The sequence below is a fragment of the Lutra lutra genome, chromosome 18 (genome assembly GCF_902655055.1).
Source record: "Lutra lutra chromosome 18, mLutLut1.2, whole genome shotgun sequence".
Taxonomy (NCBI): Eukaryota; Metazoa; Chordata; class Mammalia; order Carnivora; family Mustelidae; genus Lutra; species Lutra lutra.
Window position 1 is genome coordinate 7315071 of NC_062295.1, and position 71023 is coordinate 7386093.

General features: G+C 45.9%; 1 protein-coding gene across 2 annotated transcripts; it reads left to right on the top strand.

The window, feature by feature from the left end:
- The first annotated feature begins 23671 nt into the window (after positions 1 to 23671).
- On the top strand, positions 23672 to 52099 carry HAPSTR1 (HUWE1 associated protein modifying stress responses). Of its 2 annotated transcripts, none has more exons than XM_047714657.1 (4): positions 23672 to 24338; positions 24997 to 25077; positions 36830 to 37105; positions 44292 to 46416. In XM_047714657.1, the coding sequence occupies exons 1-4, from the start codon at positions 24113 to 24115 to the stop codon at positions 44297 to 44299; spliced, it is 591 nt and encodes a 196-aa protein (XP_047570613.1). In that variant the 5' UTR covers positions 23672 to 24112; the 3' UTR covers positions 44300 to 46416. The 2 variants fall into 2 exon arrangements, with proteins under 2 accessions (XP_047570613.1, XP_047570612.1); XM_047714656.1 differs by lacking the exon at positions 44292 to 46416 and adding an exon at positions 49627 to 52099 and having other exon boundaries at positions 23673 to 24338.
- Positions 52100 to 71023: the final 18924 nt, after the last annotated feature.

Here is a 71023-nt window from a genome sequence, read left to right on the forward strand (position 1 = left end):
TTAAATAAGTTACTCCTGGCACCCTCCATCCAAGAAAACCTAAAAGTGGGAGGCATTCTGAGGCCTCACACTGCCAGCATTCAGACACCTCCATGGCCTCAGATTCTTGGGTCCAGATCTGCGTGGCCCCCCGGGCATGGCTGGCCTGGACCAACATCTGTGGTTTCGTCTGGGTCAGAATGTCCCAGCCAAGAGGGCAGAGTCAAGATGAGAAAGGAGCCTTGGACTATGTTGAGCCCCTGGCCTTACCCCAGCACAGAGCTTGGGGAGGCCAAGAACTGGAGAATGAACGAGTCAGCACAGAGGGAAGCAGAAACGATGACTCAGCTCTGGGTCATGATTTCCCTCCACTTTGCCTAAGAGATGAGTCATGGCCTATATGCCTTTAATTTTCAGACTTCAATTCATAGTCCCAGCAGGGACTAGGAAGCTGATGAAGGAAAGCTCCCTACACCGTAGGCTCTGCTCCCCAGATGGCCTTAGTTCAAATTCTGTCTCTGTTCCTTACCAATCATGGGAACTTAGGAAATCATTGGGCCCACATTTCCCCACCTGTAAACTGCAGATGCTAAGTCCTCTCTTGCTAGGTTATTCCACCTAATTAATTTATTGAGGACCTACTATGTGCCAGGCATGAGGAATGTGGTAGTGAACAAAACAGACAAAATTCCTACCCCCACGAAGCTTACATTCCGGGGAGAAAAAAACAACAATGATCAAATAATGTATATACATTGAAATGTCAGCTGGTGATAAGCTCCGTGAAGAATCGAACAGTGGGGTAGGACAGAGGGTCAGGAGGATTGACAGAGACAGTTCCTATAAACTATCTGGCACAGGGCCTGGCACATAGTAAGGCCTCCACAACGAAATCTGAATTCCCCTTCTTGTAGTTTAGGGAGTAAGACCTGTTCAGTCTGCAGGACTGAACAGGCCTCCACTCCCTGGAGGGGATGGAAGGTCATTCCCAAATGGTGTTCCTGGGCTGGGCTGAGGATTCCCAGCTGTGGGGGAGGAAAGCTTGCTCAGTGTGCGTGCACGTGTGTGTGTGTGTGTGTGTGTGTGTGTGTGTGTGTGTGCATATGTGTGTTTAAGATATTTTTTAATTGAGGTGAAATTCACATAGCATAAAATTCACCTTAATCTCTCTCTTTTTTTTTTTAAAGATTTTATTTATTCATTTGACAGAGAGAGATCACAAGTAGGCAGAGAGGCAGGCAGAGAGAGAGGAGGAAGCAGGCTCCCTGCTGAGCAGAGAGCCCGATGCGGGGCTCGATCCCAGGACCCTGGGATCATGACCTGAGCCGAAGGCAGAGGCTCTAACCCACTGAGCCACTCAGGCACCCCACACCTTAGTCACTTTCTAGTGAACAATTCAGTGATGTTTTTAGTATGTTCACACTGTTGTGCAACCATCATCTCCGTCCTCTTCCAAGCTATTTTCATCACTCCAAAAGGAAATCCTGTGCCCACCAAGCAGTCACTTCCTGTTCCCAGATCTCCCCTGTCGCCCACGACCACTAGTCAGTGGCAGGGGCAGAGCAGGCTTTAAACCCAGAAAGGCTGTGCTTGTCATGACCACTTACCACTCTTGCCCGCGTTCATGTCTTGCTTCCTGTCATGCCTTCCATTCATATAGAATGCCGATTCTACCTGCTATTTCCTTCAGGACTCAGCTTGGGGGCCACCTCCTCTAAGAAGCCCTCCGTGATCACCTCTTCTGCTAGTACCTGTAGCAGAGTAATTTTCCTTGTAGCACTTCACAGTTTGTAATTATTTTGTTTGTTGCTTTACTTACTTACCATCTGCCTCCACCCTTAGACTATAAGCTTCATGAGGACAGGGGCCCATCTGTGTTGTTCATGTTGTACTCCCACTTCTTATCTCAGGGCCTGGCTAGGAAGAGGTACTTAATAAATATTAATAAATATTAAGTGCACCTGGGGAGTAGGTGAATAATTAAATAAATGACCCCAACATACAAAACATACTGATGTCATGTTTCTATAGGCCCGAGATATACAAATTACATTGTTTTTCAAATATTAATTAATGAAGCCTTTGGAATTTCCCGGAGGTGTTGGCCAAGGGTGCTTCCATGCCGAAGATCCAAGACACAAATAGAGTGAAATGATTTATTCTGGGTCACTGATGACTCAGTGTCTGGGAATAGAAACACACTCCAAAACCTTTGCTCTAATTAGTCAAGGTAATTATTAGGCACAATAATTAGGCACAAATGACCTCAGCCAGGCTGTTTTGTAACCTCGGGAATTTAAGACCTGTACTAATTTTGCTTTAATGACAGTATTTGTTGTGGCTTGCCGCCCCCAAATCTTTTCTGCTGCTTCTGAGCAAGCAAACAGTTGTCTCAAAGCACAGTCTTTTGGGGGCATCTGGCTGGTTTAGTCCGGAGAGCGTGTGTCTCTTGGTTGCGGGGTTGTGAGTTCGAGCCCCAAGTTGGGTGTAGAGAATCCTTTTGAAAAAAAAAAAAAATCTTAAAACACACACACACACACACAATTTTTTCAATAGGAGATACTTTTCCTCACCCACTGTCACATTCGGGAGTCGTTCCTCAAATAATTTCCCTCTGACACGGTTTTTGCTTTTGTGGGATTCTTTAAGGTAAGAGGTGGATTCTGCTCCCTGAGAAACTCTCCTGGCTTGTTGGCTTTTTGAGTCAATATTTACTGCGCCCCCTACCGGGAGCAGAGCTCTGTGCATCACGCTAGAGCCAATGGGGAATAAAACGACTGCACCCCCTGCCCGGCCGGGTGAGGGAGGAGGGAAACTTTCTGGGCATTCCTGGCCGCGCGAGGAGGGTTTGCAACATTTTAATGGTTTCTTTATCTTACTCTTCACCTCTCATCACAGCCAGCCTTTCCTGTGACCTTTCTGTGTATAAAGCATGTCATTGGGTGAGTTTACTCAAAACAGACCTATGAGGAAGGTACTGTTATTAGTGCTAGTACTACCACCCCCACTTTACAGATGGGAAAACTGAGGCTTAAATGACTTGCCTGCAGTCACACAGCTGGTAGGTGAGTGACGGTGGCAGGATATGAACCCAGCTCTCAGAATGGACGTTCTTACCCATTGACTGGACTCACTATACCAACATGTTGGATTGTCCAGAAAGGCCCCCAAATTTTCTGACATGGCACACCCACTTCTCTATCCACACAACAAACGACTGCTGGGGACTCTGGTTGTCGGCAAAGCCCCAGCGAAGCAAAGAGCAGAGATGCGGAGATGAACCAGAGCTCATCCTTGCCGCATTCTGAACTGCTCCATGCGGTAGGTGGGGTAGAGGGGACTTTGGAAAACCAGTTCAGGCCACTGCCTACTGAAAATCCTTTGAGGTTCCAAGGCTCCTTAGACTGAAACCCAGAAGCATCTGATGTTAGGATATACCTAATTTCCCCGGGCTGTAGGTGGCGCCACGGGGCAGGGACCCTTCTCCAGAACCACTGCGGTGGCTAATCTAGGATCACTCTTCTCCCAACCTATCCTTCCTCACCCCCCCACTTCCCGGAGTGCCCCCTGCGGGCGGGCAGGGTCCACTAAACTCCCTAGGTGAAAAAGGAGGGGAAATGCATGGGGATTTAACCCAGTGCCTCCCAGACATCCATCTGCCTCACTCCAGCTTCCCACATCCTCCCCATCTCAGCTACCCTGGCGCACACAACCACCACTTGTTGCCTGCACAATCATGATAACTGGTCTCCCAGCTTCCCTGTTAAAACTAACAATAGCAGAATTTTTAATATGAAAATTTTCAAAAAAGCTAGAATAAGGGCGCCTGGCTGGTTCAGTCGGTGGAGCATGCAACTCCTGATCTCAGGGTCATGAGTTCAAGCCCCAGGTTCTGTGTAAAGCTTACTTAAAGGAAAAGAAAAGAAAAGAAAAAGAAAAACAGAAATAGAGGGAATAGAATAACGAAGGCAGTTTCAATAATGATTAGCTCCTCAGCTCATGGCCAAACTTGTTTTACCCCCTCTTTAGGGCCCTGGAATTTGTAATTCCTCTTCCCCAAGGTTTTGTTGTTGTTTTGTTTTTTGTTTTATTTTGGACATTTTCATCCTCAGGAACGGGATAATCTGACTTTTCATCTACCCCCCCCCCCCCAGATGTACTGTTTGTTGTGGCAGAAACTTTATTCCAAGATTCCTTCAGGGATTTGCTTTGAATCCAAAGTCTTGCTACTCAAAACCAGTTCAGAGACGTTTGAAAAAAGAACCTCTTTTGCGAATCTTGCAAACCAAAAGCCTTGGCTATCAAGATTATTATCTCTGCCATGAATTTCAAAAGCCTGTTTAGAAATTGGTGAAAGCCAAGAATTTGGCTCTTCTGGACTTTCTTTTTTTTTTATTGGTTTGGGTCAAGCTTCTCCAAGGGGTATGTATCCAGAGTGATTCAGGCCTTGACCTCAAAATGGGGTTTTGTGGGGAGCGGGGTCACAGGATTCCTTTTAAAAAGGGAACAAACATAGCATTGCTGCGTGTGCAGAAAATGCTACTCATTGCTATTTCTGTTGCTGTTAGAATAATTTTAGTGAAGCTAAATGATTTCTCGGAATGCTTACAGATGTGCTGTCCATTCCCCTGTTTTTCCCTCTGGTTTTAAGTTCTTCAACGACAATTTCTCCTAATTTAAACTTTCACAAGAGCCTAACTCCCACCTCTGCGGTGGTTATTTTCTATGGAATAGGTCAGCATCCTAGGTGTTTCTGCAAGAGCGGCTTCTCAGGGCTGGACCAGTGTGTGCTTGCAAACTGGCGGGCCTGGCTGTCCCCTAAAGCCCTATGTCATTTCAAAGTCTGACACTTCTGCTTCACCTTGCATCATCTGATTTCCTATCACAAGCGTTGGAATTTATGTTGAAGTTAGTCACCTGTTTTTAAAAAAAAAAAAAAAAAGTAAGATTTTTCTCTTTCCAGGCAAATCCACTGAAATTTCCCAATGTTTTCCAACAACAAAATCTCCCAGAATCAGGACTTAGCCAGATGGGATAATTCAGGCCCAGACATGATACACACTGAAGGGTAAGGAAGTATTGTTAGCAGTGAGCACCACTTCCTGAGAATAGAATTGCTGGTATTTATCCTCAGCTCAGCCAACAGCTTCCCTGATGATCCCAAATGCCCACAACAGGGCTCTGTTTCCAAAGGGGCAGTTTTCCTGATGACAAAATCGGAATAGCCTTGTGTCCTTAGAGCTAGAGGCTATATATTTTTTTAAAGTGGCCCAAATGATTGCAATTGGGTGTGTTTTTTTTTTTTTTAAATAAACTTTAAAAAAAGATTTATTTTATTTATTTGAGAGAGAGAGAGAATAAGAGGGAGAAGGAGAAAGAATCTGAAGCAGACTCCATGCTGAGCACAGAGCCTGATGCAGGGATCAATCCCACAACTGTGAGATCATGACCTGAGCCAAAACCAAGAGTTGGAGGCTCAACTGACTAAGCCACCCAGGAGCCTCTAAAAATAAACTTTTACAACAGTTTTGGATTTACAGAAGAGCTGCAAAGATAGTACAGAGATTTCCCATATACTGCACACTCACTTTCCCCTGATTTTCCTGTATGAACATCTTACATGATTGTCGTATATTTGTCACAATTAAACAACAAATGCTGATACACGATTATTAACTAAAGTCTGTACTTTGTTCAGATTTCCTTAAGTTTCACTGAGTGCACTTTTTCTGTTCCAGAATCCCATCCAGAATTCCACATTACATTTGGTGTCCTATCTCCTTAGACTCCTTTAGATCGTGAAGGTTTCTCAGACTTTGTTTTTTTAAAATTAGGATTTAATTAGTATACTATAACACACTTCATTTTAAAGTGCCCAGTTCAGGGGCGCCTGGGTGGCTCAGTGGGTTGGGCCGCTGCCTTCGGCTCAGGTCATGATCTCAGGGTCCTGGGATCGAGCCCCGCATCGGGCTCTCCGCTCAGCGGGGAGCCTGCTTCCTCCTCTCTCTCTGCCTGCTTGTGATCTCTCTCTGTCAAATAAATAAATAAAATCTTAAAAAAAAAAAAATAAAGTGCCCAGTTCAGGGGTGCCTGGGCAGCTCAGTCGTTAAGTGTTTGCCTTCGGCTCAGGTCATAATCCCAGGGTCCTGGGGGCCTGGGATCGAGCCCACATTGGGCTCCCTGCTCAGTGGGAAGCCTGTTTCTCCCTCTCACACTCCTCCTGCTCTGTTCCTTCTCTCACTGTGTCTCCCTCTGTCAAATAAATAAATAAAATCTTATTTTTTAAAAAAGTGCCCAATTCACTGGGTTTTAATATATTCAAAAATTGTGCTGATTCTAGAACATTTTCTTCACCTCTATAAGAAAACATATACCCATGTAGCAGTCACTCCCCATTCCTGCGGACCCCAGCCCCTGGCAACAGCTGATCTATTTTTTTTTTTTTTTTTGTCTATGGATTTGCTTATTAAGCGTATTTCATATACATGGATGGATACAGGGATGCCTGGCTGGCCTAGTCGGTAGAGCATGTGACCCTTCATCTCAGGGTTGTGAGTTCGAGCCCCACATTGGGTATAGAGATGATTTAAAAATAAATAAATGTAGAATGTCCTTCAATTGGGATTTGTCTGATGTGTTTCTCATAATTATGCTGGGGTTATGGATTTTGGGAAGGAAAACCACTGAGATAAAGTGCCTTCCTCACCACTTATGTTAAGGGTATGTACTACCATTAGGATTTCTCATGACCCCCCTCTTTTGTTTTTAACATTTTATTCATTTATGAGAGAGAGAGAGGGCTCAAGCAGGAGGCAGAGGAAGAAGCAGGCTCCCCACTGACGAAGGAACCAGATGTGGGACTTGATCCCAGGACCCTGAGATCATGACCTGAGCTGAAGGCAAACACTTAACCGACTGAGCCACCCAGGTGTCCTGATTTCTCACTCTTGATGTGAACTTTGGTCACCTGGTGGACAATGTCTGCCAGATTTCTCCACTGTAGAGTGCCTGATTTTTTTTTAAATAAACGTTTTATTTAAAGATTTTATTTATTTATTTGAGAGACAGAGATCACAAGTAGGCAGAGAGAGAGGAGGAAGCAGGCTCCCTGCTGAGCAGAGAGCCCGATGTGGGGCTCGATTCCAGGACTCTGGGATCATGACCTGAGCCGAAGGCAGAGGCTTTAACCCACTGAGCCACCCAGGCGCCCGTGCCTGATTTTTTTTTAAAAGAGTTTATTTATTTGTTTGACAGAGACACAGCAAGAGAAAGAGAGAGAGAACACAAGCAGGGGGAGAAAGAGAGGGAGAAGCAGGCTTTCCACCAAGCAGGGAGGCCGATGTAGGGCTGGATCCCAGGACCCCAGGATCATGACCTGAGCCAAAGGCAGAGGCCCAATGACTGAGCCATCCAGTCGCCCTGAATGCCTGATTTTAATAGCCAGTTGCATTGATTTCCTCCTTAGTCTCGTGGTTACAGATCTAATATTAGTGTCTATAGCATAGATCTATTCAAAGGAAGGCTAGTTTTAAAATACTTCATTTGGACTCACACTTCCAAAATTTTGGGGTGGGGGCGCCTGGCTGGATCAGTCAGAAGAACATGCCATTCTCGATTTTTTAACTTTTATTTACTCATTTATTTTTAGTAATCTCTATACCCAGCACGGGGCTGGAACTCACAACTCTGAGATCAAGAGTTGTATGCTCCATGGACTGGCCAGCCAGGCCCCCCTGGATTCGCACTTTAAATAAAGACCTTTTATTTTTTCAGATAGAAGACATTGAATTGCATTAAAAATATCACACTGAAGCAGTCTGCACAGATTTTTAAACAAATATTTAATATCCATTGTGGGTGGGTATATAGAGAAACAGGCACCGTCCGGGGTGGGGGGTGGAGATAGGGAGGACATTCAGCAATTCACCTCTGTAGGCTTGAAATAGGCTACCCTAACCCTTCCACTCTATGTTTAGAAATTTATATGAAGAAAACAAATATGTATGCAAAGATTGGGGCAACAGAAAACCCAGCCTAGCTCATTACAGTATTATTTGTAGGAACCAAAAACTGAAAATAAGCTAAGTGCCCCAAATAGGAAATTAGTTTTAGAAATGACACAGCCCTACCATCCAATGGCATCTGGTGTCAGAAGCGTTCTGTGGGTAACATCAACTATACTTCAGTTAAAAATATATATAAACAAAAATAAGTGTTCTGTGGATAGAAACATATCTTAGGAACCTCTTTGCACCTCAATTCCTCATCTTTATTTTTTTTTAAGATTATTTATTTATTCGAAAGAGAGGGGCGCCTGGGTGGCTCAGTGGGTTAAGCCGCTGCCTTCGGCTCAGGTCATGATCTCAGGGTCCTGGGATCGAGTCCCACATTGGGCTCTCTGCTCAGCAAGAAGCCTGCTTCCCTCTCTCTCTCTCTCTCTCTCTGCCTTCCTCTCCGTCTACTTGTGATCTCTCTCTGTCAAATAAATAAATAAAATCTTTAAAAAAAAAAAAAGAAAGAGAGAGAAAGAACACAAGTGGGGAAGAGGGGCAGAGGGAGAGGGAGAAGCAGACCCCCTCAGGGAGCCTGATATGGGGCTCTATCCCAGGACCCTGGGATCATGACCTGAGTTGAAGGCAGAGGCTTGACCAACTGATCTACCCAGGTGCCCCTCAATTCCTCATCTTTAAAATGGGAATAAAAATACAAACCTCAGGGCATCTGGGTGGCTCAGTCGGTTAAGTCTCTGCCTTCAGCTCAGGTCATGATCCCAGGGTCCTGGGATGGAGCCCTACATGGGCTCAGTGCTCAGCAGGGAGCCTGCTTGAGATTACACTCTCTTGCTCTCAAATAAATAACAAATAAATCTTTTTTTTTAAGATTTCATTTATTGGGGTGCTGGGGTAGCTCAGTGGGTTAAGCCTCTGCCTTCAGCTCTGGTCATGATCTCAGGGTCCTGGGATCCAGCCCCGCATTAGGCTTGCTGCTCAGCAGGGAGCCTGCTTCCTCCTCTCTCTGTGCCTGCCTCTCTGCCTACTTGTGATCTCTCTCTCTCTGTGTCAAATAAATAAAGAAAATCTTTAAAAAAAAAGATTTAATTTATTTATTTGACAGAGAGAGACAGCGAGAGCAGGAACACAAGCAGGGGGAGTGGGAGAGGGAGAAGCAGGAGAAGCAGGATTCCCGTGGAGCAGGGAGCCCCACGTGGGGCTCAATCCCAGGACCCCAGGTTCATGACCTGAGCCAAAGGCAGATGCTTCACTGACTGAACTACCAAGGCGCCCCAACAAATCTTTAAATAAATACTAACCTCCTTGGGGAATTATTGGGAGCAAATAAGTTAATACAAAGGCCTTACCGTAAATATTGAAACATGTGGAGTCCTATGCGTGGCAGGGGGGCCATCTATGAAAAAGGTTAGTATTAACGTTAACTTGCTCTCGGGTGTAAGGAGATACCAGTCACTGTCCTCCTCTCGTGTTAGGCAGGGCCATATGACCAGCTCTGGCCAACAGATTATGATCAGAAGTGATGTGTCACTTCCTATTTGAGGCAGCAGAAAGTCTCTGCAAGACTGTCCAGTCTTCATCTTCCCTTTTGTGGAGGTTGGGGTCCCGAGTCGGAAGCCGCCTGCATCCCTGAGTCACGGCGCATCACCCGTGGAGGGCAGCAGCCCCGGATTGTTGCCTGGACCCAGAGCAGGCTACGCCCGAGTAAGACACAGATGTTTGTGGGGTTAGCGGAGATCTTTTTGTGGTTGTTGGGCACTGACAACAGCATAACCTATCCCGACTCTTAGAACACATCTGAATGCTTCCAGACAGTATCCCAGACAGTATGTTTAGACGAAGCCGGGCACCACCCCTCATGTCCTTCCTCCCATCACACGTCAGAAACACACGCTGTTGCCAGTGGTGCTGGTGCCTTCGGCTCTTAGGACCCCCTGGGCAGATACCACTGGGCTAAATTTTTTTAATTGAGACAAAACTGGTGTTTGGCATCGAATGTTGTAATGGTTTCAGGGGTATGACGTAGTAATTCAGTAAGTGTATATGTTGTTAAATGATCCCCACAGTAAATTTAGTTAACACCCATCATAACGTCATGACAAATTTTTTCCTTATAAATAGAACTTTTAAAGATTTACTCTTTTTTTTTTTTTAATTTGACAGACAGATCACAAGTAGGCAGAGAGGCAGGCAGAAAGAGAGAGGGAGAGAGGAGGAAGCGGGCTCCCTGCTGAGCAGAGAGCCCAATGCAGGGCTCCATCCCAGGACCCTGGGATCATGACCCAAACTGAAGGCAGAGGCTTTAACCCCCTGAGCCACCCAGGCGCCCCAAGATTTTATTTTTAAGCAGCGCCTGGGGGGGCTCAGTGCTTGAGCATCTGCCTTGGGCTCAGGTCATGATCCTGGGGTCCCGGGATTGAGCCCCACATCGGGCTCCCTGCTCCCTGGGAAGCCTGCTTCTCCCTCTCCCACTCCCCCTGCTTGTGTGTTCCCTCTCTTGTTGTCTATGTCTCTGTCAAGTAAGTAAATAACATCTTTAAAAATATATATTTTATTTTTAGGTAATCTCTACACCCAAAGTGAAGTTCTAGTGCACAAACCTGAGGCCAAGAGTCTCAAGCTTTACCTGAGTGAGCCAGCCAGTCTCCCCCGTGCTGTGTTTTTTGTTTTTTAAGATTTTTATTTACTTGACAGAGATCACAAGGAGGCATAGAGGCAGGCAGAGAGAGAGGGGGAAGCAGTTTCCCCACCGAGCAGAGAGCCCGATGTGGGGCTCGATCCCGGGACCCTGAGATCATGACCTGAGCTGAAAGCAGGGGCTTAACCCACTGAGCCACCCAGGCAGCCCCCCCCCTCTTTTTTTAAGAAGGAAAGAAAATGTCCTTGTGAGGTGATTCTGACCTGCCAGGCCATCGTTAACATCCCCTCATTTAGGGAATCCCCTCATTTGGGAGCCGGGGAATGTGTAGGTTCCTTTGCACCTGTTCCTTGGGGTGGACAACCTCTGAGGGGGGGTCCCCAAAGATCCACGACTCTCTCTGTATTCATGCCCTTGTGTAATTCCCTTTCCTCCGGTGTGGGTTGGATTCCCTGACGGGCCTCCGATGAACGGAATACCGCAGAAGTGATGGATGTCACATCCAGGAGTAGGTTATTAAAAACTGTCACGTCTGCTTAGGGCACCTTCTTGTTCTCTCTCTTCCTCTGCCCAAAGAAACCAGCTGTCAGGTCGCGAGCTGCCCCATGGAGACTTACTTAACATAACTATCATCCAAACGGTTTCCTTTCCCAAAGGGGATTACAATAGACTCCCCTTGTAATCCCTCCTTCTGGTCTTTCCCTGTCCTCCCCTTCATCTCCAGCAACCTTTGGTCTGTTTTCTGTGCCTAGAGATATGTTTGCATTTTCCATAAAGGGAATGAATCATAAAGCATGAACTTAACTTTCCTTTCCTTTCCTTTCCTTTCCTTTCCTTTCTTTCTTTCTTTTGATCTGGATTCTTCCACTCAGCATAATTATTTTGAGATCCATCCATACTGTATCTCGTGTACCAAGAGTTCATCCCTTCTTATTGTTATACATCTGTCGGTTGCGTGGATGCCCCGAGGTCTGTTTCTCCTTCCACCTGTCGAGGGACCCTCCCATGACTTTCAGTTTTTGCTTCTCGCACATAGGGTGGATATGAACTTGTATGTACGGTACGGGCATAGGCTTTCTTTTCTCTTTGGCAAATACCTAGGTGAAACGGTATGGGCATAGGCTTTCTTTTCTTTTTGGTAAATACCTAGATGAATGGTGGGGGTCTTATTGGAAGTGTCTGTTGAATTTTATTTTATTTTGTGACATTTATTTATTTATTTTTAAAGTGACCTGCGTGGGTAGAGATAACTTAAATCTCGAATTCATGACCCGCAGATCAAGAGTCGGATAGGTGCTGTACCGAGGGAGCCAGCCAGGGGCCCATGTATGGTGAATTTTCGAAGGAACTCTTGACTTATTTTTCAAAGGGATGGATGGTAGCATTTTACAATCCCACGAGCACTCTGGAGGATGTTTTAATGACCCTGGCACTAACCCAGTAAGTACCAGGAGACCCAGTCACTGGAACACCCTAACTCCCACCACCCCCATCTCCAAAAATGCTCTTTGGAATGGGACAATACCGCCACATTTGAGAACAGCAGGACCAGAAGCATTTTTGTTCCCACGGTAGGAACCCCCATTGACAAACGATGAAAGAAGCCTTGTGAACCCGTACTTCTGAGCAGAGTTCATGGCCTCCTGAGGTAGAAGATGGTGGCAAGAGCAGGAGGTAGCTGCTGGTGGCACATCTTGCCTTGACTTTGCGTCTTGTGGTTCTTTGGCTTCTGAAAAGACCAAACTGCTCGTTATTAGAGAACCAGGGTTTACACGTGGAGAATCGCCACGTGGCCGCTGGAAGGTAGAGTCAGGACCCATTTGCTTTCCAGTCTTCACTGTAGATCTTTTTGTTGTTGTTTGGTCATTGACAACGGCATAACCTATCCTGACTATTATTAGTAGTATTATTTTTAAAGATTTTATTTATTTATTTGACAGAGAGAGAGACAGTGAGAGAGGGAACACAAGCAGGGAGAGTGGGAGAGGAAGAAGCAGGCTTCTCACCAAACAGGGAGCCCAACCCGGGGCTTGATCCCAGGAGCCTGGGATCATGACATGAGCCAAAGGTGGATGCTTAACGACTGAGCCACCCAGGCGCCCCTTCCTGGCTATTGTAACACATCTGAATGCTTCCAGTCAATAACCCAGACAATGTGTTTAGACGATGCAGGGCACCGCCCCTCACATCCTTCATCCCACTGCATGTCCCAGAGCTTCCCAGAGCCTCCCTGGGGTAAAAATAAGTGGTGTTCGGTAATCCTGAGCTAAAAGGTGGTACTTAAGTCCAAAGTACACCTGAACTCAGCTAATTTGCTCTAATCACCTATACTAGCCAGAGATGTGTAGGTGGGACACACACACACACACATCATTATGATGCAACCACAACCACGCATTGCAATACAAAGCTACCAAACACTGTTGTGGTTCCTAAAAACCTTCATCTCTGGCCCCCAATCAAACCGGACTGTGCATCAGAATCCCCGGGAGGGCTTGTTAGAGCACAGACTGCCTGGTCCCACCCCGGAGATTCTGATGCCTGGGAATCTTCATTTCTGACAAGTTCCCAGTGGGCACGGCTGCTACTGGAGCCACTCTCTGAGACCCCCTTCCTTCTTAGAAGCCTTCGTTTGTCAATGTAATATCCAGCTAAGGCTGTGATCTTCAACCGGGGTGATTTTGCTCACCAGGGGACAAAATCCAGAGACATTTTTTGTTGCCCTAACTGGGATAGTGGGCACTGCTGCTACTGGCATCTGGTGGGAAAAAGCCAGAGATGCAGCTCAACATCCCACAATGCATGAGACAGCGCCCCCACCCAAGAATTATTTGATCCAGAATATCTACAGTGCCAAGGCTAAAAAGCTCTCAATTGTCGAGGATTGCATAAATAAATTAGAAGATTATTATCATGAGGAGTAAATATTATGCATAGGAAGAATGCTCCTTAAACCTTTTTAAAACTTGGGCAACTGTTTATGATATGTGAAGGGGTGGATAAAAGGACTTCATTGAACATAACAGCGGTTTTGTTCATTTTCTTCATACTGTACTGCTTCCTAGAATTTTCTTGTTTGTGTGTTTAGTTATGTATCATCTGTCCCCATTTACTGGGACAAGCTCCTGGTGCACTTTAGGAGGGGCGTTAAGTAGTTAGGATACGTGACTGGGGAAAACTGATGTCATGTAAGTTAAATCAGTGATGTCCTGGTAGATTGCTAACAATAGACTCTCTGGAGGTGTGCCTGGGTGGCTCAGTCGGTTAAGTGTCTGCCTTTAGCTCAGGTCATGATCTTGGGGTCCTGGGATTGACCCCCACATCAGGCTTCCTGCTCAGCAGAGAGTCTGCTTGTCCTTCCCCCTCCATGGTCTCTCTTCCTCTCTCCCTCTCTCTCAAATTAAATCTTAAAAAAAAAAAAAAAACCCTGACACTCTGAAACTAAAAAATCTCTCATTTGTAGCATTTCCATGGTATAAACGTGCCCACTGTGGCTGATTTCAAGGTACCTCATGATGTCATCAGAGGAGGAGTTGGATAGATGGAAGCAACTGGCTTGCTAAACTTGCAGGAGCCAGCTCCAGCACACCACTGAAAATAATTATATTAACATGAAAGACTGGAAGGAAAAATGCTAAAAGGCTAATGCCCTGGGATCATGCATATATTAGAAACCAAGAAACTCCATCCTGCCTGGAAATGAATTTGAGGGCATGATTCCTGGGCTGGGGTTATGTCCTTCAAGGAGGAATAGAACAACCGAGGCATTAATATGACTCCACTCCCAATTTCTGGTTTCAACCCAAACTCTAAATTTGTGATTTAGACACTCAGTTGACCTGATCTTATGAAAATTGTGGTGGGCGTTGGGGGTGGGGAGGCCCCACGTGATACAGGTGAAATTTGGGTGAAGTAGAAAAGCATGGGGGCCAGGAGACTACTATGGGCTGGCTGGTCAAGGAGAGCTGCTCAGAGGAAGTAGCATGTGAACAGAGATCTGAATGACAAAAAGGTGCCCAACAGAGACTGGGACTGTATTGTAAGAAGAGCCAGCAAGTGCCTTCCCACTTAAGATGCAGTCTGTGCCCCAGGAGCACCAGCATCATTGGGAGCTTGTTAGAAATGCACCCACTCAGGGCCCATCCCAGCCACACAGAAACAGACTTCTACATTTGAGCGAGATCAAACGGGATTTGCGTGAGGCGCGTAGAGCTGTGGACTGAATTCCAGAGCCTGAATTACTGTTTCAGGATGCTGGCTATGGCCAGACACTGGGACTCCGTCGTGTGGACAACTTGCCCAGTGAGAAGCTGGTTCTCTCTTGACACCCATCTTGGCAAATGGACCTGAGACTTTTTTTCTTCAGAGCTGTATCATCTTAAAACAGATTTTGGGAAAATCAAGGAATCACTTAGCAGCCAGAAACTGGAGGCCTGGGAAACTCTGTCATGAGGGTCTTTTCATGGTGACATCACCGCAGTGCTGGAGCGTGCCTCCAGCCCCAGCCCTGGGCACTACCTGCCAAGCTGTGGCAAGTTGGGAAGTCCATGGGCAGTCTTTCTGAAAATACCTTTAACTGCCTACGATTCACCCTTTAGATAGCAGTTAAGAGAGATCATTCTTTTTTTTTTAAGATTTTATTTATTTATTTGATAGAGAGATAGATCACAAGTAGGCAGAGAGGCAGTCAGAGAGAGAGGAGGAAGCAGGCTCTCCGCTGAGCAGAGAGCCCGATGTGGGCCTCGATCCCAGGACTCTGGGATCATGACCTGAGCCGAAGGCAGAGGCTTTAACCCACTGAGCCACCCAGGCACCCAAGAGAGATCATTCTTAACCTACTATTTTATAACTGGAAGCAAACTGTAACTTTGGTTTCAGACTGAGCACCAGCCATGCAAGGAACACACTGTTGTAATAGGGAAATGTTACATAAAAAGTGGGTAAGAGCAAAGATAAAGCACAAACAGCAACCTCAAAACTCCCCAAACTACAGAATATTATCTTTATTTGGCACCATCCAGATTACATGAGCTTTATGTACTATAATGAGTAATGAATTGTGTTTCACTGTTGGTGTGGAAACCTGACCACAGATGCTTATATGAACTAGCTTACCAAAAAAAAAAAAAAAAAAAGTTTAGAGGTAGTCTGAGGACATCCACAAGTTCATCAGACTTCCTCCTTTCTGCTCCACCGTTCTCTGCATATGGCTTCCTTCCTTAAGGTTACCCCCTTGGTCAAAGATGGCTGCCGCAGCCCAGCCGATCTCGTTTGAATTCCAAGCCCCAGGAAGGAGGAAGTAGTGAGAGGAAGAGACCAAGCTAAGTCACTTCCTTTTAAATGGCTTTCCTGGAAGCCCCACCCTATGACTCCCTCCTATTTCATCATCCTCCCTTTGTCACAAAGGAGGCTGGGAAATGTAGTCCTTGAGCTGGGCACACTGCCCACTGGAATACAATTTAGGCTCTGTTAGCAAAAAATACCTGTGGAATGGATATTGGGAAGGGAGCTAGCCGGCCATGTTATGTTTATACTATCCCATTCTATGTTCAGTTTGGAGAGACCCTTTGGAGAATCCAATATTTCCTGCACGAGGTCTGAAATTCTTGGACACTTTTTCCGTGTCACAGACAACAGACCAGCAGTATATTCTATTGCTTTTTTAAGAGGCATAGCATTTGCTTGTCTGAGATAAACTGCATTTCATAGCAAGGCAAGAAGAACATATAAGGCTTCCAATTTTTGTTAAAAATCTTTTTCAAAACTCAACTTTGTTCTCTGGGTTTGTATTGAAAACAAAGAGTTTAGGGAGAAACGCCTCCCTTCAATTTACCGAATGAGGTAAGCTGTGAGCAGATTTGATCATGAGCTTGCCTTTTGTGCCCCAGGAAAGCTATGAAAAAAAGGATCGGATACATCTGTCCCACTCTCCTTCCTCCACCTCCCTGAAGAGGAGGAAGGTTGTTTCTGCGCTTGCGGACTGTGAGATTCTGTGGTGGGTCCCCCCTCAACGGCACAAGCCAGGCCACCTTTAGCGTCTAGATCTACTCGGACGAAGAATCTCATCCTCCGTAGGGAGCTGAATGCAGCATGGGGGGGTGTATTTCGTATGTCAACATTGTCCCAAACAGGAACAGGGTGTATATTAAAACACACAAAAACACTGCTCTTGTATAAGGGTATATGCTGTTAAGTGTTAGATAAAAGGCGTTTGATTTTATCTTATTTTGATTGGTCCTTTGTGCTCACAGTGTTATTTCACTTTTCTCATGTCTTTTGACTCAAGTCCTTGAGCCTAACTTTGACCGTTTCTGGCAGTAATTAATCTACGAGGCCACTTAATACTGCTTACTGTGATGAATGCACGCATTATATAACACGAGAAGCTGGTGCATTCTTTTGACGTTTATGCTCAGTAGTCCGGTAGGGGAGGCAAAAGATGGGCTGCCATTTCAGTTTTGATTCAATCATGTTAACAGATAATCTCGGAGGAAAGCCTTAGGAAGCCTTCCTAAGCCTGATGCAAAACTCAGAAGCTAGAAAGTCAAAGATTTAACAATTTAAAACATTTCCAGGGCGAGAAAGATGGAAAAGGATAAACAAAATTAAAAAAACCGATGACAGCCTGGGAAACTGGACAGATCAAAGTACAACCATAAGGAGATACTGATTTTTTGCTTATTTGATCAGCAAAGTGCAGAGGGTTTTTTTTTTTTTTTTTTTTTTTAAATACTATTAGCAAGGGGCGCCTGGGTGGCTCAGTGGGTTAAAGCCTCTGCCTTCAGCTCAGGTCATGATCCCAGGGTCCTGGGATCGAGCCCCGCATCGGGCTCTCTGCTCCGTGGAAAGCCTGCTTCCTCCTCTCTGCCTGCCTCTCTGCCTACTTGTGATCTCTCTCTGTCAAATAAATAAGATAAAATGTTTAAAAAAAAATAAATACTATTAGCAAGACGGGAAAAACAATGCATTTATGTACTTCTTGGAGGCAGTGACAATTACTCTGCCTTCTGAAGGACATTTTTGAAGTCTCTCATAAAATATTTAATTCTTTTACCTTTTGACTGCAAAATACTATTTCTGGGGGTACACATTTGCAAGGATATTCAGTACAGCACATTTATACAAGGATGGTCATTATAGCATGATTTATAATCACCAAAGACCCTACATTTCCATCCATAGGGAATCTTAAATACTTAAGGCAATGAAATATTTTACAGTATTTTAGAAGAATTTATGTACTGACATGGAACAATGTTCAAATTATGTTAAGAGAAATTTTTTTTTAAGATTTTATTTATTTATTTGACAGACGGAGATCACAGGTAGGCAGAGAAGCAGGCAGAGAGAGAGGAGGAAGCAGGCTCCCTGCTGAACAGAGAGCCTGATATGGAGCTTGATCCCAGGACTCGATCCCAGGACTCCTCCTAGGACTCAATCCCAGGACTCTGGGATCATGACCTGAGCCGAAGGCAGAGGCTTTAACCCACTGAGCCACCCAGGTGCCGCAAGAGAAAAATGTTTTGATAGTACTCTTAAAACGATCACCTTTTTTCCCTTAAAGACATACACACATGTATATAGTTACACATAAACGTGGAGATCATTTCCAAAGGTTACAGGTTACTTCTGGAGTTTGGAATTGAGGAGGTGGAATGACTTCCCGTTTTTACTTTCTGTTCTGTGTAATTGGAATTGTTCAATTGAAACATGGAGTACTTCTGTGGTACTAATAATAACAGGACCTGTGACTACAGAATACAGTGCCTTTACCAAGTGATTCTATGTCATGGAATGCATACGAAAAGAAGTTACTGAAGGAAGGCAAAGATGAATGTATGGGAACGCTGAGTACATATTGCTGTAGTCCTAAGTTCCTGAACACAGCCAAATGCTCTTTTGTGGTGAACTGCTAAATACATTATCACGGGCCTACACCATGGGGTACGATGTGACTGCTAATGAGGAAAGAGCCAACTATACTTGACCTTTGAGCAGCATGGGTTTGAACTGTGTGGGTCCACTTATATGTGGACTTTTTCAATAGCTACAGTACTATAAAAGTATTTATTCTTCGTTATGATTTTCTTTAAAGATTTTATTTATTCATTTGACAGATAGAGATCACAAGTAGGCAGAGAAGCAGGCAGAGAGAGGGGAGGAAGCAGGTTCTCCGCTGAGCAGAGAGCCCGATGCGGGGCTTGATCCCAGGACCCGGGAATCATGACCCGAGCCAAAGGCCTTAACCCACCGAGCCACCCAGGTGCCCCTCGTTATGATTTTCTTAGTCACATTTTCTTTCCTCTAGCTTACTTTATTGTAAGAGTATAGTAGATAGATAGTACATACAACATACACGATCTGTGTTTTTTTTTTTTTTATTTATTTGACAGAGAGATCACAAGTAGATGGAGAGGCAGGCAGAGAGAGAGAGAGGGAAGCAGGCTCCCTGCTGAGCAGAGAGCCCGATGCGGGACTCGATCCCAGGACCCTGAGATCATGACCTGAGCCGAAGGCAGCGGCTTAACCCACTGAGCCACCCAGGCGCCCCATGATCTGTGTTAATCAACTGTATATTATGGATTAGGCTTCTAGTCATCAGGAGACTATTAGCAGTAAGTTTTGGGGGTGTCAAAAGTCACACATGGGGGGTGCCTGGGTGGCTCAGTCATTAAACGTCTGCCTTCGGCTCAGGTCATGATCCTAGGGCCCTGGGATTGAGCCCCGCATGGGGCTCCCTGCTTAGCAGTAAGCCTGCTTCTCCCTCTACCACTCCCCCTGCTTGTGTTCCCTCTCTCCATCCCTGGCAAATAAATGAATAAAAATCTTTAAAAAAAAAAGTCACCTATGGATTTTCAACTGTGCATAGGGTCATACACTTAATCCCTGCATCATTCGAGGGTCACCTGTGTCTTCTTGAAATAGAAAAGATGTCCAAGATCTATTATAAAATCGAAAATAAAAGCTCAGTTTTCTAACACGCTCTGTAATACATCTTTTATGTTTAAAAGTGTTTATGTGGGGCGCCTGGGTGGCTCTGTTGGTTGGGCGTCCAGCTGTTGATTTCAGCTGGGGTTATGATCTCGGGGTTCTGGGATTCGCCTGCATTGGGCTCTGCACTCAGTGGAGAGCATGCTTGAGGATTCTCTCTCTCCCTCTCCCTCTGCTCCTCCCCCTGCAGGCGTACACTGTCTCTCTCTCTCTGTCTCTCTCAAATCTTTAACAACAGCAAAACAGTATTTACATATACATACTTAAACATCTGGAAAGATATTAAAAATGAAAGTACAGGGGTCCTGGCCTGCCTCAGGCAGCGGAGCATGCGCCTCTCGATCTTGGGGTTGTGAGTTCCAGACCCACGTTGGGTGTGGAGCCTATTTAAAAAAAAAAAAAAAAAGAAAAAAGAAAGTATACACCAATCCACATTTTCTCAGGTCATCAAAAGCTAATTACTTCAAATGGATGTGAAGTTTCCAGAGTTTAGCTGAGAGATGTCATATGCATTGTGGCTCGTCCAGACCTCCCAATTCCAAGGTTGGAGGCTAATGTAGGAGCACTTTCTCAGGCCCCTAGAGTGCTAGTTTTTATTGAATGATTTTGTGGACTGGTATGGCACTCAGTCCTTTTCTCATTTATTCACATTTAATCCTGAAAGCAAACCTGAGGAGTTTCTATTACCAACTCCATTTATGATGCTCAGAGTCTTAGTAATTTGCCCAAGGTCACTCAGATAGTAAGTACTTATTAAATTTAGAAAGCCAAACAAGGCAGTACTATCTCATCGAGAGAAAGAAAGAAAATGCAAATCAGATTATTCCTGGTTCTCTCTTTTTTTTTTTTTTGGATGCAAAAATGTTGGTTTTATTATAGCACGGGGGCAGGACCCATGAGCAGAAAGAGCAGCCTATTCCTGGTTCTTTTTTTCTTTTTTTTAAAGATTGTATTTATTTATTTGACAGAGAAATCACAAGCAGGCAGAGAGAGAGGGGGAAGCAGGCTCCCCGCTGAGCAGAGAGCCTGATGCGGGACTCGATCCCAGGATCCTGAGATCATGACCTGAGCCGAAGGCAGAGGCTTAACCCACTGAGCCACCCAGTCACTCCCTATTCCTGTTTTTTTTTTTTTTTAAAGATTTTATTTATTTATTTGACAGACAGAAATCACAAGTAAGCAGAGAGGCAGGCAGAGAGAGAGGGGAAGCAGGCTCCCCGCCAAGCAGAGAGCCTGATGTGGGGCTCGATCCCAGCAGCCTGGGATCATGACACAAGCCAAAGGCAGAGCCTTTAACCCACTGAGCCACCCAGGCACCCCTCTATTCCTCGTTCTTTAAGCCTTTTCCACCTCTGTGCCTTTGAATCCATGCGTCCCTCTGCTCTGAGGGGCCTCTCCCTTTCAGGAAACTTGTCTATGCTTCATGGCCTAGCAAAAATGCATCCTACCCCAGGAGGTCCTCTGTGATTCCCACCGGTGGGAAGTACCCTTTTATACCCCTTACACATCTTACTTTCTGTCCTCATGGCATTTGGGCACAGGCTGCTTTTCACATTGGCCACTGATAAGCCTCATCCTTCAGCTGTTGCAGCCTGACCATGAGCACCTACCAGGCATTGACGTCTCATAGTGTTGTTTAGGTTTTATAAACGGCAGTTTAGAATGAAGCTGACCTGTAGACTGGTGTCCAGAGTCATCTCTGTGTGTATGTGCTTTTCTCCGGGTAGGGGAGAGAGGGAGAGAAAGCGAGAGGGAGGAAGAAGGAGAGAGACTCATTTAAGACCATGGCAGTTCTCAGAAAAATCTCTGTGAAAATGCACTCAGATTAAACTTTTTTTTTTTCCATAAAAGTGACAGATTTTCAGATGTTTTTCTATTGTAATCATTATTGAAAAAACTTTCTTTTTAAAAAGATTTTTAGATTTTACAGATTTATTTATTTGAGAGAGAGCGAGCGCACAAGCAGGGCAGAGGAGCAGAGGGAGAGAGAGAGAGAGAGAAAGAGAGAGAGAGAGAGAAGCAGGCTCCCCGCTGAGCAGGGAGCCCAATGCAGGGCTGATCCCAGGCCCTGGAGATCACAGGCTGAGCAACATGCAGACACTTAATGGACTAAGCCATCCACACACTCCTGAAAAAAATATTTCTTTTCATATTATAGAGTAAACAGATTGTGTTTTTGTAGTGCTTTTACAAAATCGGTAAAGCCTAGGCTGTGTGCCTCTGATACTGGATGGACAAAGTGCACAGCCCGCAGCTCCCACTCTGGTTGTCCATAACTCCTACTATTGCCTGGCATGTCCTTTCTGGGGTGGCCTCTAACCCCATTTCTTCCTACATCCTATTTACCAATCTTTTTTTAAGATTTTATTTATTTATTTGACAGGCAGAGAGGCAGGCAGAGAGAGAGGAGGAAGCAGGCTCCCTGCTGAGCAGAGAGCCGGATCAGGACCTGAGCGGAAGGCAGAGGCTTTAACCCACTGAGCCACTCAGGCGCACCTTTACCAATCTTTTTAAGATTTAGCCAGGAACAAGACTGCCAAGGTTCTGCCGTCGGATAAGTTACTTTTTAGTGACAAGAGAGTTTTAAGTAAACACATCAATAGTAGGGTCATTTCAGGTAGTGATTCAGGGTATGAAAAAATAAAACCAGGCAACAGGAGTGTGGAACGCTCTACTTTAATAAGGCTGGTATGACAAGGGCTTATAGGCCATTTAAGCAGAGCCTTGAGATTTGAGGGGGAAGATTCTAGAGGGAGAGTGTGTATCCTGAGAGCAAAGGCCTTGAGGCAGAGAAGAGCTTGGTGTCCTGGGGAAACAGAAAGAAGGCCAGTGTGACTGGGCAGCACGAGCCAAGCAGAGGATGGCGTGAGATGAACACGGAGGAGGCGGGCCCAGGTCCCACAGGGACTCGTAGGCCTTAACGAGGAGGTCACATTTGAGTCCAGAAGTGACAGCTTTAAAGCCATTTTACTTTGCAGGAGCTCGCTGTGGTAGCTCCTGGGAGGTGGTACCCAGGCCAGCTTCTGCAGGCCCTGGGTGGCTCCTGCTCTCGCCGCCAGCAGCTGGAGGGCCGGTTTTGCCTCTGTGCGGTCATCACTCGTTTGCGTGGCGGCTTCTTCCGGGAGCCCCAGAGCCGCAGGGGTGACGGGGCCACCGCGCGGCACGGGTTAACGGGAGGCCGGGCAGTCCACCCCGCATGGCCACGCGGGTTCCGGCTGGGGGAGGCGGGGGCTGGCGCGTGATGCAGACGGGCACACGTGGCCCCGGAGTGTGCTCCTCCGGACGGCTTGGGGGTCGCCACCCTAGCCGGGGCGTCCCGTCCTGCGCTCCGCTTGGCTGGCGGCCTCCGGATCGGGCGGATGGCCGCGTCACGGGACGCACTCCCCGAAGGGCAGCGGGCCGCAGGAAGGGCCGCTAGACTCGCCACTTGAAAGTTTTTCTTGGGGCTCGGAAGCCCAACTTGCCCATCCGAGAAATGGGACTCTAAGTTAAACAGATGGAGGACGCACTCTGCCAACTTGGACGTTTTATTCTTTCTCTACGCCCCTAGCCGTTTTGGAGCCCAAGGAACTGGGGCAAACGGACTGCCACCCCAGACACCAAGGCGCCGTGGCCCGACTTAATTCTGGGGCCCCTGTTGCCGGGAAGCGCCTGAAAAGACCCCGCGGGGCGCGGTCGCTGGGCCGGGTTACGTGACTGTCACTCGACGCCCGCGGCGGGGGGGGGGGCGGGAAAGCAACCACGGCGCATGCGTACCTTTTATCTTTTTTTTTTTTTTTTTTTTCCTTTGGTTGGCTTGGACGCAACCACTGTCAGCTCCACCCCCTCCTTTTCCATCCTTCCTGACACACGCTCCCTTCCCCCCGCCCATTGGTTACGTCAGGCAGACAGGACGGTAAGCCAATCACGGTGCTGTGTTCAGAGGCCGGCACGCGGAACCGGTCGGATCCGACCAATGAGAGCGCTCGGAACGGGCGCGCCCCAACCGGGCAAGGGAGCCGAGGCCGAGTGGGCGGTGCTTCCCCAGTCAGCATGTGGGCGGGGGAGGGCGGGGACCAGCAGCCGCAGAGGCGTCGACGGCGGCGGCGACGACGACGTTCCTCAGTCTTCGGGGTGGGCTCGGCGGCGCAGGCAGGGCTTTGCGGAGGGCTCGGCGGTCAGCGGCGGCGGCCCTAGGGGGGCCGCGGCGCCATGGGTGGGCGGTAGACAGGCTCAGGCCGGCAAGGCGACGGGCGGCGGCGGTCGTCCAGGCCGCGGCGACCTTCGGCGGGACCCGGGGGTGGGGAGGCCCGGGGCGGGGGTCGTCCCGGACAGCGCGGGGCCGCGGGGCGGGTCTCGCAAGCCGTCGGGGTGCAGGAGGCCTGGGCCGCCTCGAGGAGCCGCCGCCGGCCGCTGGGCCCCGCCGCCGGGCCGCTCGACGACGACGCTCCCGCGGGGGCCCCGCCTGAGGAGGACGCGGCGGCGGCGGCGGCGAGGCCGCGGGAGGCCGCGGAGGATGGAGGAGCGGAAGGAGGAGGGCGAGGCCGAGATCCAGGAGCACGGGCCGGAGCACTGGTTCTCTAAGTGGGAGCGGCAGTGCCTGGCTGAGGCCGAGCAGGACGAGCAGCTGCCCCCCGAGCTGCAAGAGGAGGCGGCGGCCGCCGCGCAGCCCGAGCACAAGCAGCAGAAGCTGTGGCACCTCTTCCAGAACTCGGCCACCGCCGTGGCCCAGCTCTACAAAGGTGAGGCCCGCCGCCGCCATCTTGCCGCTGCCGCCGCCCCGCCGCCGCCACCGCCGCCGCGCCTCGGGGTCCGCGGGTCGGTGGAGAACCCCGAGGGCGGCCGCCCACCCGCCGGCCGGGCCGGGCCTCCGCGCCCCCGCCGCCCGGTCGCCCCCTCCCCACAAGATGGCGGCGCGGGGGGCGGGCCCGGCGGGCGGCCGCGGCCGAGCGGGGGGCCGGCGCGGGGGGCGCTCCCGTTTGGGGCCGCTCTCGGGGGCCCGCCCGCGGCTGAGGCCCGGCTGCTGGCGCCCCCCGGCAGGGAGGGGAGAGGAAGGGAGGGGCCCCGGGTCACAAAATGGCGAAGGGAGGCGGCGAGGCCGGCCCATTGTGCCCGAAGCCGGCCTCGGGGCGGGCACTGGGAGGGGGCGCCTCCCTCGGCCGCGGTCGGTCCCGGGGTTGCGCCTCTGGGCCCCGCGGCTCGCCCTTGCTCCCGCCGCGACCCCTTTCTTGCCGTCCTCGCAGTTGAGTGTGGGATCCTGAAGCCCTGGAACAAAATGGCGAAACCTAATATGGCCGTTCCGGAGTGATTGACGCCCAAATAACATCTTCTCTCTCTGTGTCTCTCTCTCTTTCTGTGTCTTTTGTGTTTTTTTTTTTTCTCTTTCCTCCGCTTTTTCAGACCGAGTGTGTCAGCAGCCAGGACTTTCTCTCTGGGTCCCCTTCCAAAACGCAGCCACCGCCGTCACCAACCTCTATAAAGGTAAAGATAACCTTGCTGCATTGCCGGCTAAGGGGAAGGGCAGCCTGCGTCAGGGTTTGAGCCCTGCGCTGCGAGGGTATTGGACACCCTTCCCCGGATCCAGACTGCCGGAGTCTTTGCTGCTGCGGAGTCCAGCCACCAAGTGCCCCGAGTACTTTGTAGGTTGAGAACTCCCGGGATGGTCTCCTATATCCCTGCATCTCAGCCGGGGCGTTTGACCCCCTCCGGTCCTCCCTCCGGGCGTGTTTGACACTGGGGGCAGTTTTGAATGTCATCCCTAAGAGGGGGCTGCTGAATATCCTGCGTGGCACAGGACAGGCTCCCCCGCCCCAAGTGTAGTGCGGGGTTGAGAAGCCCTGAGCTGGGAGACCAGCGAGGCCTGCTGCTTCTCACTGGCGAGGGCACCCAGGGAAGAAGGGAGTTTATGGTGCCACAGGGAGGTGAGCACTTCCCGGAAGAGTCTTGAGTTAGGCAGCTTAGACGGAGGTATTTTCGTAGCATTAAAGTGCGCTGAAAACGAGCTGATTGGAATAATCTGTGCATATTAACATACTGCTCTTCCTAGCAACGTCAAGTGTTTGCTTTCAAAACTGCCGCATATCTGATTGTATATTGTCGGCAGGAAATGCGTGATCAGAGTTTGCGTTGATAGATTTGTTTTATGGTAGTGTTTTTTCTGGAGCTAATCCTCACCCCTCCCCATGACGTGAAGATATGTAAGTAGGTGTTCTTGTTTATTGTGCTCTCGGTAACCATGGCTTTAGATTTTGTGTCTCAAATGATTTTGAAGATTTGGAAATTTGGATCTGATGCTTCTTCGGGACAGGGTGTCTGTAAAGGATTTGAATTTGACTGTTAATCTTAGTAAAAATGTAATTAAATGCTTTCAAACTTGGGAGAAGCTGCATATAACAGTAATGGACTTAATGCATTTCAAAATGCTCAAAACAGGTTAAAACAAGGTGTGGAGCACCTTGTCATATTCTTAATTTTGCCCAAGAATGTGCAAATAATGGCGGCATTCTAGAGGAAAAATACATTATTGTGAGACATCGTGGGTGGAATTTGCAGTTTTTTGGGTTAGTAATTTGAAAACATAAAGTGAAACTGGTGAATAGAATGTTGATTTTAGGGAAGGAGGAACTCATAGTCTAGGCCTGCGAGAAACAGGAAACACAGATGGTGCCCCAGTGGTCAACTTTGATTTTATGTAGCTGAGTTCCTTAAATTTTGACTCTTGAGTAAATTAACATCCATCAGTTCTAGAGGGTCTTCAGCATTGTCTGGATTGTCTCTTGGTTTCATCCAGAGAATTTGGAGTAATACTTAAAACTTGTTTTAGGGACTCATTTCTTGGAGTCTAATTTGGATACCGTATGATCACCCTTTTAAGAATCATAGCTTGAATTTGACAGACAACATGTAGTGTGAAGGCATAGAGCATCCATGTCCAACCCAAGCCCCTGGCACCACTGATGTGACTGTTGTATGTATGGTTTCCTGTTTCCATCAAGTCATGAATAGAGCCTTATGGCACAGTCTTTTGTGCCTGGCTTCATGAACTTCCCGAGTTTCTGAGATTGATCCATGGAGTTCATGCTGCAGGTGTTAATAAGTAGCTCAGGGTCCATTTTGGCCCTCTCCCCGACCCCGGCGTTGTTTGTTTGTTTGTTTGGTCTGAGTAGCGTTCTGTTCTGTGTGTGGTGCTACGGTTTATCCATTTGTTTGTTGCAATTTTTCTTGAAGGTGGGGATGGCACCATTTTTGGTGGCTTTTGTATGCCTCTCTTTGCCTAGGCCATGCAAAAACATGAACATCCTTTAGATTTTCTGTTTAATTTTTGGTGCTGTTGTGTGCTGTTTTATGTTATCTTTTTAGGACTAAAGCTGACAGTGCTTCAAAATAGAAGATGGGTTTAGAAGCTGAACTCTGAAATAATCCCCAAAATGGATTGCTTGATTTGAAATTGCTTTTTATAATTTATTAGTTTTCTTTTGTTCAGAAGATTTAATGGGAGAGACATTCAATTTTTTTTAATTTAAAGATTCTATCCATTCATTTGACAGAGGGAGACCCAGCACGAGAGGGAAGTGGGAGAGGGAGAAGCAGGCCTCCCGCTGAGCAGGATGATGGGGGGTCATGACCAGAGCCTAAGGCAGACGCCCAACAACTGAGCCACCCAGGCACCCTGAGACATTCATTTTAAAAAAAATGGAAATAAATGTTCTTGTTACTGCAAATGTGTTAGATTGTTAGAACTGGTTTTGTTTTATATCCTGTTTTTGTTAAAGTAAATGCATCCTTTTTTACTGGTAGGAAAGGTGAGTTGTGGTTTGTGGAATTTGGTAGTGTAGCAACATACTCTTACCTGATTGAAAGAAAAGAGGTAATTTTCTGCAGATACTCACCTTCCTCTTTTTCAGGGTGAAGTCTTTGGAGAACAGGACTACAGCTGTAGGATTAATTGGATACCTTAAATAGAACCAGTATAGTTAGCAAGGTAGTGTCACCAGTGCATGCAGCACTAAGTGTAGTGGTAAATCGAAGTAATTGTTCGATTAGCTCCGATTGAATATTTAGATATAATTTACAAGGGGGGAGATTCGGAGGGGTTGGGATCTCTTTAAAGGGCAGTGCTTCTGTATTTTTGTCTGATTATACACTTAACTGGGAAGCTAAAAATGGCTTGTTCTGCAGACTGGGGAGAGGTTGGTACTTCTACCAGGTTTTTGATAGCTCCTAAAGGGAACACATAGGAAGTTACAGATTGGAGGTAAAAGCCTAGCTGAGGGCTCCTTTTGATTGCTCTTGTGCTTTTGAAAAGTCTAAGGCTCAGTCATTTTGGTTTGGCTGGGAGGATGTGGAGGAGAGTGAGTTGTCTCTCAGTGTGGACAGAATTCAGCAAAATACGGAGTGTGTGCTTCTTGCTACTCGTGTTGGAGGGCCAGACTTTGGTATCCTCTTTTGGAAAGGGGAGGCAAAAGTCTTGTTGCTGGTTCTTGTTTCTGCCTTGATTTGGTAGATCTAAAAAGGGTGATGTTTGTTTAGTTTTCAGTTACGTTCTGTTCCTGGCCTAGTACATTTTTTGATATCTGCAACAGAAGAGGGGAGTGAAAAGTTACTGAGTTGGTTTTAATTTAGCCCAGATTCATGCTTACCTGGGAAATACTTGACCACACCTACTGGTTTGTCTTTTAAAGCCCCCTCCTTACATTTTCCTGGGTGCCACTTGTAATCTCTGTCTCCAGACTCCTCATTAGGAAATTGTTCTCCTTGTTTAATGCTAACTTCCTTCTCTTTGGGGTTCCTTGCTCAGAAGAGAGGTTGGACTGGTGGTTGTCCTCTGGGACGAGGCTATCTTGGGAGCCCCAGTGGTCTGCCTGAGGTGGGTGCTGGTGCCTTACCTCTTTCCCTGCGTCCTTGACCCAGTGTTTGATCACATCCCCCAAGGCCACTTAGCAGGTCCCTAATGGTTTGTTCTCTCAGGGTTTCTTTTTTTTTGTTGTTGTTGTTGTTTAAGAGTTTATTTATTTGAGAGAGAGAGAACGAGCAGGGAAAGGGGCAAAAGGAGAGGGAGAAGCAGACTCCCTGCTGGGCAGTGAGTCTGATGTGGGACTTGATCCCAGGATTCCGGGATCATGACGTGAGCCGAAGGCAGACGCTCAACGGACTGAGCCACCCAGGTGCCCCTGTTCTCTCAGGTTTTTGATGTTTTTTTCTTCTTTGACTTTTGTTTTATGGTTAGCTCCATTTCTTTGCCTCCACTTTTAATTAACTACTTAAACTCAAAAATATTTTTATTTTTATTTATTTATTTTTTTTTAAAGTAAGCTCTATATCCATCGCGGGGCTTGAACTCACAACCCTGAGATCGAGAGTCACCTGCTTTACCGACTGAACCAGCCAGGTGCCCTTGTCTCCGCTTTTAATAACTGCATTTGAGACCTTCATTGCATGTTGAGCAGTACTATGATAAATGTTGAGAGCTTGCTTTCTTTCTTTCTTTTTTTCTTTTTTTTTTTATAGATTTTATTTATTCATTTGACAGATCACAAGTAGAGAGGCAGGGAGAGAGAGGCAGAGAGAGAGAGAGAGATACACAGTATCAACAGTATCTGTTGATACTGTGTGTGCAAAAGATGTTGCTGGTTCTCTCTCTGACCAGCATGTGCCCAGGAAACATCTGTGCTCTAGCAGTGCTTGAAGAAGCCCAGCATTGTTAGAAGGGTATATACTGCTACAGTTTGAGTTCTGGTTCTGGCATGAAAGGAAGATGAAAGGAAGAAATTCTAGGTTATTTTTTTGTCTTTGCATTTTGTCTTTGCATTTCTTCTTGTGTTGGAATAAGCTTTGTGGTGTGGTGCTTTCCTTATTCGTCTTTCCCTAAAGGTTAAATAGAATCGCCAGGTGAGAAAAATGGTATGATGCCTTTTATTTAAGTCCTTGTTTTTGAGGCCTCTTGATGCCACATCCCTTTATAACATGCTGTCTTACTTCAGTGTGACCATCTTAGACTGTAGGTAAAGTGAAACTGAGCAGGACGTGCTGAACATTTGTGGGCTTGGTGGTGAGTGAGTGGCATATATAAACAAATGGTCAGAGAAAGCGTGTTCCACCTGGAGATAATGGAATTTCATCTTTTTTTTTTTTAAGATTTTATTTATTTGACAGAGATCACAAGTAGGCAGAGAGGCAGGCAGAGAGCGGGGGGAAGCAGGCTCCCCACTGAGGAGAGGGCCAGATGCGGGGCTGGATCCCAGGACCCTGAGATCATGACCTGAGCCTAAGGCAGAGGCTTAACCCACTGAGCCACCCAGGCACCCTGGAATTTCATCTCTTTTAAAATTTGACTTTGTGGGGACGCCTGGGTGGCTCAGTTGGTTAAGCAGCTGCCTTTGGCTCAGGTCATGATCCCAGCGTCCTGGGATCGAGTCCCGCATCGGGCTCCTTGCTCGTCAGGGAACCTGCTTCTCCCTCTGCCTCTGCCTGCCATTCTGTCTGCCTGTGCTCGCTCTCCCTCGCTCTCTCTGACAAATAAATAAATAAAATCTTTTAAAAAAAATAAAATAAAATTTGACTTTGTGGATCTGGTTTGTGACCCTTCTTTTTGCAGAAAAACTAATACTGAGCTTTGAGACTTTGTTCATAATACCTTTGTATGGATTATAATTAGAAACTCTAAATCTCAAGCTGTTTTTTTAAAAAAGATTTTATTTATTTATTTGATAGAAGGAGAAAGAGCACAAGCAGTGGGAGCCCCAGAGGGAGACGAGAAGCAGGCTCCTCACTGAGCAGGGAGCCCAATGCGAGAGTCCATCCCAAAACCCCTGGATCATGATCTGAGCTGAAGGCAGGCACTTAACCCGCTGTGCCACCCAGGCATCCCTTAAGTTTTATTCTTTAACTTTTGCTATATAAGGAGCAGTGGCCTCAGTCATTCATAACATCATTTGTAGATGGTGTCTAAGTTTTTGTAGAAGACATTGTCTTCAGCACAACTTTTCTATAAAAGGATGTTTTATTGCAGGTAAGCAGAAAGTACAAGTCAGGCAGGCTTCATTGGTGTGAACATGGATTGGCTTCTCCCGACGGAAGGCCAAGGGTAGGATTAGCTTCAGTCAGTGCCTCAAACTGTCCTGCTCTATAGTCTCTTGGCCAGAATTGGGTCACATGCTTACTCAGAACCAGTATCCTAGCTACTGTCTGGGGCTATGCAGATTAGATTCGAACTAAACCATTTGTTCCACCCTTTGAATGTGGAGGAAGCTCACCCCAGAGCTATCCAAACAAATTTGGAAGTACCTTTAGGAGAAGGGAGGATGAGGATTGGATGCCAGGCACATGGGGTTACTACATACATTTCTTTTCTGGCTCCTGTCCTTCTATGTGTGCTGGGTGAAAATTAAGTATCTTTTTTTTTTTTTAAAGATTTTATTTACTCACCTGACAGAGATCATAAGTAGGCAGAGAGGCAGGCAGAGAGAGCGGGGGAAGCAGGCTCCCTTCTGAGCAGAGAGCCTGATATGGGGCTCGATCCCAGGACCCTGAGATCATGACCTGAGCCGAAGGCAGAGGCTTTAACCCACTGAGCCACCCAGGCGCCCCCTTAAGTAATTATCTAAATAGGAAGTTGGTGCCTGTTTTCAGATACTTCATTGCTGGGGAATGCATGAGTTGTTTCTCAAAACAGTTGGAAAATGGTTTTATTTTGCCTGTAATTCAAATCTTTGTTTTTTTTCAAATCTTTGTTTCTAATGAAACACTTTTAATACTTTTTCCCCCTGTGGCAGACTGGATGACTAGTTAATGCAAATTGAATTTCTAAGTTCAAATATTTTGTCATTAGTATTTTTTTGAAATGTTGCTTTGATCTAGCAGTGTGCTCTTAATAGTTTATAGGTCCTCTAAGGAGGATGGGGGATATTTTCTCTTGTTTTGGGGAAAAACTACCTTATAGAAGGAACTCTGTCACTTACCTAACTTTGGGCAAGGCCATTTGAGCCTCTCAGTTCCAGTTCCTTGTTTAAGAAATTGGGATGTCTGCTCTGGCCAGCTTAAAGGATTGTATCAGAAGCTATAAATAGTGACATTGGATTAATCTTGTCTGTATATCATGTAAGAAAGCTGTACATTTGGTCTCCGCCTCAGAAATTAGGTGATTCTGTGCCTGTTGTCCCCTGCCAGTGGTTAGAGGATTAGACTTCTAAAAATCTGGAATTCCATTTCAGCTGCTTATACAAAAAGTTTTTTGTTTGTTTGTTTTTTTAAGGTTTTTATTTATTTATTTGACAGAGACACAGTGAGAGAGGGAACACAAACAGAGGGACTGGGAGAGGGAGAAACAGACTTCTTGCCTAGCAGGGAGCCCTGAGTGGGGCTCGATCCCAGGACCCTGGGATCAAGACCTGAGCCAAAGGCAGACGCTTAATGACTGAGCCACCCAAGTGCCCTGCAAAAACAGTTTTTTTTTTTTAAATTTTTAAAGATTTTATTTATTTATCTGACAGACAGAGATTACAAGTAGGCAGAGAGGCAGGCAGAGAGAGAGAGAGAGGAAGCAGGCTCCCTGCTGAGCAGAGAGCCCGATGTGGGGCTCGATCCCAGGACCCTGGGATCACGACCTGAGCCGAAGGCAGAGGCTTTAACCCGCTGAGCCACCCAGGCGCCCCGCAAAAACAGTTTTTTAAAAACACAAGAAACATGGGACATCTACTGTGACTTGTCTGCATCAGTTTGTTTCCTGAATAGGGAAGTGACTGTTGTGCTTAAAGGTCAGATTGACATTTTGATGCCCTTGGGGTTTGCCTAACCTTCAAACTTACGGCCCTGTTTCACAATGGCTTAGGGTTCAGTAAAATAATTTTGGACATAAGACTGTCCCCACAGTTTCTGTGCTCTGCATGTCTAGAATTTGGATATCTGTTTGTCAAGGTTCACATGTATTCCGGGTAGTTTTTGGCAGAGAGCCTTGAGAAAGCCATCCTTGTTTGTGTTTGTTGTGCTGCTGTACACTTAATCAGCCTGTGATTACATTAAAATCTAGCACAGTCATGCCTGAGATTCTCCAGTATGTATTCACATCTCTCCTGTTCGATAGGAGGGTTTTATTTTCAACCACTTAACTGTTTAAAGTCCTAAATGTAAGGACTGTGTTTGAAATGCTTTTGTGTCAACATGAGATTTTCTCTATAGGGAAGTAACTGAAATTGGATTAATGGGGGTGGTAAGGTTATTGATTTGGCTTTCAGGATATGCTGTGAATGGTATAAAACCAAATCTTGCCCAGGCAGTGCCGAAGTAGGTACCTGAAGACCTTAAATGTCCCGTCTGCTTTTCTCTTCTGTACTTTCTAATCTGTAAAAGTCAGTGTGGAATACCCGATCCTTAGTTTGTTCTTGGTTGGTTCTGATGTTGAGACTTGCTCAGAATTTCTGAGGTGAAATGATTGGTCAGTCACATAAATTTTTTTAGTTTCATAAATTTTATTTTTTAAAGATTTTATATATTTGAGAGAGAGAACCTGAGAGGGGAGAAAGTCAGAGGGAGAAGCAGACTCCCCATGGAGCTGGGAGCCCCATGCGGGACTCTGTCTGATCTGGGACTCCGGGATCATGACCTGAGCCGAAGGCAGTTGCTTAACCATCTGAGCCACCGGGTGCCCAAGTTGTGTAAATTTTAGTAAAAGCATCACAGGTTACTTAGATAACGGTCTTTCATGTAAACCACCGAATATTGAATTTTCCAGATTTGTTCAAATCTGTGATTGAAGCATCAGGCCCTCCCTTGGGGTGCCTGGCTGGCTCAGTCAGTAGACCATGTGACTCTTGATTTCAGGTTATGAGTTCAAACCCCACTTTGGGGTGTGGAGCCTGCTTTAAAAAAAAAAAAAAAGCCTCAGGCCCTTGCAGATCTGATTTTTTGGAACTTCTTTTGTACTCAAACCAAAATGTAGCAACTTTCTTCCCTGGATTGTCAGTTCTTTAAATAACTGCCTCAGGCGGCCTCTCCTCTCCCTTTGGCTCTCCAGGGCTGCACACAGTGGAGGAAGGAGGATTTGTCGTCTGGTTTGGCAGCTGTGTGTTTACATGCCCGCTTCATCTTGGCTTTACACCGCGCAGACCTGCTTCCGACCTGTTCCTTGTAGTCCTTCTGTACCTCCAGTGTCTCCCTCTCTGCTTACAGTTCTGGGCCTCCTTCCATCCGGTTCTTGAAAAACAGTTTCCTTGGTCATTCTGTTTGGAACCTGCTTTTCCACTTACAGGTTTGAGGGTAACCGTTCTTTGAGGTGGGGCAGTTTTGTTGAATCCTGGTTGCTTCAGCGTTCGCACTTTACGTTTCTCCTTTCTCTGGTGCTGTGGGTTTTGCTCACAGTTTTGATTTCTCTTCAAATGCTTCAAGCTCTTTCAAAAATCACTCTTCTAGATACAGCTTTACCAAGGTCATGTTGAGCTTATCTACTCCTAAGGTTGCCTTTATCTAAGTCTTTTAAGAGATTGGAAAATGCTATATTATACTCTTAAATATTACATACCCTTTTTTTTTTTTAAGATTTATTTATTTATTTGACAGATCACAAGTAGGCAGAGAGGCAGGCAGAGCGAGAGGAGGAAGCAGGCTCCCCGCTGAGCAGAGAGCCCGATGCAGGGCTCAATCCCAGGACCCTGGGATCATGACCCAAGCCGAAGGCAGAGGCTTTAACCCACTGAGCCACCCAGGCGCCCCTTATTTACCTTTTTAAAAAAATTTATTTATTAGACATGGAGAGCACAAGTTGGGGGAAGGGAGGGGTAGAGGGCGAAAGAGAAGTAGACTCCCCACTGAGCAGGGACCCCTGACATCATGACCTGAGCTGAAGGCAGAAGGTGGCCTCACTGACTGAGCCACCCAGGTGCCCCAATGTTATTTACCCCCCCCCTATTTTTTAAATATTTTATTTATTTGATAGGGAGAGACACACTGAGAGAGGGTACACAGGCAGGGGAAGTGGGAGAGAGAGAAGCAGGCTTCCTGCTAAGCAGGGAGGCCGATGAGGGGCTCCATCACAGGACCCTGGGATCATGATCTAAGCCTAAGGCACACCCTTAATGACTGAGCCACTCAGGCTGCCACTGTTTTAAAATGGAGTTTATGCTTGCTTTGTTTATGATGAACTGATAAATCAGAAGCCATTGGTTCACATTGTAATTTGACCATTACGCTAGTAATGAGAAAGTGGAGAAATTACTTCATTCCAAATGTGCTTTTTGTCTTAAAATAAGAATAATCCAGTTCTCAAAGTTGTACAAAGTTCACTGTTTTTAAGAGTGCTCCCAGGGGTGCCTGGGTGGCTCAGTGAGTTAAGCCTCTGCCTTTGGCTCAGGTCATGATCTCAGGGTCCTGGGATCGAGCCCTGCATCGGGCTCTCTGCTCAGTGGGGAACCTGCTTCCCCCTCTTTGCCTGCCTGCCTTTCTGCCTACTTGTGATCTCTCTCTCTCTCTCTCAAATTAAAAAAAAAATCTTAAGAGTGCTCCCATAGACAATGTTTTCCATTTTTTTTGTTTGGAAAAGTTTTCAGCAATAAGGACTGATCATCTAAGGAATAGGCCGCCTGATAAAGTTCTGCTTGTGTTGCCCTCCTGCACTTTTGCTTAATAATGCAAATTCATGCAGCTTGGGATCCTCTGTACTGGATTATTGTGCTTTTGGAACACAACTCTGTTGGTTATTCCTTTCCCTTTCTGAGTTCTATGTTTCAGACAAGGAATTTAAAAAAAAATCATGGCCCAGAAAAGTAATAGAGGAGTGATTCTTTGTGCTACAGAAAAATTCTTGCTTTTACAAAAGGCCCAGGGATAGATAGAACCGTTGTCTTTAATGTCATTAAAGGTATACTTCTGAGTTTCTGTGAGCTTAGCAGTTCAGCTAAAAATAAATGGCAGTGACTTAAATTTCCCAGTAGGTCAGGAATCATTTACTGAAAATGTGGGTTCCGTATAGACAGGGTAGTATTTATTTACAGGGAGACTGGGAGGCCAGTCTGAGAAATTTTCAAGGCCGGTCTTTCAGGAGTGATTGACTTATGGGAAACTGTTGGCAACTGGAAGCACAAAGAAAGTATATGAAGGGAAATGAATGACCTGTTTCCACTGTGCTGTTTGCTTTTGGTGTTGAGTTGTCAGAATTAATTTTTCCTCTTGATTTCTAAAATGTTGGCTGCTGCCTTCAGTGTCTTCCCAGTTCTTGGTGCTGAACCTATCAGTAGGAGTGCATCATCCCCCAAATGATATGGTAAATGCAGGTGGCCTGAGTGATGTGTATGTAGTATGTAGTCCTCTGTTGAATGATGTGATGCTCCTACTTAGGATTAATTGTGAGAATTCTCATTTCTGCAGGCGAGTAGAGCTTAGTGGTTAATAACCACAGAGTCTGGAGTACAATTTTAGGTCTTGTGTATATTCTTTGACCTTGCTAGAGTTGCTCAGTAGCTGTTCCCTTTTTGCAATTTTTGCAATAGGGGAACCCTTGTACCACTTTCAAAGTTGGGTTTTTTTTTTTGTTTTTTTTTTTGTTTTTTTTTTAATTTGAGCAGTCTTTACACCCAGTGTCAATCTCGAACTCATGACCCCAAAGTAAACAGCTGCATGCTCTACTACTGAGCCATCTAGGTGTCCCCTTCCGGGTCTTCTTACTACCTTTTTTCTCAGGTGAAGCAGCATATAGTACTAATAGACAGTTAGTCATTTGTCCATCATTAGTATTAAACAAGCTAGCTTAATTCGATTAAGCTTACCAAGATTTTAAAGGGAATAGCATTTTAAAAATGGCAACTTGGCTAACAAGAAATAGCCCTCCTTTCTATTTAAAATCAATGTTTTTGGGGGGCACCTGGCTGGCTCAGTCAGAAGAGCATGCCACTTTTGATCTCGGGGTTGTAAGTTGAAATCCCATATTGGGTGTAGAGATCACTTAAATAAATAAACCTTAAAAAGTTAATTTTTATTTGTTTTTTAAAGAATAAGGCAGAAGCTGTAGGACTTCATGGTGTTTTAACTCTGAATTTTGACCATTGAGATTAAATAACCATGTGTAACACTTCAAACAGGGATGAAATACAGTTTGGTTTAATGGATTACCGTTAAGATTTGAGAACCCCATATACTTCATGATACTCATTTTGTTTAACTTGTCATGTGGTTTTGTTTTAGAAAAGAATGGATCCTGGCTCTACTGATCATTATGTGTCTTTTTTTCTTGTTCTTTTTTCTCTAACAGAAAGCGTGGATACTCATCAGCGAAGTTTTGATATTGGAATTCAGATTGGCTATCAGCGACGCAATAAGGATGTGTTGGCTTGGGTTAAAAAGCGCAGAAGAACTATTCGTAGAGAAGATTTGATCAGCTTCCTGTGTGGAAAAGTTCCTCCACCACGAAACTCTAGAGCTCCCCCAAGACTGACTGTAGTGTCCCCTAACCGAGCTACTTCAACGGAAACTAGCTCATCTGTAGAGACTGATTTGCAACCCTTCCGGGAAGCCATAGCTCTGCATGGTAAAGCCGTTTAAACATATTTCTTTGGAAAAATGGTTAAGAGTGTGCCTGTGGACCCATTTTCACATTTAGGTTTAGGTCCAGATATATTGTCTGTGTTTTGTCTATTATAGTAACTACGTGCTCTAGAAATGTTTAAGTAGAATGTAAGCTAAGAACATAACGTGGGCAATTTTTGAATGTTAGTTAGCCTGTCCTAAAAAATGTTTTTAGAAAGCTAGTTTGAGCCTATCAGTGTCACAATAACAGAATCTTTTGCAACGTTGATTAGACCTTACTGCTTTATACTTATTGTTGTACATGTTTTCTTACTATTCTGAGTCAAAGAGGAAGTTCTCGTGTCTTAAGATTCTAGTACATTTCTGACTGCCATGAGGGTCTGGTCAGTGGCAGGCAAATGAGGCAGGTGATTGTTGGGCTGTTCTTGTGGGAATTCCCTTTGACCCTCTGAGTTACTGAGTGTGCCTAAAAGGGTGAGAGCTGGTGACCCAAGTGGGAATGGACAGATGCGAGAATAAGTGACTTTCCTTGACATCTGTTGTCCCTTAGGTCCTTGCTTTGATAGGACTGTCAGGACAGTCTTAATAAATCACCATCTCCCCAGGCCATAAGAAGGCCTTCTTGGCTAAGGGCTTTAAGTAGTACTGGAGAGAGAAGCCTGGGGGGAGTAGTCAACAAGGCTGCTGCTGTTTGATCCTCTCATACAGATTTGCGGTAGACCTGGATGAGGTACTTACTTGACATTCAGTGCATTTATACGTTTAATAAAAGAACAATGAAGTATTGAGACTTAGTTGGAACTGAACAGGAAACATGCGTGATGCACATAACTTACAGGAGAGAAGTAATTAGTGAGTGAGGTCAGGAGGCCTGTTGAAAGTGAACGTTTCTGGGCCATAGTATAGGTCATCTAAAACTAAGTAACCTGGTATTAAAAAGAGTGGGATATAAATGCAGAGGGTTTTTATATCCTTGAAGCTTTAAGGCTTGTACAGATTTCTTGTTCTCTTTGGCGGACCCTGATTCTTTACCTAAAACCCTATTCAGATCATGGGGTTGGAAAGAAATGTTTTTTCCTCCTGATAGTTTAAGTTAAAAACACAAAACATTTATTGCAGGAAAGTCCCTGATGTGTGGATGCAGTACTTAGGATTGGTGGCTGTTTCTAATATAGGGGAATAGTCATGCCATTAGAACTTCTAAAACTCAGGCAAAAATGAGTTCGATCTGTTCTTAATCAGTTCCAGAGTTCACCTCTTTTACCATTAAGTTTGGAACAAATGACTGGAAGTGTATATGGTATCAGGTGACTGGCCTGTCCGCACACAGTAGGGCTGGATGTGGTTGTCTCTAAGCATTCTGATTTTATCATCAGGTGTATTTATGATTCATTCCATACCTCTCGTTTAAGTTTCTTTTTTCTGTATCATACTAGAGAAAATAGTTTTAAGACACACAAATGCCACTGCTGTTATAAAATCTTAGTGCTGTTGTATACCTTGTAAAAAGTGCCAGGTCTCCCTTGCCCCGGCACCCCCCCCCCCCGCCTTTTTTTGACTGTTCAGCTTGTAATTTGTCATTTTGTGAATTTTTGGATTTACTAAGACAATGTAGTTTTAGGAAGAGACTTAATGACCTTGACTTGCATTTAAATTGTGAGGTTTGAGAAAGTTTAACAATAAAGCTGTGTAGGAAAATAACCTTTCCCTTTAATAGACTTCAAGTACCATATACTGGAGACTCTGTGTACTCTAGTCCTAAGGTTCTTACGCTGAATTCCTGTAGTGGTCAGGTAATACAGCCCCTTGGAAGAGTATACAGAAACATAAATTACACCAAGTTTTGCGCTTAGTGGTTTTAGAGAACATCAGTCTATTGAGGAGAATGCTAGTCTGGTTTGAGTGTTTAAAGTGATTTGAATGATTTCTCATGATAGGGCGTTGTTGACTAAATTGTAAGGCAGATTAATGACCAACTTTGTAACCAGGTGTCCTTGTGATCTGAATTACTGGATAGTCTAAATTGAAGTGAAAGCTGTCCAGATCTCCTAAAATGTATTTGGAGACATCTTCAGTGGAGTACATTCTTGTCAGTTGAGTTTTGCATATAATTGCTTAGCCAGATCTGTGAAACGTAGTTGAAGTCATATTGAAGTTTTTAGGGATCTGCATTGGAAGGAGAGTCTAAATTCATGAGATTTTGGCCTACAAGGAAGGGGGACTTAGGAAAAGAGTTGCATATCGAAGTATACTTACTAAGTTTTTAAACAGCAAACACGAGTGTAGGAGGTCATATCATCCTGTTCCTTTTTATGAGCGGACAGTTTTCCCCCATAGTTTTTCTTTTCTTTTCTTTTTAAAGGTTTTATTTATTTATTTTGACAGAGAGAGCACAAGTAGGCAGAGGCAGAGGGAGAAGAGAAGCAGGCTCCCTGCTAATCAGGGAGCCTGATGTGGGGCTCATCCCAGGACTCTGAGATCATGACCTGAGCTGAAGGCAGCCGCCCGACTGATTGAGCCACTCAGGCGCCCACCCCCATAGTTTTTCTTAATTGGCTCTCCTAAATACTCTCCTGTACCAAACACACCTACGTACACCTAAATTACACATTTTATTTGAAGAAAAATGACAAAGGTGTAAGATACTTACAGAGCCATTTATTTCCTGTAGACACTGAGGGTGTGGTAATGAGTAAGATCTGATTAGTACTTCGTCAGCTTAGGAGTTAATTTTGAGTTAACGCAGTTTAAGTCATACATATATCAGTGGTTATCAGTTATAGTCAAATCTTCTGGTTCCTGAGGTTTAAAGACTATAATCCACTTTATTTTGGCACTCGTCTCCAATATGGGTTGCTTTTTTTCCTGTGTACCATGAGATCTAGAATACATAAGCATGTGCTATAAACTGATTTTTGTCCTTGCCTTTTTAATCCTTATCTTAAAATAAGAACATCAAAAAGTTACCAGGTGCTGAATAGTACCTGCTACCTTTTTTTTAATGTAATAGACAATTTCAGATGGACCTAAAATCCTCTTGACTGTTTTGTGGTTCTCCATCTCCCTTTCTGATTCTACCTCTTAGGCATCCTTTCTTTCTCATGTGGAATTTTCCTTTGTTTTTCCTTTTCTTCATATGTTCTTTCAGCTTCGATTTTTTTTCCCCCCCTGAGGCTCTTCCACTGATTTAGCTTACACTCCCCATGACTTTTTTTTTTTTAAGATTTCATTTATTTGTCAGCATAAATAAGGAGGAGGAGCCGCAGGCAGAGCAGGCAGAGGGAGAAGTAGGCTCCCCACTGAGCAAGGAGCCCATCGTGGAACTCTATCCCAGGAGCGTGGGATCATGACCTGACTCGAAGGCAGCTGCTTAACCGACTGAGCCACCCAGATCTTAAGCCCTAACCACCTCCCACAAGGCCCTGTACTTGTAGTTTAGCCTATTCCTGACTGCCTGGTGTGTGTGCACCGTTGTCCACACCACAGCATCCCTGCAGACCTCTTTCACATAGAGTAGTTCCAGCCCGTTAGCAAATACCTGTCTTGTCCTCATTGAGCCGTTCAGATGCACACATGGCAGATTCTCTGCTATCTCTGGGAATGTATAAATGAAGAACGAGTACTTATCTGTTGAGGCCAACACATATTTGGGTAATTTAATGGCAGGGATGTGGTATGTGTAAAGATATTCCAGAGGCAGAAAGGGACATTTTACTTTGTGGCTTGGCTGTGCGTTAAGAGAAGAGTCTTTGGAGGAGTTGAGCCCTGGCCTCTGGAATGATCTCCTTCCTGCTCTTGCTTCCTGGCCCTGAGATGACCCAGTCACCTGTCCATGTTTCCTGGGGCCACTGGAGTAGTGTTTTTGATCTTGTCACTTCAGTGAAAACAGCTTTTGTTTATGGCTAATAGGTTGAAGTCAGAACTCAGCTTGGCATTATAAGGTCCTTCTGATTGGGTCTTGACCTTGGGTGGGTCTTGACCTTGGGTCAGATATCTTAGCCATATCGCCTCATCTATGGAATATCTCCATGCCCTTTTCCAGATCTTTCCGTCTGCCTGCTTATAGTTAAAGATAGATCAAGCGCCTCTTCTAAAATTAAGCTTCTAAAATTAAGCTTTTTTGCAGTTCTCCTTTCTGAAGCCTTCCTTGAGTTTTTAGTCTTCTCCCGTTTGGATTTGCTTCTCTGGCTGTCCCTTCCAATAGACTGGGACTACCTGAGGGCAGGGCCTTGTCTTAAAGCTCCTGGCTTTAACAGAATCTGGCGAAGAAACTGGCATAGGTGCATTCTGAGTTGAACAGAATTCAGAGGTGTGTTACGTGGATGGATAAAACACAGTGGGGGTAGAGAACCTTTAGGAAGAATTGAGGATCAACAGATCCCAGGATGATTGCAGTGAGGGTACAAGGAATGGTGTGTATGTTAGGAGAGCTACAGAGGAAACTCCTTACTTAAATTAGAACAACTGATATTTTGAACCGGGCTTGAAGATGATGCACCATTACAGCTATGTTAGTGTTTACTTTATGCCCGCATTCTGCTAAGGAGGTTGTCATTTAATTCTCACTTGCCTTGAGTTACTGCAGTTTTGTTGAAGAGAGCGGGCTTATTTGGCTTCATAAGTGGTAGAATAGATATTCCAGATCTGCCTGTCTCCAAAGTGCATGCTCTTAACCATTGTGCTTCCTACACACTTTTATATTGTGGTCCCTCCCCCATTGGCCCGGGGGTCGGGTGGGAAAGAAGAATTTTCTTCTCTAAAGATATTAGTCCATACATGAATTTTCTGTCTTTGGTATTTTCACCATAAGTAAATCTCGTTAAGTAGGATTGAGGATGAATTGTTCATGACCTGTATTTCTGGTTCACTTTAGTAGGAAGAATAGTTACGCTTTCTTGTAGGTAGGCTACATTCTCACTATGACCTTGGGCAAGAAGATTAACTTTTTTTTTTTTTAAGATTTTATTTATTTATTTGATAGAGACACAGCGAGAGAGGGAACACAAGCAGGGGGAGTGGGAGAGGGAGAAACAGGCATCCTGCTGAGCAGGGAGCCCGATATGGGGCTCCATCCTAGGACCCTGGAACCATGACTTGAGCTGAAGGCAGACGCTTAAGGACTGAGCCACCCAGGCACCCTGATGGTTACCTTTTGCAAGGCACTCTCCTCCTCTTCGTAAGGTGTTAGATTGAATGAGAAACTAAGCAAAGTACCTACCTACTCTTTCACTGTACTGTTTCTTACCCTGAGAAAAGGGGGACTTCTGCTTAGTTCTGTGAGCACCCTGTTTGCTTCTTGGTGGATTTCAGTGCAAAAGTAGACCTAGAGTTTGGACAGCCTCTGAGGAGGGGAGCCCCCCCTTTCAGTAAGGGTGGCCTTCTAAATTGCACATATCACTCCAGAGGGGAAGGATAATGTAAAATCTATTGTTAATTACTATGTTACTTGCTAGGATCTCCCCCCCCCCCCCCCACCATGATACAAACCAGTGAAGTTGGTGCTTTTTCTCTTTCTACTGGATGGACAGATTCTCAGTTGACTTACCCAAGCTAGTGTTGTGTCTGGAAAGCCTTAGATTGAAATCTGGTCTCCTTGTTCTGAGTTTTATTCATTATTGGGGAGGAGGTTAGGTGAAAAGGGTCCAGAGAGGAATGGGGCATGCGTTCATGGAAGGGAAGAAAGAGAGCAGGCTGGGAGAAGCAGCTGGATGCCAAGGCAGACTTCACTCTTACTCAAGGCGCCTCATTGACATCATCTCATAGATGGTCTTTGTAGGCTCCTGGCTGTGGTTTAGACTCTTCTGTACAGATCAGAAACACTTGGTTTTTATTTCCAAATGTCATTTTGATGACATTCTTGACAAAGGTTTTAGGAACCAACCTTACTAGGCCTGGGTTGTCTCTTCTGTAAAATTCTATCCATTCATATCCGAGGCCCTGGCATGTACGGTCCGTGTCACCGTAGGCGCTGTTGGGAGTTGCTGCCATTGGCATTTGGCTTTAGGATCTCACCTTGCCAAGTGTTAAGTTCCTTTCATGTTTCAGTTAGTGAGTTTTAAAAAGGCAGTGGGCTGCCCCATTCCCTGGTGTAAGTACTGAAAGGGGCTTAGGCAGGCTAGCCTTTAATGTAGCCCTGGAGAATTTCAAACAAAGGAAAGAAACGAAGTTTGTAGTTTCAAAGAAAGCAGATAGTTAAGACAGCAGCTCCTTAGTATAGAAGTCTGACATCTGAACCCTTTTCTGGTTTGAAACCCTCCCTTTTTGGTGGATGTGGTGTTAAGAGTTCTGATTTCTGCATTTCAGATCTTTCTGTGGAAGTGGTGGTCCTTTAAAAATAAAGTATGTATTGTCATTCTGTAGCCTCTCCATTGCCCAGCATTTACTGAACACTAAGTACTAAGCACAGTTGATTAGAGGCTAGGGGTAGGGGCCTGTGATACGAAGATGAGTTACATAATATCCTTGAGGGCTTTCTGGCCTGTTAGAATTCTGTTAGAGCATTTTAAGTATATAAACACAGGCAGTCACATTGAGGCACAGTACCATTGCTCTAGGAGTTTAATAAACTCTGTTTCTGGCTCCTTTTTTGCCTAACAAAGTCTCCTCTGGGCTACATACATGGTGATCCTTAGTCTCTTAAATCATTAAATAGCTTGAAAGATTCTTAGATCTGGAGGAACTGGGTATAGGGCTTTTTCAGAAAATCATAAAAGGTCAGATAGGAACTTTTACCTAGAAAAAATGTAAAGCAAATTCCTAATTTGTCATACTCAATGTATAAAACTGAAACATTCTTTTCCTAGTGCTTATGGAAACCCGTGGATTCCAGACAGCCTGAACCAGTAGGGTTTTTGTTCTCTGAGCACACAGGTGTTTGTAGCTTTTGTTAATTTGTCGGAAAACATTCTTGGACCTGTGTGCACTAGAGCGATACCGAAGAGGAGGTTTTGGTGAGAACAAGGCTTCTTGATAGAATTTGCTAGACACCTGAGATCCAGTACATTTAAGAGGAATTTATTTGTGCTTGGTTCTGTTTCTTCCCCTTTCCCTATCACTCTTGTCCCCTTCCATCCATAGAGCTAAATATTTAGAAACAAATGTTTGATAGCTAACACAGATGTTTAGGTTAAGTATTTTTAAACTGTTGGCATGCTACACACGGAACTCCTTGTAACTTTCTGTTGCAGAGGACTAACTGGAACTGACCTGTAGGGTATTTTGATCCATCCGTCTTCGAAGTCCTTCCTTCTCTTGCGTGTTTATACGTCTGGTACAGCGTGTGGAACGCAGTAGTAGGGACTCCGTAGATGCCTGCTGACAGTTGCCCTTTGCAGTCTGCGTCTTCCTGAATACCAGCACCGTTGATAGTTACTTAACAGTAAAATACTTTAAAAACTTATGTGGAAATTAAGATGTAAGAGATGAATGCACCAAAGCAGTCTCCTCACTTAATTGCTTAAAATTGATTACTTCAGAGATTCTTCTTTAATTAAAATTCCTCTGCAGACTGGAACTTCTAAATGATGGCCTTAGTTCAAGCCAGCTTTTGTGAACAAGAACAATGAAGGCAGTTAACATAGCATTAACATTTTTGATGAAAAGTGGCATTTTCTGTATATTGAGATTAGATATTAGCTGCTGAGGTTTCTGGGGTAGGACTTAAGCTACCAACGTCAGTGATACGAAATTGATTTTGAACTTGCAGTACAACTTTGTTGGAGATTTTTTCATTGACGTGAAAAGGAGTCCATGTAGCCATGCCTCATTCCATTTACTCACCTAGTAGTACTGGTAGTTACGAAGCACTTTAACATTTGAGTTTAATTTTTCCACTAGTTTCCTGATTTATAAATAGCAGTTTCTTGGAAAGTTTGAAAATTTCCGAAAAGTAAAAAAATCTCAATATCTTGTTATCCCACTATATAGAGATAACTACAGTTAAATGTTTGGTGCATTTTCTTTCAGTCTTTTTTTCAATGTATAAATATTAAAACTATTTCATAGTTGAGATCATACTGCATATATGGTACTGTATCTTGCCTTTTTCATTTTAACGTCGTGAGCATTTTTTCCCATGGCATTAAAACTGTCTTTGAAAAATTTGAAAGCGTTGGGCTGTCAGCATAACTGAAAATGTTTTCTTGGTGTGACACATGTATCTTTGTAACTGGTTTGATTTAGTGTGCTTTACTTCAATAAAAATTCAGTATTACAATTTACATATTGGGGTGGGGAGTGGTATCTACTTCAAATTACTAAAATCTTAGTAGAATTCCTTTTTTAATGATTTGAACTTCTTCCCTGGTGCATTTTAAAAACACAACATTTTACACACAGTGCTTGCTTGCTTAAAACCTCAGAACACCACCGCAGAGGGAACGCTACCTACTGAATAGTGCGATTCATTTGAAATGCAAGAATGCCAGTGTCCTGGTATTCCAGTCAGGAAGTTATCACTCTGTTCAAACGGTGGGGATTTCAGGCCCCCCCCCCCCCATTTTCATACTGGAGATGGGAGAACTGGTGGAGCAGATCTGCCCAGGGTCCTGAGCCTGTGCTAAGTGGATCAACCGTAATGACAGCCGCATTTTCTCCTCCTGGGCTGGCCCTCTGCTCTCACAGGCCGAAGGAGGTTGGGGAGCGAGTAGACAGTGTAGATGCAGCCCCCAGGCCTCGGGCTGCCGACGGAGGAAGGGAGGTGAACTGGTTCTGCCCTTGCTCTTTCTGTGCCTGTGACCTGACTCCATGCTGGGAAACTGGAATGACATGTAATTGAATCTGAAAACAGGATTTTCTTAACTATCTCAAGCATGAACTTGGTATGAAAATAATAGTTATGTGCTACTTTTAACAATTGACCATGTAACCTAGATTCCTATAACCTGGACTGTGCCTTTATTTTAGCTCCAGTGGGAGCTTTCTTTTCAAAGTATGAAATCATCCTAATCTTTTTTTTTTTTTTTTTTTACCCCTACTCCTACACTAATCATTTAAAATGGATGCAGAAACTTTAAAACTGATTGAGTTTAATCGTGTATTAAGCAATTGAGACTTTTCTGTCTAATCATACTACTTGTTCTGCTGCTTTTGTCAATTGATATTCCCATAGCCCTTTTGAAAAAGTGTGTTTTGGTAGAAATTAAGTTGTATACCCTTGGGCCGTACAACTTAGTTTTTTTAGTTCTGAAGCATGTTCAGACTCTGTACTTGTATAGGCCTGATTGTTCATGTGGCTTAGCTAAGGTTTCCTGAAGCATCTTCCAGTAGCTGTCATTGGTTTATAAAATAAAATTTGGGCTGTTTAAAATAATATATTTTTTGGTTGTTCATCTTAATTTTTTTTTTTTTTTTTTGACACTTGCGAAAAGTCTTTTTGGGAAAGATTTTAGATCGCTAAAATTGGAAAAGAATTTTCACTGCTGAGAGTAGATAGGAAGCAGGTAATGTGGCACATTGTGACTTGACTTCAGCTTCCAAACTAAGCCCTGAGTCGTACACCCAACAGAGAAAAGATTGCTATTTTCTAGCAGTTACTGGGGAATTTTCAAATTGACCAAATTGATAACTTAATATCTCTTCTTTTTCATGGAGAATAGCAGTGGAAACAATAGAAGTATTTGCTTGATGTGCCTGTTCTCTTCTGGTGGAGTATTCTGTGAGCCTTGGGTATTTGTCCTTAGGTGTTAAACATGTTGCCATGTTAACAAGAGGGCTTCTGGGGCGGGAAGGGCGGGGATTGTTGGACTTCTTTTGGTGGTTTCAAATGATAAAGGGATCCTCAGTTTAATTATTGAGGTAGCCCAGTTTCGTGCTGAAGACCCACATTTTACAGTGTAATTACCTCAGGACTTCCTGCATTATGAAACAGCTAGGAAAAGATTATTGTCTAAGTTCATGGACACCTTTTAGTAGTTTGTTACGGGCTGCTAGGTTAGAAAAAAGAAAGCACAGCTCTTCCCTCAAACTGGTGGAGAGCTGGGGAAAAATTGCCAGCAATTTCGGAGTATTTGAGTTTTTAAAAACTTGATGGCAAAGATTTAAGAGAAGAGGGCCACCTGGGTTTGTTTCCAGGCATTGGAGAGGTGAATGAACCTCAGCAGCTTTGGATTTCAGTGGATTTCAAAATGGGCAGGACTTGGAAGCACTCTGCTGTTTTCAGAATTCAGTGACTGCTTTGTGCCAGGCACCATGTGCATTAGTTAGATAGGAAATGACCCTGTCGATAGGAAGAGACAAAGGATCCTAGTGCGCTGTATTAAGATGAGCCCGGGATGTTTTTTTTCCCTTCTTTTCCTTTATGTTTAATAAACCGGCTGAGGAGGGAGCGTAGTACCCTTTTGGTGTTAACACTGGAGATGTCTAGCAGGCAGTTAGAAATATGGATGGGTCCTTGAGCTCAGGAGAAATGCCTGCTTCTGTGGAAAACGATGCCTCTAGGTCAGCTGAGGGGTCAAGGGCACCACTGTGGGTGACCTCCACCTATCAGGGGCAGAAGAGAAGCCTGCAGAGGCCACTGACTGAGGAGGGAGCTGGCAGGCTGGAGATCAGGAAGGAGCGGAGAGTTTCAAACAGGAGGGAAGAGGAGCCAGCAAGAGAGAGGTAGGAGAACCAGGAAAGAAGCCTCCGCTGGGAGGAGCTGCCAAAGGAACTAGGAACTAGGGGCCTCATCGGCAGGAGCAAATGTTGGAAGGGAGGCGCAGGCCCAACCCTCGGAAGGAACCGCAGGTCCTTTGCTCTGGTAGCGCACATCCGCTCTCCAGGCGGAGTGCAGAGGGCAGGAAAGGAGGAACTAACTGTTCAGTGAAGCCTAAGGCGAGCCAGACCTTAGACGCTGTGGCCACTTCCTACTGAAATGTTGACTTTAAGAAGGGGCAGTGTCACAGTGAAGGGGAAATCTTCACTGGGGCTTGAGTTTGAGTCCCTGCTCTTGCTCACTGGCTGTGTGACCTTTGGTCGCTTGCTTAACCTTTTAACCTTGGTTTCTCATCTGCAAAACTGGTAATCCAGCTGTTGTAGGATTATTTGGAGGATGAAATTTAAAAGTACCTAGTGCCCAACACAGGAAGTGCTCCAAGATTAGTGCCTTTGTTATATAAATGTTTTTAAAATAGACACCAGCCTTGGAACGGTGTGGAGCTACAGAGGGGCTTGTGATCACCCTTCCTCTGGTCACCACTGGGGTGGGAGGACACATCTTCCACAGAGAGAACAGTGAGGGGGCTTCTGGGTACCAGGCAGGGAATTGGATTGCGGAATAGGATCAACCTAACGAAGGGAGACTGTTGAAGCCACTGGGCTGAGCACGTTCAGAGTATCTGCAGTGTAAGAACAGTGTGGAAGGGAGTTTATTAATAGATTTGATGTGGTAGAAAGTAGAGAATTTTTCTCAGCTTAATGTTCAAATTTCAATCACATTTACAGGGCATATAAAATTAGAAAGAATGGGCCCCTACCAAGCCAACCTGTAAGCTTATTCTAAAATCTAAGTTCTGTTCTTTGGGAACATGGATTATGCTAGATCCTATTCTATAAATTTAGTCCAGCAATAACAAAATCCCCGTATGAGGCTGGAATAACAAAGGGAAGTTCATAAGGCACAGCTACTGTTGGTGATGTGAAGTTTTCAAATTCAATGCTGTGGTTAACGTTTCCTGCCTCCCTTAGGCTTGTCACAGGTTTATCCTGTATATTTCAGAGTGGAACGTATGTTTGCCTCCTTAGCTATTCAAGAGTCTATGGAATGAGTGTCCAACGATGAGTGTTGGGTCTGTTCTGGATTTAATTCAACCTTGAAAGCAGCAGGGTTTTTTAATACCATCTTTGTGTTCCCTTCTCTGAGGGATTATATATGGTAATAAGTTAGGCTGTCCAAAGGAGTGTCTACCAAATACAGTTCAGACCTTGGGTGACGATATAGCTTGATTTGTCCAAGGGCAGACGGACTTTGTACTTGATGTCCCAGAATAGTTTTTAGTAGTGACCCCTTTTTTGGGCTCAAGAGTGCACTGTTTTGGATGATAAATTACAAAGTCAACTCATCTGGAGGGGTAGTTGGAAGAAGCCCACTCAGGCCTGGAGATGATTGCTTGCTCCCCTGTGTGCACATACACACACTGGAAGGATCTGTTGGGGATGGTGACTGCATAACTAAATGGTCCTGTTTAAAAGCTAGCAGCTACTGACCTCAGCCATAAGCTACAAGTAACATACATACTGCTAGAGTAGATGGGAGGGTTTTGTGATAAATGTGTACACCTGGCATGGTGCTTGCAACCTGATACACTTCTAGTAATTGGTAATTATCAATATTGTAAATATTGGTAGTATTACCAATGAAACCTCTCCTACGTCAAAAGCCCAGCGGTTTGTTTTTTCCAGAAGAAAACGTAACTGCTCCCTGGTGACCCCCTTAAGAAAACAGGGAGACCTCCTTTGATCCTATGAGACATTGAACGTAAAGTGGGTTGCTTTCGAGAGGGTTCCATAATTGAGCAACTCTAAAACCTTTTTTCTTCTTCCTAGGTCTTAGTGGTGCAATGGCTAGTATAAGCGTGCGTTCGAGTACCCCAGGCTCTCCTACACATGTAAGCAGTGGATCGAATGCTAGTCGAAGGAGAAATGGACTCCATGATGTCGATTTGAACACTTTCATATCAGAAGAAATGGCACTCCACTTGGACAATGGTGGAACTAGAAAGCGTACCTCAGCCCAGTGTGGCGATGTCATTACAGACTCACCAACCCATAAACGCAACAGAATGATCTAAACTGCAAACATTTTCACACCCACCATGCTGCTTGAAAGCCACTTGATCCTCAACATATACTATTATTGCAAAGGAAACATGAGGCCATCTTCCCTTGTTCACTGTTTAAGACAAGTGAATTCTATAGTGGTTGCCATAAAAGGAAGTTCTAGGTATTTACAGTAGATGCCTCTTGTAACTATGGCTTTCTTAAAACTATAATCCTAGCAGAGGACATCAGATATCGTGTAGTCATTAGCAAGATCATCATAGGCAAACATATATCCGTTCCAAGGCTAAAAGTGACCTTAACTGTATTTATTCTCAAAGGGAAAGGAAATAACAGATGTTTATTTGGTTATAGAATGCTCCTGCCACCCTCCCCCCCCCTCCTTGGTCCATTTCCTGCTGTGTTGAGTATTTTGCTTCAACAGTATTGCCAGGTTCCTAAAATTATCTCAAACCCACGATTTGGCTTCCTCGTCAAATCTGCAGGCTTCCATTTTTTTAAAAATTATTTTTTATTATTTTTTATTTTTTTTGTGCAGCACTGTCATGCACCTGGGCTCTCGAGTCACAGCGTGCGACCTCTGACGATTGGACTATGCCCTGTTTTTCGTTTTCCAAGCAGTTTCTAATTCTGGTGATTGTGTGATGTAAAGAGGTGCTATGATGGTCATGCAATTAATAACTAATATCGAATCAATACACAGAACTTTAACGGATTCACTTTGTGTGTGTTAGCGCTCTAAAAGTAGCAATACTATTAAATTGCCCCCAGACTGACCCCATAGGCTTAAAATACTCCCGTTCTAAGACGAGTACTACTTCCCATGCAGGGTACTGTTCCTTATGGTAAATGTAAACACATAGACTGCATTCAAGGGGGACCTGAAGTAGAGAGGTCATGAAATTGGAGGATGGGCTTCCTTTTGGGTTCAGTGTTAGCGAGAGGGAGACGGATGGTGCGGGAGGGTAGGTATTCCAGTCTCTTATGTCCTGTAGTACATTTTTCATGAATGCCCTACTTTGTGTGCAGTTTCCACTGGAATGGTGGAAGAAAAAGGTCTTTTATCTGCTAATAATGTGGTCAGAACTTAAGTAGCTATCTCCAGTCCCTCTCCCCTAACAAGTGCAGTTTGGAATCTCATTCTGGAAGAGATGGAATCGCATGGAGGCTCTCTAGATGTTAGGTAGACCTAAATAAAGGTTCCGAGTAGATCCTCTGTCCCTATAAGACCTCTTGTAGCCACAATGTTTTAGAGCATGTTTGATTGTTTCCTCTTCATTTTTAATATCTTGAACTGAATGATAGTCTTTTTTAGATGAAGAACTGATGTCAGCCTGCCAGGTACTGTAATTTATTCTATCATATTATTATATTCTATATCAAGTAGGACAGTGAAAATGTTTCCTTGCAAACTTGTAGTCCAGTATCAGTTAACTTCCTGTTTTTATCCTGAAAAGACCATTGCAGATCAGTGTAAGGGTTTTTTCCAGTAATTACTCACAGCACTTTGTTAAAGTTTGCAATTCCTTCCGCCATTTAATAATAATCTTTCTGTGAAGAAACTTCGCTGAGTTAACCATAATATTCATTGACTGGGTGGGAGGTGAATGGAATGTGTGAGCTGAAGTTCTGTACTCATTATAGATTTAGCCCTTATTTAAAAAAAAAAAAAAAAAAGTCAATTCCGTACTAAAACTAGGAACGGAAGTGCGGTGTTTCCAAATTTTTGCAAAAGTGGATCAGTTTTTGTTTGAATATAATAGCAGGAAGAATTACAGCAATCTGTCATTTTACGTGAAACAGACAAGCCTGTGTATTATGAATACTTTTAAGCTTCCCTTTGGAATATGCCCAGAAACGCATTTGGAGTTACCATTGTTTTTCTATCGTTGCCAATTTAGACTCTGGAATTGGCGTTTGGTGGTGTGAAGCGTTGCCCACAAGTGGCCGGAACTCCTCTTCCTAAAGGATTTTGAGATTGAGGAACAGCTGTAAAACCTCCCCCTTATGCCTTGGTTCTAGTTCCTCCCTCCAAGTTGAAAAACAATTTTTTAAAAAATTTTTTGTTGTTTTTGTTTTAGTTGGTGCTCTGACGCTTAATCTCAGTACCCTTTACTCTGGATTGTCAAATTTTGATAAAACATGTGCCATTTTCTTTGGTAAGAGAAAGCAGGTCTTATATCTGCCAGAACACGGTTTATATGCCTTATTGGCTCCATTAAACTTTTTAAAAACTTTAGCACTCGTTACTTTTTTCCACTGCATTTAATCTCAAATGCTGTTTGTCAACCTCACCGTAACCCGTTTGCCTGCTGTGTCTCATTGATCTCTCCCGCGCCCCCCTGAGCACAAGATGACCCTAAGATCTAGGAGTAGAAAGGAAAGTGATTTCTTCTCATAGGAAGACTTAGTTCTGACTGCTAGATTTTTGAAGGTTTTGATTGTGCCATTTTGGATGCAAACAAATCATGGAAGATTGCGTATTGTGTGGTACTTTTTTTTAATAACATTGATTCTGTGTCCCGTCCTCCCCCCTCCCGCCCCGTCTCTTGAGAGCAGTATAGGCTGAATCTTAAAACTTAACAGTTTACTTTGGGGGGAACAGAACCTCCCTTTATCTTTTAAGCTAGATTCTCGGATTCTTTTATTAGGCATCATGGCTCGTTAGATCTGTCCCCGTCACCCTGACTTGGCATGAGTGGGTTGAGCTCATCCTTACACTGCAGTGTTCTGAGCATGGCTGAAGCATTAAAAACTTAATTATAATGTTTAGTATTTTATAGAGCAAAGTTAATGGAAAGCATTTGGCTGAATCTAAAGACCCGCAGTCAAATTCTTCAATGTGGTTTTACCCAACTGGAGTAGTGGTACACACCTTAAATCATTCAATGAATAAATAATTTTAAAAAACCGAGAAACTACGGGGCTTGTCTGCAGTTTTGTTTTGGTCATCACATCTGAATGAACTTTTTTGATGTAATCAAGTCCAGACTTTTAAAAAAGAACCAGCCCTCTGAATTTTTTCCGCACCCCCCCCCCCCCCCCCCCCCCCCCCCGTCAACCCCTCTGCCCCAGGCTATTGGAACACATTAAACTTGCCGAACTGTGTCTTTGGGCCATAGGGGTTCCCTCAGTCATGAAAGTGGGGCTGGCTGCTGCTTGTGTGAGTCCGAGGGGGTGGCCAAGGCCTGAGAGAGGGGGAGACAACCCCAGCGCAGGGAAGGTGCAGGACGCCATGGGAGGGTTTGGAAGTGAAGGGAGCTGGGGACCTAGTTGGGAACACGGGCTGCAGAGTTACTTTTAGGAAGAGTATTATGAGTGAATCATTAATTTTTTGGCATGATTTTTTTGGGTAAGATTTTATTTATTTATTTGACAGAGATAACAAGAGAGGGAACACAAGCAGGGGGACTGGGAGGGGGAGAAGCAGGCTTCCTGCCCAGCAGAGGAGCCCGATGTGGGGCTTGACCCCAGGGCCCTGGGATCATGACCTGAGCCGAAGGCAGATGCCTAACGACTGAGCCACCCAGGCCCCCCCTGCATGATTTTTTGAGGGGCACGGTGACTATACTGACCTCACCCATTGCCTTTGATTCCGTAGTGCTTGTTAGAGCCTGCTGCTTCCTGAGATACACGGCCTACGTGTGTCTACTTACAGGGTGGGGGGTTCTTCAGAGATACATTCTGGACTCTATGGGGTTGGGGAGGTGACTTGAAAGATTCTGCCAAAGAAGGCATTGTTTATTTCTAAAGCCACAAGAAACCGAAGGTTCATCCGTTTAATTTAGTTAAAGGCGGTTGTTGTGGTCAGATGTCCTCAGTACCTGCTCCCCCTCCCTGAAAGGTTTTACCACTGTGTTAGGTGACCTGACCCCACCATGGCCAGCGTGCAGACTCCTCACCGCAGTGTTCCTACGGGGTGTGCCGTTCGACATCTGGGCGAGCAGCAGGCCCGCACCCCGAGGTTGGCCGTCCTCTCACTCTGTGTTTGCACTGATGCATGTGACGCGCTGAGATCCAGGGTTTAACTTCCTGCCACACACCGGCTTGTTCTCTGTGAAGTTCGGCAGACGGCAGCCTAGGTAGGACACCCAATGGGTTTGGAGGGTGCAACACGGATTGGGTGGTCCTTGGGGAAAACTTGGAAGTCTCACTGATGCTCTTCTGCGTTCCCGAGGACCCCTCTGTTGCGTTTGTATGGCATTAATGCCCTGAAGAAACACTGAAAATTCCCCGAAATCTGGCCACACGGCTGTATCTTTTCCGCATCAGAATACATATGCTGTACTTTAGGACCGGATGGCCCTCCTTTGTATGGATGGGCCTTTAGCTTCTCGTAATTAGCAGTGGTGCAGTAGTGAACGTGGTATACAGTTTCTTGACATTTCTGTGGGCTCCATTTCTGCAGTTAAAAGTGGTCTGTTCAAAGGAATTCATATTTCAAATATTAAAGTAAATCATTCATGGGTCCAACCAAAGGACCTTCTGCAAAGTACGGGTTAAGGAAAGCATCCCCAGGGTTCTCCCTACTTCTGAGCCAGTGTCGGGAATCTGTACCATTGCAGGCAGGGTGATCTTACCATTTTCATTTGCTTTTTGCCTCCTTGTCTGAAGGAAGAATCTTTGCTCGAAATCCTGTGGATTTGAATGCTGACTCCACCGCTTAACTGGGTGTGAGGACCTGGGTAAGTTTGCCTCCTTGGGCCGGTTTCATCGTCTGTGAAGTAGGTATATTGGAAATAAAAAGGATGTGACTCTCAATGACCTGAATTCCTTGGGGGCATTTACATCTACATCTGTAGTCTGCCTCCCTGTCGGGGGAGCCCTTGAAGCGCTCTGGGATGTGGCTGATAATTTTTGCAACAGTACATTAAGAAAAACTAACACACGTGCATTTTTGTAATGTAAATGTTAGACATGAGGGGCGCCTGGGTGGCTCAGTGGGTTAAAGCCGCTGCCTTCCGCTCAGGTCATGATCCCAGGGTCCTGAGATCGAGTCCCGTATTGGGCTCTCTGCTCAGCAGGAAGCCTGCTTCCTCCTCTCTCTGCCTGCCTCTGCCTTCTTGTGATCTCTGCCGGTCAAATAAATAAAATCTTTAAAAAAAAAAAAAGTTAGACATTAATATGAAGGCCTGTGTAATTTGTCCTCCTCAAAGGTAAAAACTTAATGGTTTTTTTTTTTTTTTTAAAGATTTTATTTATTTGACAGAGAGGGAGAGATCACAAGTAGGCAGAGAGGTAGGCGGAGGTTGGGGGGGCAGGCGGGGGTCGGGGGGGAGCAGGCTCCTCGCTGAGCAGTGAGCCCGAAATGGGGCTCGATCCCAGCACCCTGAGATCATGACCGGAGCCGAAGGCAGAGGCTTAATGCACTGAGCCACCCAGGTGCCCCAAAACTGAATAGTTTTGAAGAGCAACCCTCCTAATAATTACCTTTCATGTATATGGCCATTAGAAAATATGCAGGTTGATTGATGGTTATTTATGAATTAGTATGGGGTAATATGCTTGGCGGGGGGACATAAGTCATTGTGGGAGATGAGCTTTGAGTCTCCAGTGTTGGAAACGGACTGATTGCACTGTGTCCCAGCACAGTTTAAAGCCAGAAGGATCGGTATTCAGCACACAGTGAAGCTTTTGTGCGGTGAGGTGGTTAGTTTTCAAGGCAGAAGTTGTCCACATGCGAGCATGACCCTATTTTCAGACAGACTTGAGCGCCTACCCTAGGAAATGCCACAGGCCGGCAAGTACAGGAGGCCTCGCCTCACTGGGTCTGAATCCTCGGGTGGCGGGATTGGGGCCCGCAGCACACCCTTTGAACCCAGGTTGAGGGGGTGTTTGCTTTGCAAAGGCTTTTGGTGCAGACCTCTGGCACACCACGAGTGTACCTGTTGGTGAGGGCTGTGGCTTTCCTTCGTTTTAGGTTGGGGTTGTGCCCCTGTGAACTGCCAGCAGCGTTTAGGGCTCCCGATCACGTACAGACCTGCCTCTTAGAGCTTAAAGGAGTCTTAGGTTGGATCCAGCTTCCGCAGCGGGTAGGCTCAGCAGGCTGAGAGCAGTCCCGCAGCTGATGGAGAAAGAAGGCTCCGGTCCTCGGGGCAGCCTGCCGCCACCGTTCTCTGGGCTGCTCTCAGCCACCTGGGCCAGTGGACGCTTCACCCTGATGTCCTCCAGAAACCACCAAGGTATGTGCCACGCTAGCTTTGAGATTTGTGAGGAGAGTCTTAGACCGTTGATAGCTCCTTAGGGGTATGGATGCCAGCGCTGAGATACCTTCGGGGGACAGGGGAGCCCCTACCAGTGGTCCCTGGGTGCCGGGGGAGGAGGTTGATGGCTTCCCCCAGCTCTCCCCAAAAGCCAGTCTTGTAACCACCGTGGCAGAGATGGTTTCCAGGTGAATCTAGAAATTGGTAACTACCAGGAAGTTGTGATGTACTGTTTGAGGCTCAGGGGAACCTGAACATAGGGCATCGTGTTTGTGTACACTTGGATCTGGCATATTAAGGCTCAACTCTTGCCCATCTCAGTGTTTGTCAGATGTGCTGGACCGCGAGCCACAGTAAGAATGACCTGTGGCCACCGAGACCGAGTGCGGAGATAAACGCGTACTCACTGTACTGAGAGCTGAGCAGTTCCTCCCTCTGTGTCTGCACGCCACTCCGGTCTCTTGCTGCTCACGAGAGAGATTGCTGTTTGTGGTCCTGCGACATCGATTTCACCACCAGATCGGAAACCCAGGCTCCCTGGGCATCCGTGGCTGGCACAGAGTGGGTACCCGGCCAGTTCTTGAAGGAACGAGTGCGTAAAAGGTGGCTTGAAATTTCCTAGGTTTTCATGAAAAGTCCCTCATTTCTCCTCTTGGGCTTTCACAGTGTGTCGAGAAGCAGGGTGTGGTGGTGAAGAGCTCGACCCTGGGGGTCTGTGAGGTGGAGGCGGCCCCACCATGGGTCCGCGGGGGTGGGGTGGGGTGGGAGGGACGGTGCCTCCCGTGGCAGCTGGTGAGCACACGCCTGTTAGCCGCTAAGTGTCACCATCCTCTGTTCCCTCGTCAGAGTCTAGGAGGGATTGCCCCGGGGTTCTCCATGAGCCTGCAGCCTCTGTGTCCCCCCGTTTCCTCTCTTCCCTCAGACTGCACAGTTCTCAGGCTGCCTGCATGTCAGAGTCAGCCATGCTCAGGCAAGCTAGATGGTTCTCCCTGGGGTGGGCCGCAGGCGCCAGCATTTTCTAAGCTCCTCCTGCTGAGGATCCCTGTGTAAGCGCCTAGGTGCGTCCTGCAGAAAATGTAGAAGGGAATGTTGCTTTGGCCCTTTCCAGACTCTTTTCTGGGCAGGTGGCCAGTGGCATTGGACTTGCCATCCCTGAGGCTGAGGGCAGCTGGCGCCGTCGGAGCACTCTGGCCCTCCCCTCGGGCGCTGCCTGCCCATCCACCTTCAGTCCTGCAGGCTTGGAGGAAGTCTGGACTTGAGCGGGTTCCTCCGGGGCAGGGTGCTTTCCTGGGCTTGGCAGGGGGAAGTTTGCACCCACAAGCCTTCAGGGTGTGGTGAATCATGGCTCACCAGGAGTGACCCAGCAGGTGTGCCCCCCAGGACACCTCTCCTGCACCTGCTTGGGAATAGGTCACCTCGGGAGGGGTTTAATACAGATTCCTGGGCTCTCTACCCACATATGCCAATGCCAAGGTTGGGAGTAGGGGACAGGGTATCTGTAGAAGAACACAAAAATGGATCCTAAGTCCTGCCACCTGGTTACGTCTGTTTACATTTTAAAGATGACATTGATAGTGCATGCGGGGGGAGATCACACAGGAGGGTCCCAGGTGAGGAGTCTTCCTCTCCTGAGTGGCTTCCTGGGTGCCCGTGTGTGGCCTGCAGTAGAGCGGGGAGCTGGGGTCCCTGGCGTCCCAGGGACCAGTCCCTGCCCCAGGATCGCCGGGTGGGGTGCGCCCACCACACCCCAAGTCTCCCTGCCTTTTCTTTTATAAAACATGGCTCTGTGTGTGCCCGTGTATATGTATACCTGAAAAACAGTATACGGAAGGGCTCTGAGATGCCCCAGACCGCACTCGGTACCTCTTTCCGGCCCGTGCAGGTGTGCCCTGACGTTGTCCCCTGACTGTCGCTCGGGGAACATCACCCTTCTCCCCATTTCCCAGATCAAGAGCTGAGGCTTCGGTGACTGGCTTTGTGGCCGCTGACCCATGCGGGGTCTGGAGCCTCATGCTTACTGTGTCACCCGTCTTGGCTAGTTCGTGAGCTCCCCCTGCCTCAGTTTCCCCATCTGTGAAGAGGGTTGTGAGGATGAACTGAGGTAATGCCTAAAATGGGAGGGTCCCGGCACTGTGGCCATGAGTGTGCTCTCCATTCCTCCACGGCGGAGGTGAGGCGATCTCTCGAGGCTGTAAGTGGTGGGCTGGAAGGAGGGAGAGGGGGAGGAGTGCGGTGCACTGAGGTCAGCGGACAGGTTAGGTGCAGCAGGTGTCATAAGGAACTGTTTAGGTGACCCTCCCGGGTTCGGTCCGGACCCACCTCCCAAGGGCAGGAACTGTGGCCTCGACCTCGACCTCGACCTCGACCTCGACACAGGAGCAGGTGGGCTCCTGAGGAGCTGCCTGGGACCGGACAGCCCAAAGAAATCCCATGTTAAGTTAGCTCCCAGGCAGGGCTGCCTCCCTCCGTCCAGCGGTGGAAGCCAGAGCGCCGCCAGATGTTCCAACGGCACGGGTAACTGGCCTGCGGGGTCACCAGACCAGTGACTGCAGTCCTGCACGGCTCCTAGCCCGGGAGGCTGGGAGGCCCCAAAGAGACAGGAGGGGGGCGGGGAGGCGGTCAGTTGTTTCCAGGGTGCTGACTGGCCATTTCTGAGGCCAGGGAGGAGGGACCAAGTTTGGGCCACAGGCCCTGGCATTCCTGCTGGTGTTCTCAGTGGGTACCAGCAGCAAGGATTTCCCGTCCTGGACGTGACCTGGCAGGGCCCAGTGTCCACCCCACTGGAACCTTCTCCCATAGAGGCCTCTCCCTCCTTTTAAAATTTACGCGATTCAGGGGCTCTATCAGATACAGTTCTCTGATTTACGTCAGCCCCCGAGCTGCCCTTCTGCCCACTTTTTGAAAAGACCGTCTATCCCCTTATTTTTTTAAGATTTTATTTATTTATTTGACAGAGATCACAAGCAGGCAGAGAGGCAGGAAGAGGTAGAGGGAGAAGCAGGCTCCCCGCTGAGCAGAGAGCCCGCCGTGGGGCTCAATCCCAGGACTCTGGGATCATGACCTGAGCCAAAGGCAGAGGCTTTAACCCATGGAGCCACCCAGGCGCCCCTGTCTGTCCCCTTCTTTTCTGTTCATCTTCTGTGTCCCCTCCTGGGAGAGCCCTTCTGACCCTCCACTCCTGCACTGTTCTCTCTGCTCCTTGTTTCTCATCATGTCTGCTTTTGTTTGGCGTCTACCTGCCTTCCCTGGAGGCTGTGTGCGTTCACTTGAGCCTGTCCCTCTCCCCCTCACAGGAGCAGACAGTATGTAGTGGTTGGAAGGATGAGGGCCTCTACGCCGAAAGGGTCAGGGAGTGGTCAAGCCAGGATCCTAATCCAGATCTGTATCCCCTGCCCTCCCGCCCCGTCCTGTAGGAGGCACTGGGTTCAAATTCACAAGGACTGGGGAGTGTGGGGCAGGTTCCTTAACCTGAGCCTCAGTTTGCTCTCCTGGAAAGTAGAGATGACAAAGGTGACCGCCTTGCAGTGTTGTGAACATCTATAAATCCTTTTGCGTGCTCTTGGTATGGGTTCCACAAACCCTGGTGTTGGGGTTCTGGCTAGTGACCCAAAGAGACGGCTCTGGGACCTCCTGCCTGACCCCAGTCAACTCGGATGAACTCAGAGACCTTTTGTCACTTGTGTGCCAGCCAGCGATGCAAGCAGATGCTGAAATCTTGTCCCACTTCCCTGGGAGCCAAGCACCCCACGAAGGCCCGACCCCCACTGGGGAACCTGTGGTTGCCCTTGAATGTCTCCCTAAGGCCAGGAGCCCTGCATTCTCCTGCTGTGACTCACTTCCTGTTTGGGCCAGGAATTTGGAAGCCGAGAAAGAGCTCAGAGAGCTCCATGGAAACGGCTGGGCCCGCCCACCAGAGCCTTAAAGGGACAGCTGTCCCAGGCCAGGGCTTGTGGGGGTAGGGGTGGTCCCCCGGTAGTGGGGGGGTGGCATGTTGCCGAAGTTAGGATGTGAACCCAGGGGGTCTGCTGCCAGATCCCACAGCCGCCACCTTTTCCCCTAAGGAACCTCCCGGCCCCACTTGTACCATGCCCAATCCAGTTGTCACGCCAGTTTGGAAGGACCCACACTGCCAACACCTTACTGTCTGATCTTGTCAAGCTCCTGTCTTGTCCTTTGTTGCACGTCCTATCAAGCTGGGTAACCATATCCCAGACCGATGGTGAAAATTCCATGAGATCCTGTTTGCCGGCGATGGCACACACAGATGCTGATGGGGACAGAAAAGTGAGTGGGGCTGGCAGCCCAGAGACAACAGTGGATTGCAGAGCGCATGTCCCCTTCAGTGCCTGTGCTCAAATTCATGTGTTTGGTCCAACAGAGCACCTGGGGGGGTGGGGCTGACCTTGGCCTTCCTTGGGTCAGGAGAATGCCTGGGTGGATGCTTTCCTAGGCTCCTTCAGAAGCCCCTGTCCAGATCTCTGGGCCTCACCTTGACCACTTGTAAAATGGACCCTCTCCCCAGTTCTGGCTTTGGGATCTGGGACACTCGGCAATCAGTGGGCTGTAACTTGCAGATACTTGTCCTCAGGGCTTAGACCCTGCTCCCCCAACCTCCACCTCGCTCCCACTCCTAGGCTATACTACATGGGGTGCTGGCGGTGCCCTTGGCCTGGCCGTCTTTGGTTCTTGTTGTGGCTGTAGTTCTTCTGCTAGCCTTTGGTAGAAGGTGTCTGCGGCTGTGGACAAAGCAGGCTCCGGCTTCTCAGTGTGCAGCTAGCTGGGGACCATACAGGAATGGACCCTGCCAATCCTACAGGAATTTATGTAATGGGCAACAGGAAAGGGGCCAGGCATCCTCATAGCCCCATTTCTCAACAGTCTCTTGTAAGGTTACGGCAACCCCTGAGACACGTGTGTCCCAGCCTCTTTTGCCAGTGGAGAAGCTAGGGCTCAGAGAGGTTGAGTGACTTGTCTGGGAGATGCCCAGCTGTGACTCAGACACAGGGTTGCATTTCTCTAAAAAGTCTGGACTCTTCTCCTGTGTGACTTTCCGTACCTGAAACAGACACAATCCTTATTTTCCCTGGAACGTGGGGATGCAGCGGGCAGTGTGACGCTGACATCATTTTGTGTGTCTAACTTTGCTTTTTTTGTTGACTCCGGTCAAATGGTGGTGTTTTATGGTCTCAACATCAAGAGAGATAAACCGTGTCTTTTCCCATGCAGTCATGCTTTTTCTGTATTATAAGAATGAAATTCTTTATCGAGGTGGCTGCTTCAGGATACTAGAAGCACACTATTCAGAGAAACACCACCGGAGGACTAAACTGAGTAACACTGATGGACAGTCTCTGCGTGGAGACCACCTGGGTTTGAATCTCGGTTCCGCTGACGAGCTGTGTGGCCTTGAGTAGAGCCTCTCAGTCTCCTCCTCTGTAAGATGTGCAGAAGGATAGTCTCTGTTCCACGTTCTTAGGAGGCTTACATGAGTTTAACGAGTGAGTATTTGTAAACTTCTTAGGCTAGTGCTTGCCATAGAGTTCCTACAGACCTTGACACTGGTAGTCAGTCTTCTTTCTGGGCCCGGAGTCCAAAAAACTACAGGCTGAGGGCCAAATCCATCCCACTGGCTGGTTTTCTCCCTAAGCTCCATTTAGACTTGTCTGTTCACATTATTGTCCTGGGCTGTTTGGCGCCTCAACGGCAGAGCTGAAGAGTTGCGACAGATACCTTACGGGTCACAGAGCCAAAAATATGGACTGTCCAGGCCTTTACAGGAAGCGCTTGGCTGCCATCCTCTCCCAGAGCACGTCCTGTGATGTAAAACAGTAGATGGGCTCGTGCTGTAGGCATTTGTCTAGCCGTCTGCTCCTCGTCACATTAAATCGAGGACCCCCTCCCTCCTCTGTGCACGTGGCTCTGCCATACCTTCCTATCGGTCTCTGCGATGTCACTTAGTTTATTTTGTTTGGAGTCTGTTGCAAAAAGCGCCGCAGTGCACTTTTATTTTTTATTTTTTATTTTTTAAGATTTTATTTCTTTATTTGACAGAGATCACAAATAGGCAGAGAGGCAGGCGGGGTGGGGGGGAAGCAGGCTCTCCACTGAGCTGAGCGCCCGATGCGGGCCTCGAACCCAGGACCCTGAGATCATGACCTGAGCCGAAGGCAGAGGCTTAACCCACTGAGCCACCCAGGCGCCCCTGCAGTGCACATCTTTTGTGCTCATGTGGGAGATTTCTAGATATCAAGAAGTGGACATTCTGGGTCAAAAGCACTGATACGTCTAAAAGTTTATACTCACGGGGTGCCTGGTGTCTCCGTCGGAGGAATGTGAGACTCTTGGTCTTGGGTTGTGAGTATGAACCCCATGTGGGGTGTAGAGATTATTTAAATAAAAAGTTTTAAAAAAATGAAAGTTTATGATGGAGACTATATGGTTATCTTTCCAGAAGACCAGTTTTTACTACCTCCAGCTCTGTCGACAAGTACCCATTTCCCCACTCTCCACCCTGGTGGGCTGATTCTTTTCAAATTAACTTAGAGTTGTGGTTTATAGCTCTAATAAAAGCCCCAAAGGATTTTTGGAAATGGTCAGAAGTATTTAAGTTCAGCCAAAAGAATTTACAGTTGAGAATAGCTAAAGAAATTTTGAAATAAGAAATTAAAACAAAAAAATAGTAATAAGTAGAAGATATTAGCACCAGTAGTAAGACAGGATAGAACGCTCCAGAAAATACCCTGGTTTATAGAAGAACTTGATAGTCCAGCAGGAAATAGCACAAAATGACAGGGAGGGGATGGATCGGTCAACAGATGACATCAGGAACATTGACTGGGGGGAAAATTTTTGTTAGAGTATCGTTTCATGTTCCCACGTATATTGACAGGTTATAAGGAGTTAAATGTTAAGACATGGTCTGCAGGGAGCCTGCTTCTCCCCTCCCACTTCCCCTGCGTGTGTTCTCTCTTTCCCTGTCTCTCTGTCAAATGAATATTTAAGCAATTAAAAGCTGAGGGAACATAGATGTGAATATTCAGCTTTGTAAGTGTAAAGGTATTGGGACATTTGTGTGTGTGTGTGTGACAATATTTTTAAATGAAAAGCTTGAGGGTGCCTGGGTAGTTTGGTTAAGCATCTGACTTCAGCTCAGGTCATGATATCAGGGTCCTGGGACCTAGCCCCACATCAGGCTTCCTGCCCAGCTGGAAGTCTGTTTGTCCCTCCGCCCACCCCCTCCCTGCTCACGCTCTCTCTCAAATAAATAAAATCTTTAAAGAAAACAGTTAAAAATAAAAGCTTGATTATAAGTGTAAATTTGTTTTGTTTTTTTTTTTAAGATTTTTATTTATTTATTTGACAGAGAGAAATCACAAGTAAGCAGAGAGGCAGGCAGAGAGAGAGGAGGAAGCAGGCTCCCTGCCGAGCAGAAAGCCCGATGTGGGGCTCGAACCCAGGACCTGGGATCATGACCTGAGCCGAAGGCAGCGGCTTAACCCACTGAGCCACCCAGGCGCCCCTATAAGTGTAAATTTGTACACTTATAATTTATACACTTGAAGTCAAGAAGATTTCATTTAGGATTTTATTTGGGGAAGGCAAGATTATCAAAAGTGTAAAAAACCTCAGCTGTTTAAAAAGTGATAAGACTTGGTTCTCTTAAATAATCAAGAACATGCACCATGAGGTTAACATAAAGCACAGGAAGTTATTCTGATAAGACGTAGAATCTTTGTTTCCAACATGGATTATTAAAAAGTAAGAAAAGCCTACAATCTATTAAGAATAGACCAATAATGCAAGAAAACTTTGTCATTTTAACAGAGGAAAACCAAATTCTAGTTTCGTATCATTATACCTTTGAACTCTTTATAAACAAACTTGAAAAAGGGACCATGACAGGTATGACAAATCTAATGTATGTGTATATCTCTGTCGACATACACGTGTGCACACGCACATACCTGAATAAGAGAGTAATACACCTAAAAAGGAAAAATGAACAAAAAATGCGAACAGGGAGTTTCCAGAAGCAGAAATACAAATGAGCAATCAACATAGGAATCCCAAGTTCAGCCTTACTTTGTGAAATTCAGGTTTGAAAAGGAGATTCTGTGGTTTGTTTTTTGTTTTGTTTTTGTTTTTGTTTTAAAGATATTATCTATCTATTTGGCAGAGAGAGCACAAGTAGACAGAGCAGGAGGCAGAGGGAGAAGCCGCCTCCCCTCTGAGCAGGGAGCCTGATGCAGGACTCCATCCCAGAACCCTGGGATCATGACCTGAGCTGAAGGCAGATGCTTAACCGACTGAGCCACCCAGGCGCCCCAAGACTGTGTTTGGAATAAGTTTCTGAGAAGCTCTGTTGTTACTACCCAGCACCAGGAAGTCTTAGATGATGTACCCCCAGCACACGCTACTCCTAACAGGACAGCCTGCCTGCCACACGTTGAAAATTCAGTTGGCCACATATAGGAAGGTCTCTAAAGACAGTCATCGTTTCCTACCCTCTGATTCCAGTTTCGAGGCATTAATCCCAGTGGGGCGATAATCAGAGTTGTGGAAGGCAGTCCTGCGGCAACAGTACAAAGTGTAGTACTTGGAGTATAAACCCGATGCTAGGAGACTGATCAAACATGCCGGGTTCACTAGGGTGGTTAAGCCTTGGTAAAGCACACTGTTGACGTGATATCTTAAGAAACGGGAGAATGCTGTTCACGTGACGAACACGCACAGCAAGATCTTAATTTGACCAGAATGGTGCCAGGCAGCAAGTTTTCAATAAATGTTAGCTACTGTCGTTATTGAGGATTGCAGACTCTCAAAGGACCATTCACTCGTTTGTTGATGTATTCTGTGCTCCGTTGACGTGCCTCTGGTATGTGAGCCAGGTGGGGAGGGCTGTGGGGGCAGCGGCCCTGGCGGCCCTGGCAGCCCTGGCAGCCCTGGCGGCCCTGGCTTTTCTCTTCCGGTTCCGCGGCTCCCTGGGGCTTCAGCTGGCCCTGTTTCTGGCTGGGCACTGCCACCTAGAGGCTCCTGGCCCACAGGGCAGCTGTCCCTTACAGCCCCTCACCCCGGACACTGGGCCCAGGTGTCCCAAGACCCTCTCCTTGATTGTATTTTAAGATTTCATTTTTAGTTAACAAAATTTTTGGGGGGGGGGTTTTGGTAATCTCTACCCCTGCAATGTAGGGCTTGAACTCATGACCCCAAGAACAAGAGTCACATGCTCTTCTGATTGAGCCAGCCAGGCGCCTGCCCTGAGAATTTTTTTTTTTTTTTTTTTTTTTTAGGGTGGTTTTAGGTTTACAGCAAAATTGAGAGGAGGTACAGAGATTTCTCGCACACCCGCTACCTCACCCCCATGCACAGCCCCTCCCACTGTCAACACCCCCACCAGAGTGGGACATAAGTTACAGTCGATGAACCCACATGGACCGCATCATCGTTTGTTGTTTCCGATGAGTTCATCTTGGTTGTGGTGTGCATTCCGTGGGTTAGGACACGTACAATGACGTGTATCCGTCATTATGGCATCATAGAGACCGGTTTCACTGCCTTAAAAATTCCCTGTGCTTCATCTGCTCAACCACCTCTGGCAACCACACTCATCTTTTTACTGTCCCATACTTTTTTTTTTTAAAGGATTTTTTTTTAAATTTATTTGACCGTGAGAGAGAGAGAGAGAGAGAGCGCGAGCGCACAAGCAGGGGGAGCAGCAGAGCGGGAGAGGGAGAAGCAGAGTCCCCGCTGAGCAGGGATCCCGATGCGGGGCTCCATCCCAGGTCCCTGGACTCATGATGACCTGAAGGCAGACGCTTAACCGACTGAGCCACCCAGGTGCCCCACTGTCTCCATACTTTGTCTTTTCCAGAATGTCGTATAGTTGGAGACATACACTGTGTAGCCTTTTCAGACTGGCTTCTTTCACTTGGTAATTGTGCATTGAACTTTCCTCCATGTCTTTTCGTGGCTGGAAAGCTTATTTTTCCCTCGTGATGAATAGTGGTCCATTGCCTGGACGTACCACAGTTGATGAACAAAAATGTGTAAACATCCACGTGCAGGATTTTGCGTGGACATAAGCGTTCAGCTCCTTTGGGTAGATACAGCAGGGGAGGGTGCAGTTGCTGGATCATAACAATGGGCGTCTGTTGGGTGTTGTGAGAAACCACTAGATTCTCCTCCAAAGTGGCTGTTCCATTTTTTGTTGCCACGAATGAATCAGGGTACGTGTTGCTCTGCATCCTCACCCGTATTTGATGTTTTCAGGGTTCGGATTTTGGCCATTCAAACAGGTATGTGACAACATCTCCCTATCGTTATAATTTGCATTTCCTGATGATACATGATGAGGATCTTTTCACATGCTCATTTGCCATCTGTATATCTTCTTTGGGGAGGTGTCTGTTAAGCTCTTCGGCCCCCTTTTAAAAATCAGGTTATTTGTTTCCTTATTGTTGATTTTTTCTTTTTTTTTTTTAAGATTTCATTTTTAAGTAATCTCCACACCCAACATAGGACTGGAACTCACAGCCCTGAGTTCAGAGTCACAGGCTCTGCCAACTGAACCAGCCAGGTGAATTTTAAGAGCTCTTGGTGTATTTTGGATAGCAGTCCTTTATCAGATGTGTCCTTTTTTTTTTTTTTTTTTTTAAAGATTTTTTTTAATTTTTTATTTATTTTTGTGACAGAGATCATAAGTAAGCAGAGAGGCAGGCAGAGAGAGAGAGAGAGAAGAGGAATCAGGCTCCCTGCTGAGCAGAGAGCCTGATGCAGGGCTCGATCCCAGGACCCTGGGATCATGACCTGCGCTGAAGGCAGAGGTCTCAACCCACTGAGCCACCCAGGCGCCCCTCAGATGTGTCCTTTGCAAGTATTTTTCTCTTGGTCTGTGGCTTGTCTTCTAATTTTCTTGATGTTGTTTGTCTTTTATAGAGCAGAAGGTTTTGTTTGTTTGTTTGTTTATTGGAGAGAGAGCAGAGGGAGGAGCAGAGGGAGAGAGACAAGGAAGACTCTGCATTGAGTGTGGAGCCCAATGTGGGGCTCGATCCCACAACCTTGAGATCATGACCTGAGCTGAAATCAAGAGTTGGATGCTCAACCAACTGAGCCACCCTGGGGGTCCCTGGAGGCCAGGTGTTTTTAATTTTAATGAAGACCAATTTATCAATTATTTATTCCATGGATTGTGCCTTTGGTGTTGTATCCGAAAATCATTACTATAAATAAATAAAGTAAAATATATAATAAAATAATAAATAAAATGACGTCTGGGTGGCTCAGTTGGTTAAGCGTCTGCCTTTGGCCAAGTCCCGCATTGGGCTCCCCGCTCACTGGGAAGTCTGCTTCTCCCTCTGCCTGCTGCTCCCCTAGCTTGTGCTCTCTCTCTCTCAAATGAGTAAAATATTTAAAAATTAAATAAATGTCATCACCATACCCAGTCTTCTATCTGGGTTCCCCTATGTTATGTTCTGGGAGTTCTGTAGTTTCACAGATTACAAAAAAATTGGGTGTCCGGTGCTGCAGCCATGGTCAAAGTGAGCCCTGGATGGTGGGATCCAGGTCTGCAAGCAGCAACCTGGGATATGAGTGGGGCTGGCTCATTCATCCACAGCCCCTGGAGAAGGAGGAAACCCTATTTTTTGCTAGTCTGCACACTCTTCTCTGCCACAGAAATACTGCGCTTTAAAATTTCTATTTGAGGGTGCCTGGGTGGCTCAGTGGGTTAAAGCCTCTGCCTTCGGCTCGGGTCGTGATCCCAGGGTCCTGGGATCGAGCCCCACATCGGGCTCTCTGCTCAGCAGGGAGCCTGCTTCCCTCTCTCTCTCTCTCTCTCTCTGCCTGCCTCTCTGACTACTTGTGATCTCTGTCTGTCAAATAAATAAAAACAAAATCTTTAAAAAATAAATAAATAAAATTTCTATTTGACAAAAGAAGCAGTGATGTGAGTGTAAAAGAGTAGAATTCTAAATGCATTGTTCTTGTATAATTTCTCTCTTCCAAGCAACATAGAGGAGTTGATTACCAATATCTTATCAATAACCAGGTGCATGAGAAAAAGAATCACAAAACAAGACTCAATCAAGAGAGTGTCACAATCAAAGAATTGACTATGACTTTGGTCAGGTTACTAACTTCTAAGTTTTCTCATCTGTACAAGAGAATGAACAACAGTATCTTACCTATGGCAAAAACTGCTCGTTATGTCCCAAGATCCTTTCTCCTTCGATTTTTAGCTGGGGGCATATGGCTGTACCAAATAATGACTACACTTCCCAGCCTGCTTTGCAGCTACAGTCATAGAGCTGTGTAACCATGTGACCAAGTTCTGGCCAATGGGGCATCCGTAAAAATGGAATGAAAACTTTTGCGGGAGTGGGAGGGTGTTGCCTTTCTCTTCTTTCCTCCTTTCCCTGAGTTGGATTATAGGCATAATGAATGGAGCTGGAGCAGCCCTCTGGAACATGAGGTCCTTTTAGGAATGGAGAATGGAAGGCATGCATAGAAGACCCCCAAGACAGAAGAAAGTCATTTCCCTGACACCATGGAGCTGCCACACCAGCCCTGGACCGTTTCATCTCAGATTTTTATGTCACAGAAGTAAATGTATCTTATCTAGGTCACTGTCCTTTTAGGCTTCTTTCACTTGTAAACTGAATTTAGTCTTAATAAATGCATGCCCTCATAGATTTCTTGGGGGAGATTCAATGAGCTATTGTATACAACTCGCCTATCACAATACCTGGCAAAGTGTAAACACTCAGGAAGTGTAAAATCCTTATTAATACCTTCTGTAGTGTTCAGGTAGAATAACTATCCCTCCTCTCCAATGAGAGCTCCAGAGAGGAGTGCTTCTGCAAAGAAAAAAAAACGATCGAGATTGTGCCGTTAACTTCTTTTTGGTTCCAAACAATTGCAAAAAAAAGAAAACAGCATCTTCATAAACAGCTAATTGCACTAGAAATGATTTCACTCGAGCTGTTGTGTTTACTAGTTGTAGCTGACAAAACCCTGCCTTACAAATTTGCATAGTATTTTAATTGGGAGATAAGTCACACATTCTTTTAAATAGCTGTGTTTACAAACACACAGCTCAATTGTTCCATATTTGAAACACTGCCTTTCAAAACAATTTAGTGTTTTAAAATACAAGTGGGAATGTTTTCTAGGAGTCAGTGGCCCCTTTTGACTTTGTGCCCTGTCACCTGTGGATGGTTCATTTATCAACTATTTAATTCTGCTGTTCTAATTAATGTCTGTTGTCTAATGAATGTTGTTCTAAGGTGCTTTTAACTCTCAGGTTCTCTGCTTTGGCAAAACGCTGCCAGTCTTCTGGACCCAAACCTCGATTCCTAAGGAATTCCAGGGGTAAAACAAGGACAGTCAAATTGAAGAAGGAAATTTGTCACAAGGTTTATTATCAATGGATGAAAGGAAAGAGGAGAGAAAGATCAAGATGGATGTCTTAGTCATCTAAGGCGTCTGCCTTCGGCTCAGGTCATGATCCCGGGGTCCTGACATTGAGCCCCACGTCGGGATCCCTGCTCAGTGGGGAGACTGCTTCTCCCTCTCCTTCTGCCTCCTGCTCTGCCTGCTTGTGTTTTCTCTCACTCTCCGTCAAATAAATAAAATCTTAAAAAAAAAAAAAAAAGATGGTTACTCTCTCTTTTTTAAAAGCGTTCTTATTTATTTAAGTGATCTCTACAGCCAGTGTGGGGCTTGAACTCACAACCCTGAGATCAAGAGTCACACCTTCCACCAACTGAGTCAGCCAGGTGCCCCTAAATTACTTCCCTCTTCTTGTTCTCCTTTTTATTCTAGTGGAAGTATGATTGTCTTCCCATATCCCAGTTGTTTCCAGCGTCCATTACGGTGACTTGATTTGTACATGTCAGGAAATGATCTCCACCAGAAGTGTAGCTACCATCTGTCGCCGCATGAAATTGCTATAATATTATTGACTGTCCCCTGTACTATACTATACACCCCCAAGACTTACTTTGTTTTTTTTTTTTTTTAAGATTTTTATTTATTTATTTATCTGACAGAGAGAAATCACAAGTAGGCAGAGAGGCAGGCAGAGAGAGAGGAGGAAGCAGGCTCCCCGCTGAGCAGAGAGCCCGATGCGGGGCTCGATCCCAGGACCCTGGGATCATGACCTGAGCCGAAGGCAGCGGCTTAACCCACTGAGCCACCCAGGCGCCCCACCAAGACTTACTTTGTAACTGGACCAATCCCTTCACACATTTTGCCCCCCTCCTAGCCGCCTCCTGCATATGGTTACGAGTAGTTTCCGTATAGCTATGGGTCAGTTTCTGTCTTGCCTTATTTGTTCGTTTTGTGTCTTAGATTCTGCACACAAGTGAAATCGTCTTTCTCTATCTGCCTTGTTTCACTTAGCATAACATCCTCTAGGTCCATCCCTCTTCTCCCAAATGACTTTCATCTTCGTCTTGGTTTTTACCTGTCTATTTTTCTTTAGGCTAATCCATATCAGGGTCTCAATTGCTTTTTCCTTTTTTTTTAAAATTAATTTATTTATTTGAGAGCGAACGAGAGTAAGAAAGGGAACATAAGCAGGGGGAGTAGGAGAGGGAAATGCAGGTTTCCTGCTGAGCAGGGAGCCGGACACGGGGCTCCATCCCAAGGTCCTGGGATCAGTACCTGAGCTGAAGACAGATGCTTAACACCTGAGCCACCCAGGCACCCCTCAGCTGTCTTTTCCTGAAAGACAGGTATGGAATCCTTTCAATCTGCTCGATAAGGCACCCATCCTTATTTGTGAAGGTTTTTTTTTTTTTTTTTTAAGATTTTATTTATTTGACAGAGGGAGACCACAAGTAGGCAGAGAGAGAGAGAGAGAGAGGAGGAAGCAGGCTCCCCACCGAGCAGAGAGCCCGACATGGGACTCGATCCCAGGACCCTGAGATCACGACCTAAGCCGAAGGCAGAGGCTCAAA

What these genes read in the sequence shown, in the direction of transcription:
- HAPSTR1 (XM_047714656.1), top strand. Translation starts at nt 24,113, where the DNA reads ATGGAGGAGCGGAAGGAGGAGGGCGAGGCCGAGATCCAGGAGCACGGG. An exon ending in CGTCACCAACCTCTATAAAG is followed by an intron (nt 25,078 to 36,829) that starts GTAAAGATAACC and finishes TTTCTCTAACAG; the next exon opens with AAAGCGTGGATACTCATCAG. An exon ending in GGAAGCCATAGCTCTGCATG is followed by an intron (nt 37,106 to 49,626) that starts GTAAAGCCGTTT and finishes TCTTCTTCCTAG; the next exon opens with GTCTTAGTGGTGCAATGGCT.